This window comes from Pseudorasbora parva, chromosome 11 (assembly GCF_024679245.1).
Source record: "Pseudorasbora parva isolate DD20220531a chromosome 11, ASM2467924v1, whole genome shotgun sequence".
NCBI classification, from domain to species: domain Eukaryota; kingdom Metazoa; phylum Chordata; class Actinopteri; order Cypriniformes; family Gobionidae; genus Pseudorasbora; species Pseudorasbora parva.
Genome location: NC_090182.1, coordinates 28,394,529 through 28,466,617, shown reverse-complemented (window position 1 = coordinate 28,466,617; position 72,089 = coordinate 28,394,529). Strand labels below are relative to the sequence as shown.

Below are 72,089 nucleotides of genomic sequence, written 5' to 3'. Positions count from 1 at the left end.
AGTGGATGTAATTTGCTTTTCCGGATCAGCAACTGAGTTGCGCGAATGTTTATATCTGTTCGCTGCATTTCGGTGCCGACTGTTTCATAAACAAGGCCCAGCTCGACGCCGGATTTTCCCGATCGCCTAATGCTGAAGGATGGAGCAGTCCCAACGATAAAGGTCCCAACGTTAGAACCGCAGGCTGTGAGTGAGACTGCTTCAAATGTCTGTGTTTTTGCCTATGCTCATCAAGTAGCCCAAACATGATCACGTATAGTTAGTTGATCAATGGAGCATGCGATGTGTAGTGCGTGTACATTTGTTTAGCTGGCCACTATATGTGTAACTTTATGTTTGTGTATTGTAAAAGCACTCCAAACAACAATACACAAAGAGTGGGGAAATATGTTGAACTAAATAAGCGCGCTTCTTCATTCAAATGCGCTACTATTCCGTGTCTTTCTATGTAAACACTAACTTAGCCTGCCAACCAGTCCGCTTAATAACGTTACAATTGTCTACACAAACCACGCGTAAACACACACACACACACACGTGCACAACTGCACTTCCCACATGTACACCTTCAAAGACAAAAATACGACGATATAATTCAAGTATAAATATGTAAATAACACAAGCCGCTAAGCATATTATATAGTTAGTGTATAACTTGTACCACATAGAGACGTCCTGCTCTAGTCGTTTTTGCTGCTGCTCCTGTTCACAACTGCAGCCTCTGGGTCTGATTCCGGATCATAGATGTATGGCTGTATCTGATTAAAAGCCATATTTTTATTTTGAATAAAGTTTTTCCCGCTGTTAGGGATGACACAGCTTTACGACGCATTCGACTCAACACAATAGCAGCAGCGCGCACACGTCATTATTTAGCTCCGCTCACACGACACGCCCCCACCCGCTCGGCTTTTTTCGGAAAGACTCGGAACAGCGCATCTTTCTTATATAATTATAAAAAAAATAAAGACTTTTCGGAGATATGCAGGATGCAATGCTACTCTATAGGTACTCAAGATTGACATGACACTGACTGAAACTGAGTGTTTCACCCCCCCTTTAATTTGTCATGTTTCCTGGGAAATAACATGAAATAGATTAAATGTTCAATTGTTTTTTTCTATCCAAGAAATCTAGAAATTGTCTTCCAAATATAAACTTAACCTGATACATTTTCACTGGGCTAAAAATTGGCAACTTGCTCTGGTCTCTTCTATATAATAAAGACCTTTTCAATTATATGGAAGAATGAACACACATGGCTATCAGACATCAAAACCTCAAATCACAATAATAACAACTCCAAATTTAGTTTAGCATAATGAGTCAGAGTTGTATACAACATACTTGAACAGCTGTTATTTTCAAGCCTTGCTGATAGAACTTGGTTCGTGCAACTTCAAATGAGTCAAAGTCCAAATATGGCACAAGACCATTCCTGGTCAAGGACTGTGAGTCTACTTGTTTCCCACTGGGGTTAAATGACTTAGCAAAGTGCATAGTCCATGATCTTTCCACAAGTGCAGGGATATAATTAAAAGAAACCCTTGTGATTTGAGCCAAAAACTGGCATCCATATGTGAGTGTGAGAAGTTAGATATTGTCTAGCCAAGCCGACGAGAGGAGAATATTGGGACAGCCACCAAAACTTGAGTGTTTCTGCTGTGATCCAGCTGGTGAAATCAGTAGGTGCCCTTGAGGAGTCATGCGACCAACAGATTGGTCTGTAACGTCTCAGTTAGACACTTAACATTTGAACAGCTAGAGGTTGAAAGCCACAGACACACTAAAGGTTCAGAGTTTAAGAGCTTTCAGGAAGATTCATGTTTGGCTACAGTAGTTACTTTTTTTTTTTTTTTTTGCTCCTTAATGGAGTTTAAAGCATGTCTTGAAGATAAGCATAGACTGTTGTAAAAAGATGATTGTAAAAATCTCAGATAAGACTTAAGGCAGTCTATAAATATATAGTCAAAGTATTTCAAAAAACATTAGAGATAACTCATCCAAAAATGAAAATTCTGTCATCAATTAAAATAAAATAGTGTGAAGATATTTTTAATGAAATCTGTCCCTCCATTGATGGCTACACAACTACCAAACTAATTCATATTAGTTTAGTCCAAATTTTAGATTTATTTATCATCTTGCACATCAAGCAAGCATGCTTGAGCCTTATTTCCCAGATCTGAAGATTGTGCTGATGAATGTTTGTACGTAAATCAAAGCCTAAATTCAATGATATAAAGTGATCAAGTCTCTTCAGAAAATTTGGATTATACCGCTCAATGCAGATGGATACAACCTCTTTATGAACTTTTTGAAGCGTCTTAATTTCTTAAGATTCAAAGATGAATGAAAGTTTCACAGGCTTTGAACGACATGAGGGTGAGTAAATGATAGAAATGAAAATAAAAGAATAGTAAATGAAAGAATTAACATTTTTGGATTAACTTAAGCTCTAAAAGGCATATTCTGAGTTCAGTGAAAGTTATGCTCAATCAACAGCATCCGTAGCATACTGTCGATTAAAAGAAATCAACTCATCCCGACTGGATTTTGAACAACATGATGGTGTGTAATTGATGACAGATTTTTTTAACAATACATTGCACAAGCTTGAGCTTAATGCATAATTAATACTTAATCATAATACAAATGAAAGTAAATGTTACGTACAGCAATACAGAAGGTAAAGAACATTGTGCACATGTAACGCTAAGTAAGGAACAGTCTCTTTCACAGTGATTCAAATAGCTTAATGGGAATATTGCCCTGTTTTGTGCCAAAAGCTTTTATACTCTTATCTATCTGCATTAACATTTTAATCCCTTGTGTGGTACATACTACACAGAAATACAATTTAATTTTCATATAGACAATATCCAAAGTGGGCCTTTTGAAAAACACTGATAATGTGCTAAAGACATTATACAGGCACATTATTACTATGGCAAACAACCAGACCTGTAAAGGATATTCTGATGATATTCTATATTTGATGATATTCTTAGAATAATTTCCTTCTTTCAACTGTTGTGTCATATTAGACCTCCCAGTGAACATTATAAGCATTGGCATCTATCCTTTTTTGGTAGAGTTGCCGTATATGGTGTCTTCAGCACGTCCTGTACTGCACATGAGTTAATGTCTATAGATAGAAATACCCTAATGAAATCATTTCAAAACAATTGAAAAGCCTGTCTTTTTTATTCATCTTTTAGGAAGAAACTCTGTTCTATGTAAAGTAAAGCAGGCCTTTAAAGAGCCTCAATGTATACACACACACACACACACACACACACACACACACACACACACACACACACACACACACAAAAGCCAGCGACTGAAACAGGGACCCAACCTGAGACCCAAGATAAGCAGCCAGCACTCATCATGCCAGCACCTTCTCTTAGACGCAATCTGACAAATATCTAAATGGCCTGACATTTACAAAACCAGTTGGACCCATTCCTCTGACAGAAGCACTCCCCTGGGCTAGAAGATCCATCTGCTAATTAGGTGTTTAACCTCTGGAGGGCACCCAAAGTGACAGACTGCTAAGTCTACTAGTCCTCTGACATGATATCGCAATGTGGACACAAGTAAAACGTTTGACATCCTGTGTAGTTGCTTCCATCAGAAGACGTCATTCAAAACAATCCGATTAAAACAGCCACATGATATCAAAGAGAGGTTCAATAGGCCTTTGCAACTTTTTGCATTAAACTAGAAAATCCTCAGTATTATTTCAAAACTCTTCAAACAGACCTAAACGCTTTATCAAACAATGAATTGGCTTGCAAAACATTTCTGAGCCGATCTAAAAAGATTATAGATTTAACAGCTATTCAGCAGCTACCCTATTCAACAGGTCTTTGTGTTATATTACAATATATGATACAGGGTTGAGCATTATTTGAAAATGATTTGCTGACCAAATAAAATGGACCATTATAATGCATACTGGGATGGTTTCAATTAGCAATGTAATGATATACTGTTCACGATTAGTTATAAATAGCGATACTGAAGTCACGATACAATATGTATTGCAATATTTTAAGCCAAAATAAAGTTGTTTAATTTTTTACTTTTTTTATTATTATCAAAATATTATTATTATTATTATTATCATTATTATTATTATTATTATTATTATTATCAGGACCCACAAATATTCCTCCATTGCATCAATATACATTATATTCAATAGTTTATATAATCTTCTAATGTAGTAATGTCACTGAAACTGTAAACTGAAATTTTTCTACCTAACTTATTATTCATGCTTTCAATGCAGGCAGCATTCTCTCCCAGTGCTCGCTATGTCCCACCTCTCTCGCTATTAATGCACTATACATATACAAACCTGATTCCAAAAAAGTTGGGACACTGTACAAATTGTGAATAAAAAAGGAATGTAATAATTTACTAATCTCATTAACTTATATTTTATTCACAATAGAATATAGATAACATATGACATTTTGAAAGTGAGACATTTTGACATGCCAAATATTGGCTCATTTTGGATTTCATGAGAGCTACACATTCCAAAAAAGTTGGGGCAGGTATAAGAGGCCGGAAAAGGTAAATGCACATATAAGGAACAGCTGTTTGTTCTAGAACAACATATGCTCCCATCCAGACATCATCTCTTTCAGGGAAGACATTGCATTTTACAACATGACAATGCCAGACCACATACTGCATCAACTACAACATCATGGCTACGTAGAAGAAGGATCCGGGTACTGAAATGGCCAGCCTGCAGTCCAGATCTTTCACCCATAGAAAATATTTGCCAAGTCATAAAGAGGAAGATGTGACCAAGAAGACCTAAGACAGTTGAGCAACTAGAAGCCTGTATTAGACAAGAATGGGACAACATTCCTATTCCTAAACTTGAGCAACTTGTCTTCTCAGTCCCCAGAAGTTTACAAAATAAAAAGAAGAGGGGATGCCACACAGTGGTAAACATGGCCTTGTCCTAACTTTTTTGAGATGTGATGCCATTAAATTTAAAATCAACTTATTTGTCCCTTAAAATTATACGTTTTCTTAGTTTAAACATTTGATATGTCATCTATTTTGTATTCTGAATAAAATATAAAATTTTGAAACTTTCACATCATTGCATTCTGTTTTTATTCAAAATTTGTACAGTGTCCCAACATTGAAATCGGATTTGAAAGAATAAATCATCTAAAATGCTTAAAATAATCATACTACTGAAACCAAATGTGATCTGCTAATTTAAATTAAGTTTGCGCTTTCACTATAAGGAGTGCGCTTCTGATGATCAATGCAACCAGTCACAGTTTTAATCACAAGAAATCCTGTCGAAAAGACTATTCCCAAACTGTAAATATTAACTCCCCCCAAAAAATATTGTGCATTTACTCATTCTTATGTTGTTTTTACGCATCACGCAAATTTGAACATCCTGTGTACCATGGTAAATCTGTTCATTATATAAAGCCACTGTGTCTATTATGAAGACTTGAATTTGGATTAGTTATTTTTAAGATGCCTTTTTGACATTTATTGGATCTATTAAGTTTGAGAGGAATGGACTTTAAATGGACTGAGAAATCTCTCAGGTTTTATAAAGAATATCTTAATTTGTAGAAGTTAAACGAAATAAATAGTCCAGTTGTGAAGAGCGTTGTGTGTGTAAAGCATGACTATTTTATTACTGCACATCTTTCCTCAAGCTGTGTGTGCCCAAATGGAAGGATAAATAAAGTTTAAATTACCTCCACAGTGGTTGCACCCGTCTTCAACCCCGGAATAACATTTTTCTCCAACCAGCTCTGCTGTGCTGTGTCTGTGTACGTTAGTCATCCTTGTCAAAGTGTTTGCTGCAAATTTTCGCATTACATTGCCACAATTCGGAAAGGCACAAACGCAAACCATTTCTTCTTCACTTGTGAGCCGATCATCCCTCTAGTGATGTCCGGTTCACGAACAACTGAACGTGCAGCGGATCAGCGGTACAGAAAGAAAACCGTTTCTTTCGGACACATACGATACTGAGAGCCAACAAGTTGATGAGCAGAGCAATGAGATCTCTCTTCACACACACACACACACACAACGCTCCTTCCAACTGGACCATGTACCTTTTTCCAGCTACAACTGAATTGTCACGGGACTTTAGCGAAAGACTACAGCTAGCTGTCTAAAACACTATTTAGGTGAATAAAAAAATGGCTAAGTGGCTAAACGCATCTCGTTTTTATGTAAGGGCCCTGTTCATGTTGGACAGACATTTTAATTGCATTTTGTGTCTGTTAAGAGGCACAAATACACCCTTTACGTTTATGCCTCCATAACTGCCATTTTAACTGAGTGGGGGCTCTGGGCATTAAGTGTAATAGCTCCGTCTTGCAAGGACCAATCCGTTTAAAAAAATATATATATATACACATATACATATATATATATATATAGACTGTACTCACTGTACTCACAAAGGTATAGCGATCAAGATTAAGCTAAAAATTCCCTGGAGTTGTCCTTTAACTTTGATTTCTCGTGACTTGCTGGAAAAAGAGTCTGCTAAAACAGATTATGGCATCCCTAATTAAAAAATACTTTTGCTTCTATGGAACAAAAAGCAAAATTGTTTGGTGCTTTTTGTCCATATAATGGAAATCATTGGTACTCAACATTCTTCAAAATATCTTCTTTTGTGTTCCAAAGAAAATAATCCAGGTTTTAAATAATGACATAATTAAAAAAAAGAAATTAGGTGATCAATTTCTACTCATTCATTCTTTGAATTAGTTTACTATATGAATCAGTTCACGCTGTTAATTTAAGTTAATTGATTAAAAACTTAATTTATCAATTTATTCATAAACATCATGTAAAAATGTTATTTTGAAAAGTATACATTGAAAATTGTGAATCTGATGATATAGGACAATATCTGATAATATAATCTTTTTGTCCAGGCCTACAGTGTGCTAGTGAGTTAGAAGTATAACAAAGGTTCAGATTCAGGAAACAGGGACTGGGCAGCCCTTTATTATACAAAGTTAAAAATACCACAGTCATGAAAGAGCCTTCCCCCATAGCAAAACCGGGAGCAGGCCAAGAGTCTGCCAGGCGGCCTCCTTTAAGACATCTTCATGACAGCTTTCCATGCCCCTATGGTGATATTGCAGCAAATGTGCATTTTACTATATGTCATATTTGACCTCTCAGAGCTGCTTTAGCTCTGTCTCAAGCATTCCCTATCATAGAAGTGTCGTGCATGTGCATTTTTATTAAACCAAAATGGTTAAAAGAACATAAGGTCATGTTGAAAGGATTGTGGTGTTATGATGGACAGTTAATCAATGGATGCCTTACATTACATAGTGAAATGCAATTTAGCTGATATTAATAAATGTTGTCAGAGACGGCAGATTGCAACAAAGGCTCTTTTTTTAAGTATGACAAGGCGGCCTTATTTCAAACCGCGAACACGATACATCTGTCTGGGTTGAATCAGTAAAAGCTGTCTACTCGGTTTTGGGCCAGTACACACATAAATCAAACTCTCTGAAAGTAAAAACTAACAGACAGATACATGCATATATTTTTAAAGTATTTTTCACCTAGAAAATGTATACATTTTACACTTTTTCCACTATGTTTAGGGACACAATTCTATGTCCTGAAATACATGATACAAGCAAATAGCATTTGTTTATTTATTTTTTGAACTATTACATATATTATATAAACTATTATCTAACATAAAATTAATCTAGCATGAAAAGTAGCTAGTTTTAAAAACCAAGAGCCAGATTTACTAAATAGGGCAAATTAGCGTGAAAGCACAATTCCAAAAAAGTACAGAAGGGAGTGGAAAGTTATGTGACAACGCTCAAATTAAAGCACACAGAAGCAACCGGCAATCTAACCAATGCAATCTACCAAGAGAAACGCAATCTTGTATCTGGTTTAAGACATGCTATTTTTGTAAATAATGCCACATATACCAGTAAATTGACTAACAAAATATATCGTAAAAATGCATATGCAATCCAGTCAGCTGCAAATGTAACTGTGCACACCTTTACAGCAGTAATTTTTCACTGTGTGTCTTTAGTAAATTCTAACAGTCGTTTTTTAAAGCCAAAAAAGGGTTTGCACTGGCTCAAGCTTTTAGTAAACCTGGCAGCAAATGTCAAAAGTTTCATTAGATACTGTAGACCTTCTCGAGAATTAAAATACACATACTTCTGACATTACATGTTGAACTCTGAATCTTAATTTATAGACAATATACTAACTAGTAACTTTGCAACTACATGTCAATGAACTATCATTAGACTATTAGTTTTTTTTTTATTGCTTAGACAAAATTTCTAAAACTATGGCTCCATTGCTCGAAATCCTACACACAAAACCACAATACACGCACACAACAGGCCAAACATCACACATCACTTGCCAAGGCAAACACCTTAACTTAAACTGCCAGTGAAAAAACTCCCTTTAATTATATTATTAAAATGAAAGAAATCACTGCTTATTCTGAACTTCAAAGCTGATCTTTGATACATCTCTAGTCTTCATGCTGTACTATTGTAGCCTGACGTGGTCATACGCAATTCTAGTCAGAATATGAGTCTGAAACTGCTCCATTGGGCTGTGATTATGGGGCGTGTTTCAACCAAACCAGGAAAGACCTCAATTGGATAGACCTACAACCAATCAGAGCAATAAATGGGTTGTTTTCTATGTACGCGGGTTGAAGCAACTTATGTGATATATAGACCCATGAGTGCGAATTTTAACAGGCAACCGTGCCAAAGTAACACACATTTTACCCCCAAACGCAATTTTTTTTCCCGGAGAACCCCCCGATAAGCTATTGTTTAGGGCTAGTAGTTGGCGGATTTTGTTGTAAAAACTTGCCAACCCTGTCTGCACACGCGCTGGAATAAACGATCTTAGTCGGTGTTGTAAAAAAATAAAAGAATTGAATGATACACAGAGTACTTACCCAACATGATCATTTTTGAGAGAAATTCTGAAGGTGAATGCATATACAAACAAGCTCTCCGTTTAGGATTTGAACAAATATAATCCAAGCACTTTTGATGTCGTGCATGATTACGTTACTGTTGATCATCTGTCCGTCATTGTCCCTGATGATTTCATTGGTCTGAACAGTTTCTGTTCGGGGATAATTACTCCTCTATGGATCGAGGCCAGACCGAACCGCCCGACCTAAAAAATTTGTAGGCGGGGCTAAGTTCGGCTGGCATCCAGGCGTCTCTATTGATTATAATTGAATAAGTATGCACAGCAAATTACCGAGGGATAAAAACCTGGTGTTGGGCATCTAGTGATAAAATCTGGTGTTAATTTACAAATATGATATGCTTTATCACTTGTTTAGTGATAAAGCACAGTGTTTCCTTTGGGTGATAAAGCACAGTGTTTCCTTTGGGTGTTAACAATCAACATCTGCGCATGTGCAGAGCATTTTAAATTTCCCAGCTCATCCTTCGGTCTCTCCATCTTTATGGATTTCCCTGCACACACAACGGTTACAAGGACAAGGTATAGTATAGTATTATTATCTTATCAACTTGTGATTTATTAATGAGCTTGTATAATGAGTAACGTAGCCGATGTGGTTGACTTAACTCTGTTAGCGTTTTTTTTTTTTTTTTTTTTTACCTCAGTTTAAATTTAGCGCGCTTTTAAGCCGCCATTCAGTTTAACATAACTGAATAACCCCCACTAACACACTAAATTCGTTAATGGAGGACGAGATTTACGTAAGTGACTTAATTTCGTTGTACTAATTTTGTAATAATGTAGCAGCATTAACATTATGTGTCATTTTTTAACTCACTGGACTTGGATAGTTATTTCTTCTCATTTGGCATAACGTCTTTCACCCCGTGGTGTTTTGAAATGTCATTCAAATGAGAAAGTAGACGTTAATCGAATGAATTAATTGCTCTTAATTTTTTTTTCTTGTGTGACGCCGGGGCTCGATCCCTCGCCGAGCACCCACGGATAGCACGGTCCATCATTGTCGGTGCTGCGCATACTGATCGGCCTGCAACATTTTGCGAGTGAAATCGTGGTCGTGGTACTTTGATAACATACGCCGACCATTCTGTACAGCGCTCCAAAATGTCGAAAACATCGTAGGACACGCTTTTCTTCATGAACTGCTTCAGTCAATATATAGAAACTTAAGATCGAGTACGAGTGTGCAATGTCGTGGAATGTAAATGCCAAAACTCATTTTGGCGTGCATATGATACGCTGTTTTTTGCGTGCATATGATACGCAATTTATGGCGTATTATACATACGAACCCCCCACCCCACTACCCTAAACCTACCCAAGAGAGCGTGTCATATATACGCCATAAAGTGCGTATCATATGCACGCCGAAATGAGTTTTGGCGTATACATTCCACGACATTGCACACTCGTACTATTTGACATTTTTCGTCTTATTTTGTATTAGTTGAGCAGACATGCATTAGTGCCCTTCCATGCGCGATTTTTTCTGTACAACTTAGTTCTAGCCTTTTCTAGTTGTAGCATTGTAAATCTGTAACATTAGTGCTCATGTTTTGAATATAACGTTTTCTTGCTATGTGTTGGTATAAAAATAACCTGAAGTAAAACACAAAGTGACCTGATTATTTTGAGTCTTTTAGTTTGCTTTCTGCTTTGGAGGATTTTTGTTTCATGGAATATTGTTTATTATTGCAGAAGGAAACCACTTAAGGCCACAATCTATGTATGCCCTTGGCATTTTTACTCTACAAACCTAAACGATCCTGAAAGGAAGACAGGCTATGTAAGTATCTCTGCTTGTTGATTGAAGATGTTTGAATCTTTATATCTTAGATTTTTTTAATGTGTTTGTTTTAACCAAATGTGTCTCTTTAACAGGAACGATACTATGTGTTTGGATCATTTTGAGGAGCGCTATCAACGCCAAGATCGTGGGATCGATGAATTGGGAAAGCAAGAACTGACAAAATGTAAAAATGCGTACCGGTACATTGAATGCAATGTAAGTCGCTTTGGATAAAATCATCTGCCAAATGTAAATGTATTAATTTATAAAGGAATAGTATTTTTTATCAGAATGAATTACAAACCAGACAGTTTTTTAACATTAAGGTTGATTTAATATATACAATGTTGAATTTTTGTATTTTCAATTAAAACATTACTTGAGGAATGTTTCTTTGTTTAATCTTGTTTGAAACGCAGTAGAGATTTATCATGGTAAGATGTTATAGCATTAGAGTATAACAAGAAATTGTTTTATTCAATTGTATGTGTGACAACAATGGCTTTGTAGCGATTCCCGGCGAAAGCAAGAACTGACAAAAATGTTTTTTTTTTTAATCTAAAAATGGTATTGAATGCAGTGTAAGTCGCACTGGATAAAAGTGTCTGCCAAATACATAAATGTAATGGAATTGATATATTACAATTTCAATAAATATTCAAATACATTTTTAGTCACTTGATTTTTTTTGGGGAAAAATAAAATAATATATATAAATTGTTTTAAATTTCATTCACAGTGCCATTTTAGTATTTAAGTATAAATAAACATTAAATACACTGGGTGTGTGAGATTAATCACCATAAAGTGTTAAATGTACACTTATGAGTAATACATTTCTCAACACCTTGAGTGACTAAAAAGAAACACTAACACAGTGTTTGTATAACGAACACTTTCGTCAGTGTTGTTTTAACACTAGCAAAGATGGACCTGTATGTTCACCCGGAAAGTGATAATTTTAACACCCGTGGTGATAAATCTCCCAACATGTTTTTTGCTGTGTGGTTTCACTAATAATAAATGTACATTTGCATAAATCATGCATATTTGTCTATAACCCATGTTGATTAGAGTATTAAAAACTTAATTTAAACTTAATTTAAGATCCATTTACAAATGATAAAAATGTGTGATTAATTTGTGATTAATCGTGAGTTAACTCATGACAATCACACAATTAATCGTGATTAAATATTAAAATCGATTGACAGCCCTAGTCAGTACCCTTAAAAGTACAGAGTTTGGTACCCGACACTATTGGCTTGTTAGAAATGCTTTTCGGGAGAATCACAATTTGTTGAATTTGCCACTTTGAAACAATATGTATTGTATAAAGCACTATAGAAATAGAGGTGACTTGACTATATTCACTATATATTTATGAGATAAACGCTTAAAAAAATGGTGAAAAATATATTTGTTTCTCAAAACATTGAGTTTTGATTTCTAAGTGATCCAATTTAATTGGGTAAAACAAACTGATTTTTGATTTCTAAGTGAATAAATTGTGTAAAACTTTTTTGTGTTTTGAAAATTGTGTTTTGGTGAGTGTGTCATTTAAATGCCAGTGTTTGCCAAATGAAACACAAGAGCAGTTTGTTTTGTATGATGAGTCTAATAATGAGGTTTTTTTTTTGCTTGCAGTTTTGCAGACTTGGTCTCAAGATTAGGTACATGAGGTGGTGATTTCACTCATTACTTTTTAGAGTACAATTTAAAAAAAAACTGTACTAGACTGTTAGGTTAGGGTTACGTGTTAGGGTTTGGGTTAATATAATTAGTTACCAAGTCACTAATGTCTGTTGAGAAACCATCAAAATAAAGTGTTAGGAGATATTAAGAAGACAGTATAATAATACTCTAATGATGTAGTTGCAAAGGTACTTATAAAATGTCTAAAGTGGACATCAAAATAAAGTTACCATTTAAAAAAAATATATAATAATTAACATTTTAAATACCAAAAATATAATAATTAGCTGGAACACAAAATCCTAATGTTCAGTGCAGTTACTGCTTACTGCTTGATCATCTATTGATAAATGTCAAATCTATGACAAAATTCGATCATGCCTTACTATTGGGACGTGAAGAAGTACAACCGCATTATTTGGAACTTTATAGCTTCCTACAAAAAAAAAAAATCTAATTGCATTGAATCAATTTTTACACATATTCTAGTGTTGACAGAATTCATCAGATTCAAACATTCACCCGTTACCCAAATTCTTGTAAAGAACAAATATGTTACTGTAATGTTTATATATATATATATATATATATATATATATATATATATATATATATATATACAGTGAGTACAGTCTATATATATATATATATATATATATATATATATATATATATATATATATATATATATATATATATATATATATATATATATATATATATATATATATATATATAATTTATTTTGTATATATATGTATATATATATACAAAATAAATGTTTGTTTACATAATATATGTGTGCGTACTGTGTACTGACTCTGTGTAATTATTATGTATACATAATTACACACAAATGCATGTATATATTTAAGAAAATGTTTTTATATTTACATATCAAATATTTACAGTATATACAATTTACATTAAATACATTTATATAAAGTAAATGCATGCCAATATTTCTTAAATATACAGTACACATGTATGTGTGTGTATTCAAATATACATAATTATACACAGTAAACACACATATAAAATGTAAACACAAACTTGTATTTTGGATGTGATCGTTTGCAATTACTCTTTTTATTGGTAGGATTGAAAGTTATATTTTCTGATATTTACAGGGAGAACTTATTTCTTATAACTGGTTAAAAAAAGAATACGAATATTTGAATAAATATATACACAATACCAAACCAGACGAAAGGCAAATCCTTACCAGGCATTAGGACTGAAATCAGGCGCCGTGTCTGAGCTGACAAGCAGCGGGCTCCCCGTCCACACTTCTCACTTTAGTCCAGAGGATCCACTGCGATTCAGGGTTAAAGTCCCAGACTGCAGCTGGCTTCTGGAGGCAAAAGATGTAAGAAAGTGAGAGGCAAGCCCCCTCGCTGAGCAAGTGCTCAAGCTATTTTCAGATGGAGACATGCATGTCTGCAGGCTGGAAAGTTACTCCATGCCTCTGGGGAAAAGTGGCAACATATACAGATCTGTGCTTAAGGAGATATGAGTGGATCTAACATTTTGACTATGCCAGTGCATACTACTCACCCCCGTGCGCTAATATGTATAATTTAGGATGACTGTCAGGAAATGTTTAAAAAATAAATATAACTTTTTTTTCCATCTCTGTTTATACATATATTTACGAAGCCCTGCACATGACGTGCAAGAAAAAGAAGATAAATTGTGCACACAATTTACTCTTTAGTTCCCTTGATTTGCTAAATAATGCGAACAATTTACAACTTTGTTCCCTCGACTTGCTTAACCACCCGCACAATTTACTAATTTGTTCTAATTAAGAAATTGTACCCACGACTTAGCCTACTAGTTTATCCCTGCATGTCATGTGCGGAGCTCCATATATATTAACAAAGGCCTCATTTAGTTAAAGTTCACTTTTAGTTACCCAATCTCCATGATGGTGCTGACTCTATTTTTGTCCCCAATACTGTTTGCTGATGACAATTCTAATTTATCAGCGTGTCTAACCTCAAGTTTAGAGCGAAGAAAGTTGCCCTGGAGTCATGCTACACCATGAAGACAGATTAACTTGCCACTCAGTATAATGCGCGACAAATGAACTGTGTAAATTCCTTTGGATAACACCGGGCCAGCAACACCAGTTTCACTCTTTCACCTCTAAAGACATTTTTTTGTTGTTCTTCTTCTTACTGTTTTGTCCTTAAACATTACAATCCACATCAGGACAAATTTCACACTTGATTGCCCCTGCAAATACTTTTCAGACTGAGATTCACTTTTATACAGCAAGAAAGCAACAGCTACACCGAGGGTCTGACACCTTGTGAGCTGCTCCCTCCCGTCGCGAGGGATGCCGTCACCCAGGAGCTCAAGGAATGTGCAGAGACTGAAGGTGTCAGCACAAACCTGAGCCAAAGAAAACCACCCAGAAAAGCTAACATCACTCATATGCTCGTGCCTGAGATGACTTAGGTGTTACATCAACCAAAGCCTTTAAACTGTAGCTGAAAGGAAGGTATCAGGTCATGATCCAGGACTTAGCAAACGGTTTCCCAAAACTGAATAAGATCAAATGATGACCTATGTTTAAATTTACTGGTGAGAAACAAAGTATAGCTCATTGGCATCTTTATTTATTTATTTCAGTTCAGAAGACACTTCAGAATCCCTCGCTCTCAGTATAATTTTGTAAATGTTAGACTTGGACCGCCTGAAAACATCTAGCATCCTGCTCATTAATTAGGAACCATGAAAGCCAAATGGTGCTGCATCAACCTACACTCTAATATATCATAAATATACATGTTTTTATCCGGGACTTTTGTGTTTACATGCATAAATCTCTTGTAGCTGTTATAATATAAATGAATACTTAAAGAGAGTACATTCATGACTGTTTTAACACACTTAGGTACACTTCTGCACTTTACTTCTAAGTACATCTTAAATCGTTTAAAAAATATTTTGTCATGCTTTCAAAAAGTATACTTGCTGTGATGGGTGTTGACTTACATACAGTACTCAAGCACATTCAGAGAAATTATGATCTGAACTGTATGAGTTATTCAATATTACATTGCATGTAAATATACTTTAAATGTACTAAACTGCAACATCACCATTACAAATGTATAAATATAGAAAAAAGTTTCTACAGAAATCATATAAAAATGTAGTTTTGTTAAGTTTAAATGCTTATATTCAGCAGTGCACCTTAACCATATTTCAAAGACAGAAGAAGAATGATGTATGAATTATGTATGACATTACAAATAATGATGTCCTTCATACACTGTGTAAAAATAAATAAAAATAAAAATCTCCAATTGAAAATTTTCTAGAGACTGATCACATCTAATTTTTTTCAATTGGCCGAATTGAAATTCTATTTTTTAGTTGGCTGAATTGAAATTCTATGAATTGATGCAATTTAATTAACAGAAATTCAATTCTGCCAACTGAAAAATGTAGATGTGATCAGTCACTAGAAAATTTTCAATTGGAGACCTGAATTTCTTTACAGTGTATGTATGTCAAAAAAGCACTCAATCACATTTGATTTAAATTTAAAATAAAATACATTTTCATTAATATAAGATTCTCAAAACATTACACTGAGTTTGTGCTTACTGGAAGTATTATTTATATAATAAATAGGCATTTTGTTTTAAAAAATAATTGGGTAACTCAGGGCACACTTGTTCAGTTGTTTAAATAATTAAGAGCTAAGACTTTTGTCATGATTTGCTGCACTCACAGCAGCAGCAGGCCTACTCAATTCTAGATTTTTATTATAGCCATACAGTAATATTAAAATAGAATCTTCTAGAGTAGAGTCTTCTAGAGTAAAATAGAATAGAAAATCTTCCAAAAAAGATAATGGCAGAACTTAATAAAATAAAATACAAATTTTAGTCTGTAGGCACAATTATACAATATGCTTTTTTCTATTCTATTTTCAAAACAAGACTATTATCATGTAGTCAATACCATAGTGCCCATCTGTAATGACCTTCTTGACCTTGCACCTGCTCAAGCACATGAGAGCCTGTGACACATTAATGACAGTTGCACAGCAACCATTGAAAAAGAGCTCATTAAAGCTCCAGTGGAGGTAGCCTACGCCAAATGCCCTTGGTGCTTTAATCATTAAATACCTGATGTAAATGTAATACCTTGCAACAGACTGTGCACACTCACCATTTTGTGCTGGCGTAGTTTTGTTTTTCTTCAATACAGTCTACAAGATCTCATGTGTCTGCTCTCACATGCTACATCATGAGTCTGACAGTTTCAAAGTGTGTGACGGGGGAGAATACAACAGCATGTCCAATCTAACGTGCACTAATATAGGCATATAGTTCATATTGTACAAATAATAAAAAAAAAAAATAAAAAAAAAAAAATATATATATATATATATATATATATATATATATATATATATATATATATATATATATATATATATATGCATTATGTGTACTCCTTCGAATTATTGCAAATACAATTTGGAATAACCTACATAGGCTACTGCTTAATACAAAATGTTATAGTGTATATTGTTTTATGTCATTTTTAATATGCAATGGGTAAAATGTAATGCAAATTGTTCCTGCGGTGCTTTTTGCTTTCTGCACTCACCTCCCATATGGTGTGCAATCCAGCAGACTAAACAAACGCGTTTTAAATTCCCTTGAACGAATTGAACGAAAGCACACACGTGTTTGCCTCAGAAACATGAATTCATTCTCGCGCCAGTCCCTCGCGCAGCTTCTCGACAATAACAGCGCGAATGGCAGTCGACTAGTATTGTTCTTCTCAACAAGCGCTATGGCTGCCCGGACACAATATTCAGATTTCAGACGCGCTGTCTTGACTCGAGAGATGGAAACACGGATCAGTGATGAAGCATGCCGACCCCCTTCTCAATGCACTTGTTTTGGGTCGACAGAGATGAAGGGCTCTCATTGGTTTGGAGAAGATCCTGGTAGTCATAGTAACAGCCAACAGAGAGCATGCTTTATCATGGGATGGTAATGAATAGCGCAGTACCCCTCCCTTGTGGTGGATATTTACTGAGGAATGTTTTCCTGGAGGTACACTCTATGTAATGATGTTTAGAGGAAGCTCATTGTGAAAACGACAATGGACCTTTCATTTAAGTGACAATGCCTCTAGCATTACAGTTTCTGTGGATATCGTTGTGTTGACTATTGTGAAAGAAAATTACCCTTATTAGCTACTAAGCAAAGCAAGCTAAACCATCACTTATTAGGCTACATCTTTCAACCAGTGTGCATCCACTCGTCTGGGACATTTTGCAGTTGAATCGCCAGATCAGTGTGCTGCTGGCATATGGAAAAAGTGATAAGCTAACACTTTAAATTAGTTCCGTTTGTTAACTAGTTAATGCATGGATTTATGGATATAATATTACAATTAAAATCAAAAGTTGAATATCAACATTATTAATCGGAGCTAACTTCATTAATAAAGAATAATTTATAAAGAATAATTACTTTAACAAATGTATTGCTCCTTTTTTGTTAATGTTATAGCTTTATTAATTATAATAAGACTTTATTGTAAAGTCAAAGCGATGCCAAAAGGAACTGGGGTGCTGATTGGCCATTAAAACAATCATTTTTAATTGATAACCTATATTTTTAAGTGAAATGCCTATTCTTTTATCTTTTACAACCCTTTTAATGACTTTATGAAGAAAATTAAGTTGAAAACTATATATATATTGCAGAATTTTTTTCCAGTAAAATATCCAAAACCCACCAGGCCAGTGTTATATATTTTGTTCAATTGAGTTCTTACAATATCTCAAATGTTTCCAACAAACGTTATTTGTAAATAGTAAGAAAATTGCTATTTTAATCAAGAAACCGGGATGTCTAAAGGAGTCGCCTGTCAATTGCATCATATCTGCGCTTTCCGGTTTTGCCAGAAACACTTTACTCTTACTGCAGTGTGAACAAGTGTCAAAGCAGTCGCTGAGCGAATGCACAGAGTAACGTCATAACATCATTTTAAACACACTCAAATGTATCTAATTATGATATACAGATATGTGTTACCTCATACTCATGACCGGAAGAGCAGAAATAGTGCCAGCAACTGTGTCCCGTCATAATAAAAGTCCTGTTGATTGCGAGCCGTGTGTTGCGCTTCAATCGCTCCAGTGGCCTTGCTCAGCTCCCTCAACACTCGGTCCTGCTCTGCTTAACACTACAGTAACGTTACTAATCACATCCATGAATGATTTCTGCCCGAGTCCTATCCCATTTCTTTCCCACCGGCTGTGAGGTGAAGACCATGCCCCAAGATTCTGTGCTCAAACTTGGCATCATTAACTATGCATTTGTTTTGAATAGGCACCGTCTAGCGGATGGAAAAGTTACCTTTAAAGGGTTAGTTCACCCAAAAATTAAATTAAAGCTTTGGTCCATACAGTGAAAGTCAATGGAGTTCAAAACAACACTGAACCCATATTAAGCTTTCAATGTATGAAGAAAAAAAAATTTGGTTCTATCATACAGGTTTGGTGAGTAAATGATGACAGAATTTCCATCTTTGTGTGAACTATGCCTGTTTTTTATTTATTTTATTTTTTAAATTTTTGGTCTGAAATCACTTTCTTGGTAGGCCTACTGGCCTTTTTAATGTAAAATAGGGCAAACAGGTGTGAATGAACGAAAACATCAATAGGAAATAATCTGATACCTCCACTGCCTTCTGTTACTCTGATCGCATTAAGCAGGTCACCCTGCAGACATGCCACATATTTCATCGAGTACCATTTTGGGAGTTTCCTTGTCCCTGATAGGGTTGCGTGAGCCTGTCAGACATTCGCTCACACATCTAAATTTAACCGGCAAACTGTCAACTACCACTACGCTTTGCACTTTGTCACCTTCAAGAGTCCAGACAGGGCCTGATAGAAAAAGGGAAGATAATCAGTAGACCTAATGGTGCATTTCAGATAGCACAATTTTAATTTTACTTATACCGCCTGCTGATAAACAAAGCTATATGTATAATTAATCTCACTGATTTCTATCAAATTGCTGCTTGCTAAATAAAAGTGAAATATCCTAAAGTTCAGACTTCCCTTTCAGTGCACTGTAGTACCATTTCACAGTCATTTCAAAGCACAGTAACTGGCTCAATGGCTTTATTCAGCTCTTTAAGGATTGCTGACATTCCACCTGTGTTAATCTTTTTCACATGGAAATGTTTAATTTCTTTTTAGGGTTCATAAGCAGTTGGTGGAGAAATATAGGGCACCTCAAAATTACTTGAAAAAATAAACTATGAACTAAACTACTAAAAATTACTATGAACAAATATTATATAGTAGGCTATTACTTAAAAGCAAATGTATATGCTCTGATGTACAGTAGCAGCAATATTATAAAAAAATGCTGCAAGGGCTGCGTTTTGGATGCGCACAGAACAAATTTACAAAATTTCAGAATTATGACTAAATTTGCCTTGTTGAATGTGATCCACGTATAAATATTTCAGAGAGGAACCGAGAGCAGAGATAAATGGACATCATCTATTCCCATTATCCCCTTAGAAACACACAACTGCGATTTTAAAGGGAACTCACATTGCCCCCTACTGGTACATGTGTAAAAGACATTACAAAATGGATCTGTGCTTTAAAAAGAGCAACACATATTTCTTTTTTTTATATTGCTCTGCAGTCCACATAATCATTTTTGGGTTAACATTTTATTAAACATTTATATTTAATATCCAGTTTGTGAATAACCAAAATAAAGTTGGATAACTTTTACTTTTTTGAGTTTTTGCAAAAGAAACCCCTTTAGGTTTGTACGGTCTTATCACTCTTTGGTGGTTTGTTTTATGATAATGGCCTGCTGACTTTATTCTACGTTAGGGTTTTTCTAAATTACTAAACTGTCCATGTGGAAATTTAGTTCGTTTTTATCACTTTGCCTCTGTTTTGAGCCTGAGCTGAATCTAATAACCTCACGCCCATAAAAAAAAAACTTTTCTTTTTTTTTCTTTTCTTGCATTATAGGCTACATCTCTGTGGGATGATTAAAAATGTATTTAATAATAGCAGTGTCCAAATGACATAAATTTGTCTACCTTAGGTCTACACAGTAGCCTAAAGGTGTGGCATAACAATACCTTGTGCAGTTGACAAAGAAACTTTGTCAAATTCCCACGGGATGCATTAGGAATTTCAAATCTAATTTCAGGGCAGTCGTGGCCTTATGGTTAGAGAGTCAGACTTATAATCTGAAGGTTGTGGGTTTGATACTCAACACTGGTGTTGTGGCAAATTGCTTTTGCCAGATTATTACCCCCTACACTGTCAGAAAAAAGGTACATTGCTGTCTCTGGGGCGGTACCCTACAAAACTGAAAAAGTACTTTTAAAGTACTAATATGTACCTTCAAGGTTCTAATTTGCACTCTTAAAGTACTCATGTACTTTTTAAGGTTAATATGTACCATATAGGGGTGAGTAAAGTACAAAGATGTAGCCTACCTTTTCACTTTTGTACCTTAGGGTACCGCCCCAGTGACAGCACAGTGCCTTTTTTTAGTATTGTTTGGGGTTAGGATTCGGCAATCAGGTAGTGACTTCCACAAAGGGGGTAATAATTTGGCATGAGGGTCAAAATTCGGGACAATACCAGCATAACTGAGCTGCTCTTGAGCAAGGCACCTAACTACCCAGGCACCGCACCATGTGTCCACACATGCTGTGTGTGTGTGTGTGTGTGTGTGTGTGTGTATGTGTGCCCTTGTTTATATTACATTGTGGTTACCAAATGTCCCCATAAGGATATTAAAACCTGAGATTACATACATTGTGGCGATCAGCCCGCGGTCCCCACTTTTCAAAAGGCTTATAAATCATACAGGATGATGTTTTTTGAGAAAGTAAAAATGCAGAATGTTTCCTGTGATGGGTAGGTTTAGGGGCAGGGGCAGTGGGAGATAGAAAATACTGCTTGTACGGTATGAAACCCATTAAGTCTATGGAGAGTCTCCACAAAGATAATGAATCAGACGTGTGTGCGTGTGTGTGCGTGCGTGTGTGTGTGTGTGTGTGCTCCTAATGTGTATGCATTAAATTGCATGAGTTAAATGTAGAGGACAAATTCAGAATATGGGTTATCATATTTGGCCTTCAAGCCGGCACTTGCACTTCATCTTGTATTTCTTTGTTAATCGTCCTCATGAGAATAACCCCCACAAATATGACACGAATGTTAAATAACTTATTTTACAAGCTAGTTACCTGCTTATCAGCTGACATATTTAACAGAGCTCTTTCCATTGTTCTAAAGACATTATAGTGAATAAAGGTTCCCTCATCAGGGTGTAAGAAATTACCAATTTCCCCCTACCCCTGTCAGCTCTGTGATTGCTGTGGGAGCCCCAAAAGGATAGTTTTACCTGTGGACAGAGTGTCCTCTGTCCACTTTACAGAGGCTTCCATGTTGCTTTCTCTTTGTTGCCCTGCTCACACACCCACTCTGGCTGTAATTGGAATCTGGCCTTACACAATGATTCAAGAGAGGTGAAGGACTAGTCTGGAGCCACAGGCTGGGAAAAGCAGGTCATACCTGCCTACACACCTAATCACAATACCTACGAACCCCACCAAGCCCTGGAGTTCACAGGAAACTAAAACCAGTGAAATCTCCTGTAACGGAATACCCTGGGGTTCTTGGGTTTCACTGACACATTGCTGCTGCACATACCACTAGATTGCAGTTTTTTTTTGTACTTTATATATATATATATATATATATATATATATATATATATATATATATATATATATATATATATATATATATAAAGACCACCAGTAAAAATAGTTGTCTTGCTTTTTTTTCTCCCTGCTAATTTAGTACAGTTTTTTTTAATTACAAATTGTTTGTTAACAACATAACCTAAGTGAAAGGTTGAGTTTAAAATTATAACACTTTTCCTTTTTCACATATTCAGTGTCACATAGTGACCCAGAATGTTTCATATTTCTTATTCATTTTACATCATAACATTTCATTGTTTTTTAAGTATTTTATTTTATTTGATATTTTTACTTTTATTAGGATTAAGGAAAATCTTTTGATTTTGACCATGCCTTAGACTTTTGGTCTCAGGATGGGGGTTATAGAGTAAAACGGGTCTGATTAATCAGGTAGCCCCTCAGATCAGTTGTCCTATATTGTGAATATATTATATTGTGAACCAACTAATAACTGTGTACTAACTGCATTCAACCAACTTGTTATGAGAGGAATGCTATGTAGAATATGCACTCACTAAAAAGCAACAGGCAGTATACCTGGATGCATGTTTAACAACGTTATAATAGTAAACTAAGACCTTATACCACACACACACACACACACACACACACACACACACACACACACACACACACACACACACACACACACACACACACACACACACACACACACACACACACACACACACACACACACACACACACACACACACACACACACACACACACACAAAGATGTTACTTGAAATAAAATAAGCATTAACTTAACTGAAATAAAATGATATAATCTTATTTCTCATTTTCATTAATTTTCTGTTAACGTGATGTACAAAAATAACAAACTGAACAGAATCAGTGTTAATGATACAGTTACGTATGCTTTCTTCTGACAGTAACTTCCGGGTGACTTTAAAGCAGGGTCCTGATATCCATGCGTGATACCTGGTCTTAGGAGCTAAAAGCTCAGCCGGTTCAGCTGAGTGTCAGTCCTAGAAATGTAAACAAAGGTTGCCTGACTTTGACCTGGACATTAACAGTTTTTTTCCCATTGCTAACACACTAATATGACATGCACAGCACAATTATTTAAACTGACACAGAGAGCAAAACCTCTACTCAAGTCTCCTAAAGTCTAAACACATTTTCTGCTTTACACACATTTTGCAATTCAAAATGGCACTTTTTAAATGCACTGCACACGGTTTTCTGCAGAAGACACAACAATCTGACATAAATTCACAAATTCGCTATTTTAAAACACTGCCATTCAAAATGACACTACATGAGATAAATGGCCAATACATGAGCCAGCTGGCCAAACACCTGAATGGTTAATGGTTAACACTTCCATCGGGACGTAAGCACTATGAAAATACCACAGGTGAGCACATTTTTTGTTTTGTTTATACACCAATGGAAGACGTTGAGTGAGAAAGAGGAAGAGGGAATTTGCAATTTTCTTCTTCAGCTTACTGTTTTTTGAGAGCATATTTTGTCCAAAGTAAATATATCTGTTGTGATTATGTTGCACTGACTTGTTTGGTGAAAATTAAAATAATAAATGTTTCAAGAGCGTGTGTGTGTGTATCTGCAAATATTTCTGTGCATGTGAACAATCTGAAGACTTTTCTACATTTTGAACTTCACATATTTATATTTTAGTATTAAGGCAAAGCCTAAAGATCAGAGTGCTGTTCATTATGCACAACAGTGTGTGTAGTTAGTTAGACAAAAATCTGGTAATATGAATGAAGTGTGTGCCATTCCATGCAAAAGTTTGATTTTGGTAATGCTATATGTTGTTTTGGTTGCAGTGCTTCATTTTGCAAGATATATGAGGTGTTTTGCAGTTTGGGTGCGTGGTTTAGTGAATTGTGTTAAGTATTTTGATAAAACCAGCCTAGTTTGCAAAATTGTGTGCTAGCAATTGGAAAAAAATGTAACACAAAGATGTGTCTTAGTTGCAAAAGTTACTTACTGCATGGATCAACTACTGTGAGAGAAATCATCAAAGATTTATGTATATAATCTTACATTCGGGAAATGACAAACTACAGTTTAATACATCTCGAAGAGCATTTTTTTGCCTTAAACTTCTGTTCACATTTGTTCAAAGAAACGAATAAAAAAGTATCATAAAGCCCAGAGGATACATAATGTTATGTAACGATGCCCATGTACTGTATTACAGTGTTTACCCTCAACATGGATTAAACATCACTGTTCCTTGTCATTGCTTGTCTTTCCTGAAGGCAACAAGGCTCATAAGCTGTTTAAAGAGCTAAAAGCAGAGAAGGAAAATGGGATGAATGCAACTCAAGTATTACTATAATAAAGAATCTGTCTGTGTTAACCAGTGGCTTTGTGTCATTAAACAAACACTTGTACATAAATGTTTGTAGATAGATTCAAAGTTAAAGCATCTAAAGCAAGGCTTTAAGCACCTGCATTGCTATAAAATCTGTTACATGGACAGATATTAAAATAACATTATTCCTGTTTTCCCCTATTTAATTAAAATTGAAAAGAGAGCAAAAAACAAAAACAAACAAAAAACACACTCACACACATTACCTTTAAATGAAGGCATTCTGGATTTGCATGGCAGTGGTGTTGGATTGGTGGTGTAGGATCACAAGTGCATCGATAAGCTCATTGGCCTCTGTGTCCTCCACATGAGAGATCATATCATCCCCAGCTGTTATCCAAAACACGTAATGTAAGTCAGGTCCTGTTTTGCTCCAGATTCCAGGTCCTCTTCCTAAGTGCCTGCTATCAGTCCAAATCCCCTGCTTGTGCTCTTTTTTTTTTTTGCCCCTTTTTGTGTTTAACCTTCCACTGCTGATGTGTTCCACAGGATGGAGACCCTCTGAGGTGATGAACCTGCTCTGACAGACACTGTATGGGTTCACATAGACCTGAGTTACACCCTCAGCCAGAGCCGCTCCAAGTAAACACACACGCGCACAAGGCTTCCAGGAAAGGAACAACCGTTCTTTGTGTCTCACGTTTTACAAATACTATAAGCTGCCTGGGCTTAGCACGTAAGGGACCAATCAGAGCTCAGAGGCTATGGAAGAGGCTGGGTAATAGGCATTAAATCAAAGCAGATGGGAATGACTGAATATGTGGGGACAGGTTATTAGTGCTGGTGGTGAGCTTCTCAGTGGCTACGGGTGGCAGTAATCCATTGTACCTGGCCTTTGCTTCAGACACTTTTGCACTAACAGCTCCTCTATTATCAGTTTAATTTTGTTTCAAAGACCTGGATGAGGCGATTCAAACAATGTTTGGTGTGCTTATTTGTTTAACTGCATTTAAACCTCTTAAATTGTTATTTTTGGCGGTAAAACCGTAGTGATTTAGCATGGAGTGAGAAAAGAAGGGAAGAAGGAAAGGGGGAAAAGAATAGCTGAATAAATTCTCAGAAGGATTCTGTAGTTCTAATGACCTAGAATCTAATTAGAAACTAATTAAACATATAATTTAAATATATAAATCTATAAATCTATATTATATATTAGCTAAACAAATCATTTAGCCTACACTGTAAAAAAAAAAAAAAGTGTCCAATTGAAAATTGTCATTGAAAATTGTCAAATTGTCAAGTGACTGATCACATCTAAATTTTTCAGTTGGCCGAAATGAAATTCTGTGAATTGATGCAATTTAATTCACAGAAATTCAATTTGGCCAACTGAAAAAATTAGATGTGATCAGTCACTTGACAATTTTCAATTGGAGACCTAAATTTTTTTTTCTTGTACATGTGAAAATTCTATACATTTTATTTGTATTAATGTACTATTTTTTGAATATTTGGTCACTTTTGCATGTATTTTTTTACACTTTACTTAAAGTAATAACAGTAAAGTCTACATAACTAAGCAACTAACCCTAAACAATAGCCCTAACCCTATATGGACATGTTGTTAATTAATATATTCATTAATACTTGAATAATATTACTCATTAACAATTAATGGTTACACATTATTTTACGGTGTTAATATTACAGTGTGATTATACATGTAAGTACTGTGAAATAATAATTACCACATGTTAATTAATAATTTTATAATTACACTGTAACAAGGACTTTAAATAATTGTATATAAATTTAAATAAATTGTAACCCAATATTTAACCCTCAATGTGTGATGTGCCCATTTTATGTGTAAAGAAATGATAATGAAGTATATTTTTATAGTAATAAAAAAATACAGAGCCATATTTTCTCTCCTTTTCCTCTAAAATTAATTTGGAGTCAGTACGATTTTTAATGTGAAATGTACATTTTTAAAGAAATTTAAAAAAACTGACTAAAACAGCTATTTTAAAAAAAAATACAGTAAAACATTTGATATTGTAAATATTAAATGTTTCCTATTTGAATATTATTGTATAATATATTGTAACAAAAAGTAATTGTATGGCAAAGCTGAATTTCCAGCACCCATTATTCCAGTCAGTGTCAATAGATCCTTCAAAAATCATTCTAATATGATTTGCTGCTCAAGAAATGTTAATAATAATAATAATAATAATAATAATAATAATAATAAAGAGTTGTGCTGCTTCATATATTTGTGGAATCTGTGACTAAAGAAAAGGAATTATTAGAATAATATTTATTTGAAATAGAAAATATTTGTAACAATGTAAAAGTCTGTAACTTTTGATTTAGTGTCCTTGCTAAATAAAATCGAGATATACTCTATAATGTATTTAATATAGAAGCTTTTTTATTCCAATTTTCTATATTATGTTTTTTAATGCACAGTACACTACTTTGAAACATGTTGAAATATTCGATCCATTTGAAACCATGTCTTTTACAAGCAACCTATTTCTGTCATTAGTACCAACACATTTAAGGATAAGAGAATCCGTTAAGTCTGAGTGGACTCTCGAGACATTCCTCCTCTGGCTACTGAAAAGTCTTAACAAAGACGTAAAGCTAGGACTGGCGGCACCTCAAGGGAGGGGACAGTGTGATTGGAGGGTGACCGGGGGCTTGAATTATGGGTGTATCACTTTCAACATGACCTTTCAGTACCTCTCATCACTGGCCCTCCCAAGACGACGCCAGCTATTCATCTCTCCACCTCCTAGGATTCACAGCCCCCGACCTGATGACCCTGACCACACAGTATCCTCTTGCACTATTTATACGCACTTTTCATAAATAAACTTGCCACTGAAGCACCATAAGCACGGCTTAGTGTTGACCCTCAAAGGAATTGATGTCACAGATCAGTAAAATTAAACTGCTGTGATTGTTGTTTCTCCACAGAGAAACAAGCAACGGTCATAATAGTTTTAATTCACATATATTCCCTAACAGCTGATGTTCTGTCCATTTTTATTGTTCTTGTCCCTCATGTTACTTCAATTAGGCCTACTTCAGTTTCTTGTCCCTAAGCTTTCAGTTACTATAGCGGAAAATATGGAATATCACCCCTTATTTCTCAAGAAATAGGCTAATAGGCTACAGGATTTATACAGTACAGTACATATCTCTACTTGTAAAGACGTCCCCTTTTTTCAAAGCCAATTTACACAGAAGCTTAATGAAGCAAATCCCAGGAGGTCCTGCGGCACACCTAAATAGCCATCTCTATACTGATAAAAGGCATTATGAAGTCGTTGAATGCTTCCAAATATTAAAAAGAAGAAGAAGAAGAAGAAGAAGAAGAAGAAGAAGAAGAAGAAGTTGTTATTGTGACGTAAGAAGTGCTTAGTTTAGAGCAAACCATGGCATCTGCTGCTCTATGGCTCCATCTAGTGTTCGACGCGTAAATTGCACATAGTAATAGTAATAGCATTCTAGCTGTATTTCGAAGTTTATTTAGATGTGTAGGCTATTATCTCGATTTTGTCATCATATAAATATATTTAAATTATATTAATTTTAGAACTATTATTCTAATTTTTTTTTATGTTCTTAGAGTAGGATATAGAGCTTAAATTGGTTTTACATTTTGATCTATAATTGGTTAAACGGACACACTGTTGAATCATTACTGATTAGCTTTTGTTGATGAATCGTTCGAAATCTAACCAAGATCAATAGAACGGAAAACAGTTAGCAAGCGTTTTCTATTTTTCGAACTAACGTGCTAATGTTTTGTGATTACTTAAAGGGATAGTTCCCACAAAAATGAAAATTATGTCATAATTTACTGACCCTCAAATTGTCAAACCTGTATGAATTTAAATATATTTGTTCTGCTGAACACAAAAGAAAAAATGGCCCATCAACTGTTTGGTTACTGACATTCTTTAAAATGACTTCTTTTGTTTTCAGCAGAAGAAAGAAATTCATAGAGGTTTAGAACAACAACTGGATGAGTAAAGGATGGCAAAATAGATGTTTTTGGGGGTGAACGATTCCTTTAAACCTCTATAGTATGCATTATGTTCTAATGACATATATTCTTCAATCATACAAATCAAAACAGCACAGTTTCTTAAAAATTATGATTTTGTACACACATGCACTAAAAAAATAAGTAGATCCATATAATTTAAATCATCTTCATAATTCATCCTCACTCTCTAACTCTGCACTCATCCTATTGCCCTTTCCATAAAATATTGCTGTATTAATTTTCTGAAAATAAGAAATTATTTTGTTATTTATAGATAAATACAACTAAACACTTCAAATAAATTAATAACTGCAGTTATATTATTTATGCTATACTATTTTAAATACATCACTGCAATTCCACTGTGGGACAGCATTGTCACATGCAAACTATTTTTCCATAGTCAGCATTGCCATATGGAAACATTGATATTTTCTCAATTTACAATAAAACTATGCAAGACAAATATGATTTGTACATAAAAAAATATCTAATTTACATTCGAAAGATGCTGAAAAAAATCCCCCTTGAGAACAGATGTTTAGAATGAGGTTATTAGAGCACTTTTGGAGCATAGGCGTCTTCATTGTGAGGGTGACCGGGGGAAAGAAAGTTTTGGAAGTTTTCAATTGTCATTTTACTTAAATACAGCACATAATTGGCTACCTTAAGGCTTGCCCTTTTAATTTCCATAGTGCAAAATATTGTATTTTTTGACCCACTTTATGTAGACTTGCCTAATATGTGCTAACATTGAAATTAATCATTTGATACAATAGACTAATTGTGTACATGTGTTTACACAGTAGGCCTACTCACATTTTAAAGGTGCCCTAGAATGATTTGAAACAATATGTTAAATTGTTCTCTGATATCTACATAGAGGGTATGTGGCTTATTTAAGGGAAAAAATTGTCCAGATACAGTTTTACAGGTCCATTTACAACCCTATGAATTGTCCTTAGGATGTAATGCTCTGTTTTTGCCTTATTTGGAAGGGTCATGAATATTAATGTTGAGCTCTGCTCTGATTGGCTTATTTCAGCAGCTCACAGCAGTTCAGTGAAGCAGCTCGTGAGTCCTGCATCTAACACAACACAGACCGACTAAATAAAACTTTAAGCAAAACATCTCAACTGAAGATTGATCAAATGCAGCTTACTTGTTTATTTGGTGTTTTCAGAACATCCGCGGGCGAGAAAGAGCTCGTGTTCGTGCAGTGTCCAGATTTCAGTAATTAAATCCCCCCAAAAGAGCTTTTCTGTGAAAAGAAACCCGTATACTCTCCGGTTTTAACCTAAACATGTCCAATCTGGCAACCATATGCATATTAGAAGGATCGAGTGAACGATTTAAGCAAAGTGGTTGTATTTTGTAATACAAAGTTACCCTTTGTCATTAGACACACTATTTGGTATGGTTCTTGGAGTTTCCTATTGTTGTAAGCATCTTATCTAGACAATGCTGTCTCTAAGAAACTTTCAATTTAATCAGAAATTGTTTAAACAGTCATGATTCCATCAAATTGCTCCATTTCCGCCTGACAAATCACATGTTTGGACAAATGCAAATGTTGGGGGCGTGCATATAAATGATCCCCAATGTTTGCCATGGTTGGGTTTATGGATTCACGAGATTTACATAAGAAGTAGGAGGCTATGATGTTTGAGACTCACAGTATGTGATGTCCATGTACTGAACTCTTATTATTTCGCCATGGCAAGGTTAATTCAATTTTTCATTCTAGGGCACCTTTAAAAATGACCTGCATACATCTAATGACACTGTTAACAATTCCCTTACACCTAACCCATAAAGTGTTATTTCAACGATTAGCATATGGCTTTCTATCAGTAGAAACCCTGGTATATTCGAATGATCGTGCTCCGCCCTCTCATATCTCCCTGAGATGAGAAATTTATGCATTTTATTTCTGGAAAAATTACTCCGGTGATGCAAATATGGTCGATTTGCATCATCTGAAAAATGTTTGGCCAGACCCTAAAGTCTACAGCCAGCAGAGGGAGCTATTTCCACATGTTTTCAACTCACACATGGGTCGCACTCACAGCTCAGCTGGGCTCAGGCATTGATGGAAACGGTGCGGCCGGCGGAGCAAAGTGTGTATTTTATCTTCTCAAGTTAATTCCTATGAAAGTTAATCTTCCAAAGGCATGCACCGAAAACACGACAGACTGAACACGCACTGAGAACTACTGCTGCGAGCGTGGACGCGTTTACAGCTCATCGCGATGCGTGTAATCTGACTTCTGCTGCGTTTGTGCTGACACTTTCCTCAGCGGCTAAATCACATTATATTGAACGAACAGTGTTTATATCATTTTTACCTCTTGTAAACAACTACGTCCGACTGATCCGAGGGCGCGCATGCGTGGTTCCTGTGGTGTACAAGAGGTAAAAACAATATAAATACTGTTCGTTTTCTCACACAAACCGCTCGTTTCGTGTCTTAGGCCATCAATGTGTAGCCTACTTACGATGGGGGATTGTTTAATTTGGACTTGTCTGTGTATGCTCTTTGAGGTGGTGACCATAGACCTGCATTATGTGAGGCACAGACAAGAATGGTTTGACCTAAAATGACCTAAAAATTGAAACTACTGGGGAAACAAATACTCCTACATCTCGGATGCCCATGAGGTAAGCTAAAACATATCAAAATTTAATTTCAAAGTGAACTATCCCTTTAATACAATTTTTCATTCTAGGGCACCTTTGAACTTACCCACACCACCACACCTGTCCCTAACAGTATCCCACCTCAATAGCAGCAATTTGTGTTTTGCAATACAATATGAAAAATAAATATATATAGGCTAATTATAGTTGTTATGGCCCCGCCACCTAATGGGACCAAGTGGGACCATTTTTTTCAGAATAAAGAAATTAAAAATATTTTTTTATCATTTGGTAACTCCGTACCACAACGTGTTAAAGGTTGTTTTAAAGGGGTGGTTCCGTGTGTTTTTTTTCTAGGCTTGGTTGTGTTTATGGGGCGCAGTGGCTATAACATGTCTTGATACTTATTTTTTTAAAACGCAGTATTTTTCTTAGATTTTACCTTTATTCCACACCACTGTCTCCACTATCCTTTGAACGGCTCATTCGCTTCCTGCTTCTATGGAGCCCATCCCTCCGAAAAACGCAATGGTCTTAGACTGGTTAGATGGCCAAATGTAGTTTCCTGTATATTATTGGCTGAAGTGCTAGGTTGTCCGGAAATGCCACGCCCCTTACCATTATGGGCAGAAGTCACATCTGCTGTCGGTGACTACTGACTAGCAAAGGTTTATGATGTCACCAACCCAGGAAGAAGCTTGTTGTAGGCTAGTCCAAACCGGCAGTTTTTGTATGGCTACTGTCATAACTTTAAAAGACAATATTCGTTTGCATTGAACTTTCAGCCCTGTAACTTTGCAGATCTGTTTATTCTCAAGCAGCAACATTACACACTAACTAAAGTTAAAAAAGTGAAATCGCATGCAACCACCCCTTTAAGTAGTATGTATGGATAATAAATAATAGCTACTTCAAAGCTACCCCTTAACGTAGCCTACTTCCGTTGAAGGGAAGACAAAACTTTGAGGGGTTACTCGATCAAGTCTTAATCAGCCTCCACAATATTCGAACTGTTGTTGTCAAATAAGACTGATAAGGCAATTAAGGCAGATAGTAAGTAACAGCGTCCCGTTCGGTGAGTGACAGCCACCTGCCTTGTCTCAAGCCTACGTGAAGCGCAGCTCTCGTCAGCCCGGTGAAGCTGTCAGTCATACTCATTAATGCAGGTGACCGCGGAGCGCAGTGAGCCAAGCAGCGGCTCTACCGGAACGAAGTACCAGCATGGCTTTCAGGACAGAATTTATCTCTGTGGTTTCGACAAGTCCCCGCTAGACCCGGAGCAAACACTTCAATGGAAGAGGATAAGAAGAGCTCAGGACAATATGAGTCCGGTTCGAGAGAGTGATGACAGCTTGAAGTAAGCGCCTTCTCTTCTGCCTTCATGTCAAACATTCATTCAGGTTTTAGAATAATAACGTGTTAACCTGTATATTCTTAGAGAGTAACATTTAGAAGTCCCATGTTATTCAAGTTCAGGTATCTTGGCGTCTGTTTAAGGAAAAAATAAGGTTATGTAGCTAACGTTAGATATAAGTTAGCTAACAAGTTAAGCTACTTGAGGGGCAGCGCTGTCATTTAGTGCTGTGTAGCTATAGGCTAATAAATTAAAACTTAGAATACAGTCAAGACTGTGTTCTTTCAAGGCAAGACCTTCAATATTTAATTGAATTGTGCTCACTACTTGATAACTAATTAATACAAGACTAATGTCATAGAATCAGGGTAGTCTTTCCTCTGGCATGAGCATATCTAATTGCTCAATCTACACCAGCATTTAGTTACGACTGAAATCCTTTAGTAGAGTTGATCTTTGAAAACCGATGGAGGCAAATGTGTTAGCTTTCCCTTAATGCAGTTTTATAAAGAAGTCTACTGCCTTTAAGACACCGTGGTCTGGTTTTACAGACAAGTTTTAGATTAAGTCAGAATTAGGCCTTAGTTTAATTAAGACATAATAAATGTGCCTTAGGACAAAAAAAAAACATTACTGTTGTGCTTGAGACAAAACGATGCCACTGACATATTTTAAGAGACGTAGATGCAAGTTGCTTTCAGTTAAAACAGCTTAAACATGGATTAGTCTGGAACTATAGGCTAAAGTTGATAAGCTGGTTCACCCCAAAAAGTGTAAAGGTGTAAAAAAAAAAAAGTGTAAAGGCCTTCTGAATGCATATTTAACATGTTATAAAACTTATGATGTCTGCAAGAGGCATTCAACTTTCATCTTACAGAAGGCGGTCTGGCTAGTATTTTTTAATTTTAAATGGATATTTTTCCTTGCATAAACCCATTAATTCGCTTCTGAAGGCCTTTACTTTTTTTAGCTTAAAAATGTGTTCAGCCATTTACTGCCATTATAATGCTTGGATTTGCCAGGACATTTTGATTATTTGTCTGAAATAAGAATGTCATATATTCCCATAGGATGGCTTGAGGGTGAGTAAATCATGAGGTCTTTTTTATTTTTTGTGAACCATCCCTTTAATCCTTGTCTATGCGAATATAAGTAAAATGGAATTATACAAGCCTATGGAAATTGTTCAGTGAGTGAAACTGAGAATTGTTGTGCTTAAGAAGTTTATTTACTGTATCTTTATGTGGTTAAAGCAATTACTAAGCAATTATATTTGTTTTATACTTTTTTATACACATTTCCTTACAGTACATTTATTTTTATTTTTTATTTTATGAATAATATCATACAGTTTATTTTATTTGTTTGACCTTTTTATGCCATCAAAAATGCAAGTGACAACTGGTGGTCTAGTTTTTCTAAATTACTGAAAATTCCTGAACATTCAACAATATAAATCAGTTGTGCTGCTGTGCAATATTTTTTGAGCAACACTTTTTTTTCTGCACACATAGAAAACAGTAAAAGTTATTTCCAAAATAAATAAACATATCATTAAGAACCAAATGCACATAGCCTACACTCAGCGTAAATATTCTATTTCGCAAGATAATTGTATTAAACAGATTTGACAAGGTTCTGGAAAGGTGTAAAATTTGACAGGCTTGTGGCTGAAATCACTGTCCCGTTGCGCTTGCTGCTAAAAGACAGACAAGAGAAAGAATCCATGTCAGTCAGCTAAGGCTTTCTGCTGCCATGCTGGTCATGCATGTTTCATTAAGCCCTGGCGGGCAACCTGCTGAAATTATTTGCTGTTTGCGCTGTGAGAGAAACCTGAACCGCTACTGATGCTGGGCTTCCTTGTTGACCCCAGCCAAACCGTTGAAGTCCTCACCCGCTGCTAATTAGTTTTCCCCTTTCTCTGTGCTACTTCTTCTGTAGCGGTGGTGTCAGTTTGTGCTCCTGTTTGCGTGCTCTTGTTGTCTTCTTTATCTATTAACATGCCTTGCATACAATGCTTTTTGGAAAGGACGTCCTATGTTGAATCCATGCTTTTCAAATTTTTGCATAAATACGGCATTATTGCAATATAGGTTTGCAACTTTCATGACCTCATAATACACAAGTTAAATTGTGATATTTTTACTGTATGGTAATATTGGATACTTATTAATACGGATCTTTCTCTTTAAAACTTTAAAGGTGCAGTATTTATGAGGATCTATTGACAGAAATGTAATATAATATATACATATATGTTTTCAGGTAAAGACCTTATTCGTCAGTCTGAAAAAAGGAAGATGTGTTCAGAGGTTTGGCGACCGGATACATCGAAAGTTTAATCTATCAACTAACTAGCTCCGCTTCACCTTCATTGCTCTGGTTGGTTGTTGCTCTATCCTATTACGTGCAGAGGGAATTTGAAAGATTATATTTATCCTACCTCTCGGATTGAGCCCAGACCCAATATCTTGATGTGGGACTGGCTTGATATTACAAATGAGTCCTACATGTCACAACATTCTCTTCTCTGATTTTTCTAATACAATAACCTTTTTGAAATCTACATATTGTTCCCAACAAACTATTGTTTTGCATAAAACATGTTGAAGATAAGTGGACATTTATTAAATGATCAGCTATTTCCTCACAAAAGCAGTTTATTCAGTGTAGTGAAGCCTTTCTCCATTGACATCCATTAAAAAAAAAAAACCTCTGAGGCCTGTTGCATGAAGCTAGCTGAACAAACTCAGAGTTTCAGAGTAGGTTTAGAGTTGACAAATCCAGATAAATCCAACCTGGTTTAGATCAAGTTCAACTGTTTCTCAAAGCTCTATAAAAACTTTCTCTGTCAAATCAGGTTTAATCCAGAGTTTGCGATTAACTCTGAAGCACGTGCACCTGAATGTGTGACACGTGCGGCAAACAGCCAATCACAGTGTCCGTTTGATTCACTTCTCTTCTGAAGATTGAGAGATCGCTTTGAAAATGTACAAAGCACTGCGTTTACACTGCTGCTGCGGCGACAGTTTGAGAAGGCAGCTGAAAGAATATCTGACTATAACAATGCATGATGTGAATCAAATAAATATACCTAATAATTATAGGTTCACAAAGAGCTCAATGCATACACGTTGTTTAAAAGAATTATGAATGCATGTTTTATATTTATATTAATATGTACCTAAATTTGTAAATTTGTCTCTAGAACGTTTTTTTCACTATAAACTGCAAATTTGTAACAGTGGGTGTGGCTTTAGAGGGTCTTTACTTTCAGGTGATTGGTCCAGTTTGGATTTGCGATCTCTAACCCAGAATAAAACCTGTTCCAGAGTAAGTTAGCCGTGTAGTGTAAGGGTGCGTCTCAATTAGCTCCCTAGTTCAGTAGTCAGGGCACTGATCAGGGAGTCAGCCCATTGACTTATGTCCTGATCAGTGCCCTGACTAGTGAACTAGGGAGCTGATTGAGACGCAGGGTAAGTCACCATGGAGATGAACAACACTAATAACCAATACACCTTCTTGAGCCTGGAAAAACAGTTTGCTCAAAACTAATCTTGAATTTACCCAGGTAACAACTGAAACCAGCTTTGTGCAACAGGCCACTGGTCTCCTTTCCTGCGCTTTTTTGGCAAAAGGTTGGAGGCTTGCCTTCTAGTGGCTTTTCATTAAACTTCGTCACACACCAAACAGGCAAATTTATCTGCACTCTAATCTGCTTTCACAGCCTGCTTGTGTTTATAATTTTGCTCTTGCAAACTATTCTAAATTAGGGTGACCAAACGTCCTGTTTACCCTTGGACATGTCCAAGTCCTGTCCTGACCCTAATATAAGAATTTTCTATTCATACAGAAGGGGCATACTTTAAATGTATTGGGCAGTATACCGGGTCATACCGAATTCGGATTCAGCCCTTGATTACAGCGGATAATTCAAACATCATGTGGCCATTACGAGATTAACAATGCTCACCACAGGGTCATATAGATCAGATTCAGAGCAGAGTGAAAGCAGAGTCTTTTTTTATGGACCTATTTCATATACTCTAGTGCTCTAAACATGAACTAGCGTGTATGGGCACATATTTTATCACGTCTTCAAATTAAATGTAAAAGATATGCATACAACCGTATGTCTGTTCACGACAGCAATGACACCATAGATTATTCTGCTACACAAAATACAATGATGTAAATTAATAAACAGACTGATAACTCAAAGAATATTGGGCAAAAAAATAACTAATTTATTATTTCTGTGTTAAACTTACGTGTGTCATTTGTTCAGAGACTAGTGTTCTTAAATGTATTGAAAATATCCTAGACCTTTCAAATGTTCTTCCACGTTTCTCCCTCATTTTGGCAGTTATATATGTTGTTATATAGGGTTAGATTTTTAAAATACTTAAGGTGCCCTCAACTCAGTTTTTTTTCTCTCCGTGGTCATATTTTAATATTCATGCGTCTGTAATAAGTTTGTTGCAGGTCTGTGTTTTATTGGTTGTTATCTCTTTACAGCATAATTTTGTGTGGTTTTGCAAACTCTGTATTAACTCTAGTGTAGCCTGATAAGCCAGACCACATCAAGATGTTTGGTCTGGAAACTCACCATTGACAGGGCTCAATCCGAGGGGCGGGATAAACGGTTGTCTTTCAAACTCCCTCTGCACGCGATAGGATAGCGCTACAACCAACCAGAGCAATGAAGGTGAAACAGAGCTCATTGATAGATTAAACTTTAGCCTTATCCGGTCGGCAAAACTCCGAACACATCTTCCCTTTTTAAGAATGACTTCAGTGCCGTTCTTTGTTCTTTTCTCAGAGAAAAGCTTAACTCTAATGCTGCGTTTACACCGCACGCGAATGACGCGAATAAATCGCGCTATTCGCGCGAAGATGGACGCGTGAACAATTTGAATCCATTCGTTTCATTCGCGCGTGAAATTCGCTTCATTCGCGTGTGACATACACTACACAACAGACGCGAATTCGCGTCATGGGAGGGGGTTCTGCCAGGCAGCGGCAGTCGGCAGAAGGACTAGCCGAGTTAAGGCTGCTCTCACCGGGGTTGATGAGCGCTGAGCTCCGGTGATCGCCTGGGTCTCACACCTCCGAAAACACCAGATCAAATTTTCAAATAGGAGCTCTCTTAATAAATAAATCACATATTTGAGCTTTAAACAACTACGTTCTCACCTGAAAAACTATTAAAACTACATTTTGTGATACAATACAGTAGTATTTTTAAATGAATCTGGCCTCGGGGTTTCCCCTATGGGTTTCCCATCCGTCACTTCAGCACGTGACAGCAGTAAGCAGGCTCCTCATTGGTTAACATCCGTTGATGTTGGCGAATATCCAACATTGGCGAATATAATTATTGGCGAATATTGGTGAATATCTCATTGGCGAATATCCGCCAAAGTTCAGATTTTTCAACTTGAGCGATTTGCGTGTTTCGCGCGTTTCACGCGTTCAAAACACTCAATTCGCGTGATCATTACCGCGTCATTCGCGCGAATCGCGCCGCAGAATGCCTATTCGCATCTCTGCATTGACTTAATGTAATGTAAATCACTCGTGTGAATCACGTCATTCGCGTGCGGTGTGAACGCAGCATAAGTCTTCCAGAGTCGTGGTCAAAGCTGATTCGAAAGATCGCCGTTCGCCAGTTTCTGTGTTTACTAAAAGCACGTAAATGCAACTCGGCCGTCGTCATTATGGCCCCGCCCACCGACTCTATACACAATGTGATTGGCCCAGCAAGACTTTGGTGTTTACAGCTCAGAAGGGTATTGAGAGTTGCTAGACGACACTCGCGGGCAGATTAGATGTGCTGCCGCTAGGGTGCGTCTAGATTTCTAGGCTAACTCTAGTGTGGAGTTTTGTGTACAATATTCACTCATGACAGTAAAATAGTGCATTTTAGTCAATCTACTGCAGTATTTCCACTCTCAATCAGTAGAAAATGTGTTTAACACCTGGTCATGCATAGGAAAAAAAATACTGTCATATACCGCAAAACCAAAATAATTTTGAAAAATACTATAATTATATATAGTAATATAGTTTTTTGGTCATACCGCCCAGCACTAATTGAAACGAATAAGGAATCTTTGAGTAAACTTTGAGTATCATTTGAGTATCTCATTGCTGGGCTGAGTGTCCTGGTTTTTCGGTAATCAAAATATGGTCCCCCTATTCTAAATCACACTTTCAGGATTTTTTTTGCTTTGAAGGAACACTTTACTTTTTTTCTTAGTCCCTCAGAGTTTAACTGTTGAGTTTTGCCGTTTTTGAATCAATTCAGCCGATGCATCTGGCGGTAGCACTTTTAACATAGCTTTGCATATCATTGAAATATATTAGTCCATCAGCATCAGTGCTCAAAAAAATGACCAAAGGCTTTTAATATTTTTCCTATTTAAAACTTGACTCTTCTATAGTTACATTGTGTACTAAGACTAACGAAAAATGAAAATGTGCTATTTTTTTACGGCGTTATAGCTAGGAACTATTTTCTAGTTCCTGCGTAGGAACTTTGCGGCCGTCATGGGTGCAGCGGCGCAATGATATTACACAGCGCCTGAAAATAGGCACACTTTTGTCAACATAACCAGCGTGACAATCTGGTTGCACATCTGCACCTAAATAAATATCTTCTGAATTGTCTCTTATCCTTGTAACCATGGAGACGTTCAGAAGATTCAGAAGATATTTATTTTGGTGCAGATCCCAAGCCGTATCTTTTTGAACCGGAATAACAGTTGCACTGAAGACGAGCTTTTGAAATATTAAAGAGAAAGTGTAGCTGAACAGACTGGGGCAGAAGGAACGAGGAGAGCTGATTCAAACTGGTTAGTCAGAGAAGAGTCAAAATTCAAGGAAAACTGGTCCGAGATGGATTAGGTCTTTCGACCTTTTGATTTTGACTAACGCAATATGTGAATGAAATATGCTAAGATGGTGCTGCTTTTTATGAAGACAGAGAGAGTGCGCACGCTCTGCTCTTTTTATCTATCACTCAGTTAACATGTGCCCTGTCATCTACATCACTCAAAAATCACAAAAAACGGATCAAATAAGGCTTTGACGGGACAAAAATGTTCTTGCCGGCCGTCAAATAATTTTCAATGAAGGAGAAACGCTCCGAAGCCTCAGCATAGAACGTAACCTCACTAACGTAGTATTTTGTACTATAGAAAATGTGTAGATAAACAATACTGGCAATTCCACATTCTATTTTAATCAAACTATACACTAAGTTACCTCTACAACAAAACTACTAACGTTATATACTGTATAAACCAAATGGCCATGCAAACCCCCACACTTAATGATTGCATTCACAGGTAATGTTTTCTAAAGACAACAAGCAGTGCTTTTCAATCTGGTCGTTCAAACTAACAATTTTTTTTTCATATACTTACACCCATGGGGGATTATACACTTCACTCGCCCTGTCTGGCCATATCCTTTAGACGCCGTACCGTGGTAACACTGTTCATGTTTTCCAAAGAGTCATCTGGTCCCAAATGCTTTGAGCAAACACACAGTTTCTTGTTTGAATCAACTGGTGTTTTGATATCCATGGTTTAGAGCAGTCAACCACTGATTCTTTTATTATTTGATTTTCGTTGGTATTCTGAGAAACATGATGGTAGTATACACATTTGACTGACTATCACAGGTCTTTACTACACACAGTAAAGCTGAAGTATCACTTTAAGTGTGTGTGTGTGTGTGTGTATATATATATTAGGGGTGTAACGGTTCACAAAATTCACGGTTCGGTTCGATACGATACACTGGTGTCACGGTTCGGTTCGGTACGGTTCGGTATGTTTTAGATACAGCAAAAAGAAAAAATTGGCAGAAATTACCTTTTTTTAATTTATTTTTTATTAAAACTAACAAAGTATGATTTTTTGTTGTTGTATGATTTTACCCATCTTCTATGTAGTTACAGGAATAAGACATTAGCTCTTTACATTAGCGTGTGCGGTGCGTGTTGCGTTGCAGGAGCCCCACACCCTGTAGTGCTTTACATATGCTGCGTTTGCAGTCCGCAACTGATCCGCTGTTGCATACCACAAACACAGCATTTATTCATTATTTTTTAGTTAAAATCCAAAAGTTTTTACTGAACATGCCTCGTCAGAATTCCAATTTTCTTTGTTTACTCTTTAATAGAAGTCAGGTTACGTAGCCTACTACATTTAAACAACATTTTATTAAATTAATTTATTCATATTTATATACTTTAGATTTAGCTCACAGAAGTGGCAAAACATTTAAACATAGTTTATAGCCTTAAATCACAAACATTTTAAATTAGAAACTTACAATAGTCTATTCAAAAACAGCCGACTAGTCTTTACTTTCGTTTTTACACCCTTTTAAAAGAAATCCTGCAGGTCAAAAATAACTTTGCTTTTCACCTCCAAGAACTCTCCATTCTCACTCTCCATTATGGCACATTTTTTTTTTAACCTAAATGCCAGGTAAGGTGTCGTTTTGTTGCTTTACTTGAGAAAAAAAAAAGCCATGTGTTGACTTTGAAACAAGAGTATATTTTAAATGAGATGCATCTGTGGTGAAATTACTAGATTTTCGCGTCAGTACATGTTAATTTTAATGCGAACAATGTTCTACCACTTTAATGCAGCAACGCAGCGCAGCAAAAAATAGACTCGGTACGAAAACGATCCGTGCACTGCTGCAGACGCAGCGCACCTGGAACAGACTGACGGACCGCATCCGCGTGCAGTGTAGCTGTCATCCGTTAACATGGGTACGGAAAAAAAAACGCACCGCACACGCACTGCAGAAGGAGTATGTGTGAAACGGGCGTAAGGTCTCATATCCGCGGCTATAAATGGACCACTCGCCGCGGTGATGTCTTTTGCCATTTGAATAAGTTGGAAATGTCTGTCTAAATGCTGCGGGGATAGTTTGTGGGATAGTTTGTGGCTGTTTCTCATTTTTATCGTCTTGTTGTCGGCTTTGATTGACATGACCTGAATTATTCCCGCTGCTGTACCATCAGCAAATGCGACATACCGTTGTTTTTTAATCCATCAATCTTGCCAACACCATCATAGCTTACCAAGAATCCAAAGTTCACCCAAACACCAGACCTGTTGGTTATTGGAGGATCTTCTATTTCTGGTTTGTTAAACGCAATTGCCATTTTGCCACGAGCATTCAGCGCGTAGCCTACTGAGTAAGCGAACACCTGACTGAGCAGCCTAAAACATATTTGGTGTTTTTTTCTTTTTCTTTCACTTCGGCGGTGTCAGGGGCATTGCCTGTTATGTCGTTTTGGTTATTGGGCTACCTTGTTGAACGAATATTATTATATTTCACACACTTTTTTATTTTCCAAATCTAATTAATTAGTCCAAGAACCGTTCGGTACATGATGCGTACCGCGTACCGAACCGAAAGCCTCGTACCGAACGGTTCAATACGAATACGCGTATCGTTACACCCCTAATATATATATATATATATATATATATATATATATATATATATATATATATATATATATATATATATATATATATATATATATATATATATATATATATACACACACACACACATATATATCTACTGGATATTCTTCAAAAATATCAACTTGGATGTCTTATTCAATATCTTCTATCTAAGTGGTTTCTATACAGTGATTATACTCCAGGATGAAAAAAAAGTCATCTGGGATGGATAGTAAAGTGTGTATGCCTGTGAGTCATCCAGGGGAGGGTGGGGACATTCATGTACCTGTTCTGTGCCACTGTAGCGTGTCTAAACCCTCCCTTGATGGAGCTGAAGAAACAGATCAGAGACACCTCTGCACTAGGCGAGAGGAAGAGAAGGACTTTCATGTTGACCTGCAGGAGAATTAAGCCATTTCTGATGGCTGATCTGAAAGTGTGAATGTTGCTGTGTGTTCTTTAAGCTATTTGGCTGGCTACCTCTGATAGGACTAATTTACCCATGCACAGTGCACTGGGCTTTGGGTGGGCCTCATCTTTGGCCACCCTACCTCCTGTGCTCTCTAACTACCCAGACAGCTACAGGACAGCATTCCATGCTGGACTCATTGTAACTGGGTAAGTTATTTGTGAAGTTGTAGCATTTTTGAAGGGATTTTTGAAGGAACAATCACAACTTTGTCATAAAGTTATGCATTATTGGAATTCTGATCATTTTTGATAATGTTACATTAACAAGGTCACTGTATTATGCAAGTTATAATTATTCCATTACAATTATCATTTATGTGAAATATTGCTGTAATTGGGTTTTAATAATCTTTGTAAAAATAATTTGTGGGTTACAGTTATAACTAACACTCATTTTGTTCACAGAGGTCTCGATAAACACTGATACTGAATTTTGACAATTGAATATAGCACACAAAACTTTGTTTCAAATAAATGAATGGCTTTTTGGTTCTCTATTTTACTTTATAACATATACAGATAATGCTTCTTGTTGTCATAGTAATAAATGTGACACTCCAGCATGCCTGTATATTGTACTTTGATCTTGTACTGTTTAAATTATTCATGACATAATTGTCTGATAGATTAGAGGCAGTTTGAGACAAAGAGTGAAAGCTTGAAGGCGACAGCATCATGTGACCCTCTTATACCTGCAGGTGGATATGCTTTTCATAACAAAAGCTCTTTTAGCTCTTATATTTAATAGTCCGGCTGAAAGACTAATTAATATGAGGTTATATAATAGCTGCATGCATATGCTTTCAGTTCATAAATGCCTGAATGTATCACTGCAGTATGCGTTCTGCACAAGGCATACATTGATCCGTTTTCATTAAAGGTACAGTATGTAACATTATTTCAGTAAAATATCCAAAAGACACTATAGGCAAGTGTATTACATTTTCTTCAGTTGATTACTTACAATATCCCAAATGTTTCCAACTATTTGTAAATCGTGAGAAAATTGCTATTTTAACCAATGAACCGGGACGTCTGAGGGAGTCGCCTGTCAATATCTGCGTTACTCTCTGTTTCCGGTTTTATTTTGCAGAAACACTTTTCTCTTTTACTGCAGCATAGCAGCTGCCACGTGAACGCACAGAATAATGTCATAACAATTGTCAACACACTTAAATGTATCTAATATAATAAACAGAGTTGCGTTACCTACATACTCATGGCCGAAAAAGCAGAAATTTCCTTGTGACTGTGGCATAATTAAAGTCCCACTGCTCGCGAGGGGCTTGTTGCATTCATCTTATTAAAGGGATCCCATGGTGTTGAGACTTGTATGGCTTAATATAACATAAATGATGTCTCTTACTGAATTATGTAGTAGAAAACCCATGAAAGATCTACGTTATTTTAAAAATCGATTTTATATTTGGACCATGGGCGGCGCCATTTTGTTTGCGTTCTAGGTTGATGACGTAGAGTGGTTGAACTCCTCAATCAGCTGGCATTACCCGTAGCTATTTTTACCACAACGCAACTCGAAAATTGTTTCAGAGTTAAACAAAACCAATGAATTCCTTTGTAATTATACTTAAAACACACTCAAACATACATGTGCACACAAACTCACCTACACAAGTCACAAACAGATCGGCGGGCGCGCACACGACAGGCTCTGTCTCAATCGAGATGTTGGGCTGCTCAGTCTCCACGACAGGGGCTGAATCTGAAATCGACCCTATACCCTTAAATAGGGCATTATTTGAAGGGACGGACATTTGTAGTGTTGTCCGACACCATAGTGGACATGTTCGAGTGCAGTCATTCAGTCTCACGTTCACCGCAATAACGAGTGTACAGCCGATTTACAAACAGCTGTCCGACTTCACGCACTCAAACATACATGTGCACACAAACTCTCTCTCTCACACAGACTCACACACACCCCAACAGATCGGCGCGAACACAGCAACACACACACACACCAACAGATCGGCGCGAACACACACACAGCCCAACAGATCGGCGCGAACACACACACACACGCACGCACTGCGCGCGCATACATAACCCTCAATCTATTCCCTTGTTGATATCCTGTTCAACACATCCTGTTCCCCAGATAGACTGTTGATAGTAGATTAACTATAATGCCTAATGTGACCAGCAGAGGGAAATATCTAGGTAGGACGATGGGATAAAGTAACGTGAGGAAGAGAGGCAGGATGTTTTGGTGATGATGCATGCGATTGAGACAGAGCAGTCAGGTGTGTGTGTGCGCGCCCGCCGATCTGTTTGTGACTTGTGTAGGTGAGTTTGTGTGCACATGTATGTTTGAGTGTGTTTTAAGTACAATTACAAAGCAATTCATTTGTTTTGTTTAACTCTGAAACAATTTTCGAGTTGCGTTGTGGTAAAAATAGCAACGGGTAACGCCAGCTGATTGAGGAGTTCAACCACTCTACGTCATCAACCTAGAACGCAAACAAAATGGCGCCGCCCATGGTCCAAATATAAAATCGATTTTTTAAATAACGTAGATCTTTCATGGGTTTTCTACCACATAATTCAGTAAGAGACATCATTTATGTTATATTAAGCCATACAAGTCTCAACACCATGGGATCCCTTTAACAATCGCTCCAGCGGCCTTGCACAGCGCCCACAACACTTGGTCCTGCTCTGCTTCACAATACAGTAACGTTAATAACCGCATCCATGAACTTGATTTCTGGCCGTATACCTTTCCACCGTCTGTGAGGTGAAGACCACTCTCTCAATATTGGCATCATCAAACTATCCCTTTGTTTTGAATATGTGACCTCTAGCGTATTAAAAAGTTACATATTGTACCTTTAACTCGATGGACCCATTTTTATTCTTATTCCCATATCATGCATTAGGAAAAAGCTGCTCAACGAACCTAGCAAAAGCATTAACACAGTGCCTGCTCCGTTCACAAGAAGTGTCAACAGGGTCTCAAACAGTGGCCTCAGGTAATACAATCATTATTTTCATTTCAGAATATTCAGAACTATGTTTTAGTTATAATATTAATGACATTTTAAAGTAGAGTCCTCTATAATGCCTCATTTCTTTATTGGTAGTATCTCATCATGTGATCAATCATCTGCCAGTGGCACTACCCCCGTGAGTCACCTCCCCTCCCGCTCCGGAAGCCCAGGCACTGGCCCCGGGCTCTCCACAGAGCACAGCTCCATCTGCTCCTGGAGATATGATGTAATGAAGGCTGATTATTTATAATTATTGTTTTTGAAAATGTATATCTATGACAGTATGTTTATGGTTATTTTTATTATATTTTTAAAATATAGTGATAATTTATTTGATTTTCATTTATTTTTAATTGGATCAATTGGATCATTAATTGAATCTTATCAGATTTATGTATCCTGTTTGCTACCTCAGTTGAAATTGGTTAATTGAATTGTAATGTAAAATTACTTCTCCATTAATTTCTGAATAGAATCAACACTGCAATTTATTATAATTAAAATGTACCAGGTAATAGACACTTGAAAATAAGAGACATCTACAACAGATCATTTTTCTGTTTATCAATTTAAAGTCTCAGTTTGAGTTTTTTAGTCCATGTGTCTAACTATTATTTTTGCAAATGCATCACTAGCTGCAAACACAGTCTCCTCAGCTGTGGGATTTTCTGTTCATTGAATGTTTCTGCGTTTGGTCTGGCTTGCATGCAGGAATTTGAGCGGGCGAATACTCAGCGTGTACATCAACTTTTTAACTCTGTGGATGAGCTGCTGTATGAGGGGAGAGTAAGCAGCCGCTCCGAGTCCCTGCAGGAGGAGTGTGAGGAGTGGAACAGACACACCCCCCATCTCAGGTACAGCTCTTTTGAGCAAAGAGAGATTTTTTTTTTTAAAGTTCAATAAATTAAATGAAAGAAAACACTTTCTATTCATTTATATTGATCATATAATCCTGAAAAAAAATACTAATGCTATTTCATGCATTCTGACTTTTTTAAACTGTTAGAGTGGGATTCTCATGCTAATGCAAAAAAAAGTATTTCTGTGCCAAATACACTCCTTCAGGATTTGAACAAGTTTCGGGAAATGTTTTTTTGAGTATGATCCTACATGACGTTTACAGTTTAATAGCACCCCCGAAAAGGCATTAGGTATGATTTTTTATTTACTGTTAGTTGTATGAGTATTTTTGTAAAATATGCTGTGTATGTTAATGATAACTCAACGTAGAGAGAGAGAATTTGTGAATGAGCCATTGATGCACACTTCTTTTAAGTTTGGCCATAAATCAGAGGGGGTCCACTACATTCTGTGTCCAAAAAACACTTGGGATTCTAACTAACACTACACATTGTTCACCTGTAGGTGTCGCTGTTACCAAATTATTGTGCTACTCATATACAATTTCCAAATGAACATTCAACATACATTGCACAAAATGTATAATAAACAAAACACCTTTCCAGAAAGTAAATAACTGAAATGTTTAGAAAGAAAATACACTTTTATCTGTGACAACTACAATGTGGCAATGGTGTCTCCAAACCAGCTTCTCCTCATTGGTACTAATGGGTAGAAGCTCGTTTCCGCCACAGAATAAGAAATAAAATGTTATTTGTTACTTTTATCTCACAAGATAAGATTTTTTCCTTAGAATTGTGTGATATAATCTCGAAATTGCTATTATACTATTTGCTTTGTTATAAAATCTGAATTGCTTGTTTATATCAAACCAGCTTTGATACTAATGTGACATTCAAAAAATTAGTTAAGTTTTTTTACCCCAAAATGTGCCATATTGCTTTATTCAGTCCACTTTAAATTCAAATAACATCAAATAAATCTGAATGGTGCTCAACCCTGCTTACCGATAATGTCTCGTTGTGTTGTACCCTTGAACACAGAATTTTAGGAAACCAGTTGGAGCCTCCTAAACAAGAGGGTGTTCAGTACATCTGCAGACGTGAGTCCAGTGACAGAACATCCTCCTTCTGCACACCCACTTGCCTGGACAAAAGGGAAGACCATAGCGAGTAAGCCTCTCAATAAAATAAAACACAAATACATGAATTAGATTTAATGTTTAATTGTTTAGTTGTTTGAGGTAGGATAACAGGGATAATTTTATGGTTTCAACTATTTTAAAAATTAAATTTATAAAAGGTTTAGTTTTCAAATAAAAAAATATTGGGACACCCCTCCAAATCATTGAATTCAGGTGTTCCAATCACTTCCATGGACACAGGTGCATAAAATCAAGCACACAGGTATGCAGACTGCTTCTACAAACATTTTTGAAAGAGTTGGTCATTCTTATAGTCCCCATTCTGTCCTTTGGATGAGACGTTAAACCGAGGTCCTGACTCTCTGTGATCATTAAAAATCCCAGGATGTCCTTTGATAAAGAATAGGGGTGTAACCCCGGCATCCTGGCCAAATTTGCCCATTGGCCTCTGTTCAACATGGCCTCCTAATAATCCCCATATAATGATTGGCTTAATCACTCAGTCTCCTCTCCACCAATAAGCTGGTGTGTGGTGGGCATTCTGGCGCAATATGGCTGCCATCGTATCATCCAGGTGGGTGCTGCATATTGGTGGTGGTTGAGGAGATTCCCCCTTCCATATTTTAAGCGCTTTGAGTGTCTAGAAAAGCGCTGTATAAATGCAAAGAATTATTATTATTATTATTATTATTATAGGTGCCTTATGAGAGCGATACCTTCATAGGTGGCCATCTATGTATACATGTTCTCTGGAGTGACGAATAATGCTTCTCTGTCTGGCAATCCGATGGACGAGTCTATGTTTGGTGGTCAGAAGAACAGTACTTACCTAAAAGCATTATGCCAAGTGTTAAGTTTGGTGAAGGAGGGATTATCAGGGTCTGGGGTTGTTTTTCCAGTAAAAGGAACTCTTAATGCTTCAGCATACCAAGAAATTTTGGATAATTTCATGCTCCCAACTTTGTGGGAACCATTTGGAGATGGCTCCTTCCTGTTCCAACATGACTTCACCACTGCACAACTCAAGGTCCATAAAGACATGGATAAGCGAGTTTGGTGTTGGGGAACTTGACTGGCCTGCAAAGAGTCCTGACCTCAACCCAATATATGTAACAACTTTGGGATGAATTAGAGAGGAGACAGAACTTCAACATCAGTGCCTGACCTCACAAATGCACTTCTAGAAGAATAGTCAAAAATTCCCTTAAAAACAGCCCTAAACCTTGTGGATATTCTTCCCAGAAGAGTTTAAGCTGCAAAGGGTGGGCCAAGGGTGAGTTACACCTGCAGTTTTAAAGTCAATCTTATCTTACAATTTGTTATTTTATTTTTTGGGGGGAGTCCTTTATCTCTTGATTAATGAGTTCACTCTATTGATTGGTTTCTGGGTTTAGCTCTTTCTTTTTGCTTGACTGCACTTATCTATTGTTTTGAAAAATGCACCGAGACCTATCATACATTATACATTTGATATAACACATAAAACCAACCCTTAAGGATGAGGCCTCTCACCTGATTAAAAATATGCAATATGTTCTGAAGACACTGCACTGAACATGTCCACCGGCAATGCATTTATCAGTCTGGCCTGGCTGTGGCAACAATTTGCTTCCTCCCTCATTTCTCTCTCTTTCTGCCTGCAGGCTGTATGTAGCAGGTCGCAGTCTGGCCCCAGGCCTTTGGTGTGAGCAGTCTGTCCAGAGCCCCAGCTCTCCTCTCTTCGAGCAGTCACTCTACCTCACTGAGGAAGAGGAGGTGTATGAAACAGAGGGCAGCATAGAGGAGTTTTTTGCTTATGATGGAAAAGAAATGTATGTTGTCTAAAGTTGTCTTTTACTGCCTAATCAGATAATTTTTCCAAGGTTCATACTTCATGTATATATGGAAGCCTGTTTTCGCCACTAAATAAAAATAAAAAGAGTAATTGCGGCTTTACTTTTTTTTCTCACAAATGCGAGTTGTAAAGTAACAATTCTGACTTTTTATTTCACAATTGCGAGTTAAAGTCGCAATTGCGTGATATAGTCACAATTCTGACTGCACGCAATTGCGACTTTATATCTATATTGCTTGAATTCTTAATATTGAACCTTTACCTCAAAATAGGATAATACTGAAATTTGGCAATGAGTTAAAAACAGCAAACGCAATTTGAGTATATATATATATTTTTACTGTAATTACAATAGACATCACAAATCTAGCCCCAGCCTACCTTACACTATTTTGATTCCATTGAATCAAAAATACTTTTTTGTGCATTTCAATAGGTATTTAGTAACTAGACATCTTAATTCAACAAATGCTATACAGGCTTACATCACGTTATCTGCAGTTTTATTTACCATTAATGGACTGTTAATAGTGTGCACCCGTTTTAAGGCATCCTGTTGGAAGGGAATAATTTATTGCAGCTCTTGTGTAATTCTTTTGACTGTAGGGAGGATGAGGAGTTGGATCAGAGAAAATCTTCATGCGTGGCCCCTAGGGGTGGAGTCCCACCAGTATCCCCTCACGCATGCATCCGTGATGCAGTTGCAGATGAGATGTTTGATGACGTATGGAGGGAGGTGGTGGGTCTTCTGGAGGAACTCTTACATAAGTACTGGGAGAAACAGCTCCTGGGTGTGTCTGAATTACTGAAACCAACTTAATAGAATTAGCCAACGGTGCATTTGTGATCGATAGATCTTGGGTGGGCGAAGAATTAATGCATAAAGACCCCCTGGAAATGGAAATGGAGTTTTGTGGCTTTTAGTCCATATATGTACCCTACTGTTCAAAAGTTTGGGGTCAGTTAGTTTTTAATATTTTTGAAAGAAGTGTCTTATGCTTACCAAGGCTGCACTGTATCTATAATTAAAAATATACTAATATTCAAATATATAAATGTATTAATATATTTAAAAATGGAATTTATTTTTGTGATGACAAAGATGAATTTTCAGCATCATTACTCCAGTCTTCAGTCTGACATGATCCTTCAGAAATCCTTCTATGCTGATTTGATGCTCAAGAAACATTTTCTTCTTATTATTACAATGTTGAAAAAAGTTGTGCTGCTTGATATAGGGTGACCATATTTTCATTACCAAAAACCAGGACACTCTGCCCAGCAATGAGATAATCAAATGATACTCGAAGAAGTGCACACACATATTCCTTATTAATTTCAATACATTTAAAGTATGCCCCCTCTGTATGGATAGAAAATTGTTATATTGGAGACAGGACAGGACTTGAAAACAGGACATGTCCTGGGAAAACATGACATTTGGTCACCCCTTGCTTAATATATTTGTGAAAATCATGATATGGTAAATATGTAAAAAACAAATAATAATAATGATCAATGATAAAATCTCAATGATGTAGGATCCTTATGGCATCAGCAGAATGAACTGCATTTGACCCTATGTGAGTTTGTGCTATACTCTGTGGCATTTGGAGTAATAAAAGGAAATTCTGTTGCTAATTTGCCAGCAGTTAAGTGCATTGTTGGAGATTTCCCCCAATTCCTAATGTTCTTTTGGCATCAGATGGAGCAACACAGAGGAGAACATTAGAGAGCTCCAGTCGAGTGCCTTCACCTCAGATCCCTGTTAAAGGACCTCACCTTCTGTTGTCCAGAGGTTCTAGTAGCAGAAACACATTCCTGTCAACATGCAGCAATAATGTACAGGTGACAACCTACGAGAAACATGCACTTTTGCTGTAATGTTGAGATAATGTCTGTTACAGTATGTTCTCATGTTATGAATATGTCATTTCTTTTATCAGGACTCAAGTGCCTACAAGATTAATTTAAATGGTGTTATGACTATCCAAGCAAAGCCACTGCAACAGAGACATCAGGGATTTAGCGATAGAGCCCTGTAAGTCTTTTGGAGTTTGGAAAGTTTATATCTAACACTACAAAAACTAAACTAAACAGTTTTCTATTGCTATCCCGAAGTAACTGTTGCCATTTAATAAGGAACAGAATTAAGAAGTATATTAACTAGAGATAAATCAACATGAAAACAAGTTAAGATTTACAACTTGATCTGTCTTGGCTTCTCCTAGATATGACTCAGATGATGCACCAAGCTTGTTGATGTGTGAGAAGACCCAGGCTCTCAGAGGGTCCAGCATACTCATGCAGAAACCAACAGCCCAGCGCAGACTCCCCAGACTGAGTGGCAGGGTTCGGATGTACCACAACCTCATGGGAAACGGAAGCCAACTCTTACGAGGAACTAGACTGTAAGCTCAGCATACATTCTTAAAGGGATAGTTCATCGAAAAATGTACTCACCCTCATGTTCCAAAGCTTTATACATTTGTTTCTTCAGCGGAATATAAACGGAGAGCTTTAAAAGAGCGATCTCATTTGAGTGCCTGGTTACCCCCCCACCAAATTGTCTGAATGATTTGTTAACAAATCCAGTTTTCATAATTAAAAACTACCTTATATATGGCTTTAAAACACTTGGAATATAGCGCACAAGACAAATAGGCTGCTTTTATGGTCATTTTAAGGTTGCATGGTAGCATTTTTTAAGCTTGAAAGCCCCAGTTACCATTTATTGCAATTACATGGAGTGAAATATCTTTTGTGTTTCTCTGAGAATCTTTTTTTGGGTGAACTATACCTCTGCATGCACTGATCTACATCCTCACAAGTTTTACGTAAAGAATGTTATATGTCAGGTTCTGCTGCAGCAACAACTTTATGCATGATGCAACTCTTTCAAAATATTTGGCAGACGATTATTCAATGCAAAGTCTACTGGGGTTGAGTTATACCAGGCTGAGAATGTAATGCAGACTCTTTTTAAAAGTGCTTGTTAAATTGGTCCCTCAAGCTGCATTGAACCTTATTAATTGTAACACTTTTAACCTTGTCATCACTTGGAAAAATCATAGAAGTAGCCTTGAGCTCATGCAGGGGTATCAGGCATGAGTAAACATGCAGATTGCTAATTAGAGTTAGTATGTTTTCTTGGGTTTGTTTCTCGCAGATCCACTGTGAATGAAAGCCTGCCGTCTCCTCCAGTGAGTGCTGTTCAAAATCACAGGCTTCCTCAGATACACTCTGAGTCTCCAGAGCAAGAATACTACGCACCTATTTCCAGACTTGTGCAGGTAACAAGCCACACTGGTGTCACTGTGGCCTGCAGACTATTGAGCTGCCTTATTTGAAAAGATTCATGCAATTACCACTACCTTTGATTTTTTTTTTACTCAGTCAGCCCGCAATGGCAATTTATCATTAATTTATTTGCTAGAAAAGAACATATGGATATTTCACATACATACATTACCATTCAAATGTTTGGATTCAGAAAAATATATACATTTATTAAGCAAGGACTTTGAAATTGATCAAAAGGGACAGTACAGACCTTAATCAAGTTTCAAAATATTTCCATTTGTAATAAATGATATTCATTAAGAATCCTGAAAAAAATGAGGACTTTGATCTCTGTAAACAGAGATAGCAGTATTTTTTCCAATGGGTGAAAGGTTGACATGACATTAGAAACAGTAAACATGGTTGCCCTTTGCTCTTTTATAGAAAGTTCAAACCATCTTAAACTAATATCTACATTTTAATTAAGTGACAAGATGTGAAGACCAGCAACTCATGCTCATGCAACGAGAATTTGTCCTCTGCATTTAACAAATCCAAGTTAGTGCACACAGTAAAAGCAGTGAGTAGGGAGCACACACTGCAAACCTTGGACACACACACCTGGAGCAGTGGGCAGCTTTTTGCCATGGCTTCCCCATTATTTGTATTGTTTTTAAATTAGAAAAAATATATGCTGAAATATATCAAACGATCTGTGTATTTAAAGATGTTTGGCTATTCAGTCTGCAATGATTTGGTTTGATTTCACAGTCAAAACTGCAGACTCTCTGTAAAACTCTTTCTCTGTATCTCTTAGCTCAGAGGGAGGATCCTAAGAGGTGGAGCTACCAGTGTCATGCACGCAGTAAACAATCTCCCACCATTGAGAGAGCCTAACCTGATGCTGGAGTCTCTGTCTCGGCCCAATACTACTCATACATTCAGAGTAATTCCGTACAATTATGATCATAGCACAGTATATGCACTGGGGGCGTGGGGGTTGAAGAGATTGGTGTAGGATTTACTTTAAAACCATTTTTACTTAAATTTAAAGCTGCAGTCTGTAAGTTTTACCTCTTTGTCGCCATCAGTTTTCAACGATGGTTGTCATTTTGAACTTTCTAGATTACAAGGCGCCATGAAAATGACAAGTTTAATTACACTCCAGCTGCTGTAAGAATAGGCCACAAACAATCCACCACCTGCTGCATCCACATACATACATATAGCATAGACATGATGTGATGATGCAAAGACGAACGGTGGAAGCTCATATTTCCCACTGAAAGATACCAGTTCCATTTAAATTATAACACATTATTACAAGCTTACCGTTGTGAATTAGGGTAAGGTAAGGGGATCATTTTGAACACTGGCTGGTTATATTCTTGCTCAATTTATTTGGGATCATTTTTAATCAAAAACTTTATAGACTGCAACTTTAAATGGCTAGTACATTTTTAAATACAAATACTCACGGCAAGTAAGACATTGAATTAAATGTGGATTGACTGGAATAGTATTAAACCCAGTCAAACTTTTATACATTTCAAAAGTATAGCGCAGCTGAAAAAACAGATGACAATGCATACATTAAACAGAAGTATGTGACAGTCTTGACAGCGTACATGCAAATGTCAGGATTAGTTATTGTTGTGGTATCAGATGTTAGGCAGTTATACTGTAGCTATAGGTAACCTGCAGTTTAATGTGGAACAAAACCAAATACCAAAACTGCATTTCTATACAACCTTGTAGAAACAAGAGACCACATCCTACAAGAAGTGATATAGATACTTTCCTGATTCAGACACTGCTGTGGTAACAGTGCTTGAAATATGAGGGAAATACGGTGGAGTCTATTGTTAGATGTAACTCATGCCATGTTTTTGTTCTGCAGTCTGACACCCCTATGAAAAGGTCCTTCACACCTATGGATTTTGCCTGTAACATGAGGACAAGTCGAGGGCTTGGCAAAGGTGCGTCACTTTTACAAAGCAGGTGGCTGATTTAGCCAGTGGCATGAAGAACAGCACAAGCACACTATGACTTTGCACTCTACGATTTAATTCATAAAAATAAGTAATTTCAGAAAAGCAAGATGACAATGAAAGCTTTTTCTGTATGCTTAGGTGAGAGCACACCTATGGGTGTGACAGGCTTCAGTATGGGTATCACCAGCTCTACAGCTAGTGGGTTCTTGGAGTGTGCCACACCTAGCAGGAGGCGTCTGCCCTCTGCTGATGGGGAAGGAGGAAACATGCCCCTGCTCGGCTCTGTTGGTCAGTGTGGTACCCGGCTTATTATTTAATCTAATATAAAAGTAATGCAATTACACTATTGTAACAATCTTAGAAGAAAAGGTTCTAAATAAAACCTTAAAGGGTTTTGACAGGCGCTTAATATATAGAACAATATATAGAACCCCTATTATGCTATTTTAAAGGTGCGGTGTGTAATATTTATGAGGATCTATTGACAGAACTATGTTTTCAGTGGTGTAAACATACACCATACATAATGACCTATTATGTTTTTATTAATTTAGAACGGGCCATTTCAGTAGCCCTAAATGGACAAACTGCTCTGCCAAGCGCTAACTACTCTCTGCTGTCTGCTGTCAGAAAACGACATGTCTGTCCTGTGTCAGCCACCGTAGCTTTTCTATGTGCTTCGAAAGGTAGGGGAGAGGTGGGCAGTTGCAATTCAGAAACCTCGCCACTAGATGCCGCTAAAATGATCACAGTGCTCTTTTAAAGGTGCACTATGTTGTATTTTTTGCAGTAAAATATCCAAAAAACAATAGGCCAGTGTTATATATTTTGTTCAGTTGAGTACTTACAATATCTTAAATGTTTCCAACTATTTGTAAATTGGAAGAAAATTGCTATTTTAACTAAGGAGCTAGGACGTCTCAACATAAAGTCAGGGATTTGCCTGTCAATTTCGTCATATCTGCATTACCCTCGGTTTCTGGTTTTATTTGGCAGAAGCGCTTTACTCTTAACAGTGTGAACAAGTGTCACAGCAGCCACTGAGCGAACGCAGGGAGTAACGTCGTAACATTATTTTCAACACACTCAAATATATCTAATATGATGAACAGAGCTACGTTACTTCATACTCAGGGCCATGCACAGGGGGGTGCCCCGGTGGCTAGAGCCACTGCTCCTTTGCCCTCATCGGCTAAGGTGCCCCTCTTGCCCACTTTCCCTCCCTCACCCCCAGAGGATTCCCATAAAAGCGTTCTATTCCGCTAAAAATCCACTAATTCCGCTTATCTGTTCCGTGTTTTCCCGCTCGCTCCACAGCATCGCTCAAAGTTTGTAGAAGTGCACGCTTTCTGTGGAGACAGCAGTTCCAGAATGTCGTCCCATTAACAGGTAGATTACAAACTACAATCGACATTACAGACAGTGGTTGATCTGCAAAATTTAATTTGGTAGTTTGTTTTAACATTGCAAACATGGGTTTAAAGCTCGAGCATCCCAGTGTGTATATTATCATATAGTAGACTACTGTAGAATATTTAGCAGAAAGTTGGTCACTCTTTAACGCCTGTAAAATATTTTTCTTTATGAGTTAATATAACTTTATGAGTTAATACTAGTATCCATAACATACGTCATATTTATGTTATTTTATTAAGACCATATTAATACACAATTAAAATAGGCAATAAAGGCTATTATAAATATAAATGAGTATTAGAGTACAATGGGGCTAAAAGCACACCTTAAGAAAAATTAGTTTTTTTAATCATGTCTCAGTTCATGTACTAGTGCAAAAAAAATCTCTTTAGCAAAGTTTGAAGTATTTTCTGTTTATTTTGATTAATACAATATTTCATTACTGTGAATAATTAATATTATATAATTCATTAAATAAATATTAAAATATGTTAATATAAAAACATTTTAAAAATACAATTTGTTTTAATAAAGAATCTGAAAGCACTAAATGAGATTCCATTATACTTTAATTAAGTTTTTGTATAAATATATTTGTATTATATTTACAACTAAATATATTTGTATTATATTTATCATATTTTTGTTATAAATATGATGATTATCTCTTTATGATATCTACCATCTGAATAACCATGTCATATAAACAAATGTTAAAGTCAGTTTATTATAATATTAAATATGCCTTTTACCCTCACAAATTATTCCGTTATTGAAAAACTGGTGCTTTAATTTTTTTAAGTTGCATAGTGCACTTTTAACAGGTCCTAATTTTGTTTTGGAGGTCTCCTACTATAGGTTAAAATGCATCCAATGTCAAAAAATACTAAAATATTGTCATTATATACATAGCACTCCACCCAATTTCTTAAAAAGTCTGACAATGGCTTGTTCGAAGATGAGAAAGACTGGAATTGGTGTTAAGTATCATATCTGGTGTTGAGTATCGATTCTTTCTTTATGGAACAATGACTTTATTTGTGGTGCACTTTGATCTTTAAAACTTTGCAGACATTTTACATTCACAAGAAGCTATACTACACACTGCATGAAAGGTAATATTCAAAAAAGCATAATAGGGGCATTTTAAAATTGAGTCAAAAACCCTAGGGTTCTATATAGAACCCTGTTGAACCTTTTTTTCTGAGTTAGTGTTACCTTATTTAAATGTATTGCTCTTTGTTGATGTTTTTTTTTAAATATATCTTTAAAGCCTGAACTAATTAACTGTTCAGTCTATATGGCATATGCTGTGTAGACTCAACAAATGAATGAACCAGAAAAATAACCAATGACAAAAGGGGCTTTAATTAACAGGAATGTGTGTGAGTGTTTTGTAAAATATAGAGATTATTTATCTTTTGGGACACTGGAGATTAATTATGACTTTCTATAAGGCCGAGTCCTAGTAGAGAAGAGGTTCACATAATGAAAATATTTCTTTATGTTTGAGTAAACAACCAATACATTCTGCTTTCAGGTGGCCAGATTCATCGGAAACAGTTGAGCCGGTTTCCATTGCATGTGAGGAAGAAATTTCAGCCTGTCATGCCATAGCAGGGGAGTTCATTTTGTAATTAAAAGAAAGAGCTTAACGGGGCAGACATGATGAATGCAAAACGGGTGATTCATTGCATGGTATGTCACAATATGTCCAGTTACAAATTGTCACATGCAGTGCCTTCAGATTATGGATTTAGATCCATTAACTGGATTTTTGGATATCCACAATGGCCTGGAGAACAATCTGAAGCTAACAAGACAAATTAACTCATGCATCCGTGTTGCTTTTCTTTGTTTTACAATTTCGAAGAATGAGTGCCAAACATGTTTTGTTAATGCAAGTTAAAGCATATGTAAAGTTTAAGTATTTTTTTTTAACTTAAGCTTAAACTTATGTGTGAGGCCAACATATTTATTAAAATATAACAATGCATAGCCTTAATATTTTTTTTACAGTGATGGTTGATAATACTGATTTAACCTACCAGACTGTTCGGTTCATCATTTCATTGAGACTTCTCCTCCTTGGTGGTCATTTGCAATAAAACTGTTATGTATAAACTGGCAATTGTTCAGTAATATATCACAGCTATCACCATAGATTCTTTTTTAATTCATTCACTTTCACAAATAATATTGTTAATAATGTTGCACTGATATTGTTTTTTGATAAAGCATGAGGATAAAAGGTGCTTTTCTATCTTAAACAAAAGACTTGGCAGACCCCTTCCATGGGATAAAGACTGCTGAATTTGGGATAGTAAACCACAACACACAGACACACACAAAAAGCCCATCAGTATGCCAGATCATAGTATTGCTGCATTAGTTCTGCTGTCTGTTAATGTTTTAGCAGAAGGCACTTTACCCACAGATAACCTGCACGTGTCCCAGTTATGTATCATAACTCCATCTGTTTGATTAACCCAGGAGTGCTTTTCTCTCTCTCTCTCTCTCTCTCTCTCTCTCACTCTGTTTGTACTAAGAGTAAAATAGTTACGGTGTAAGTCTGAAGTTCACTGTGAAGCAGTCTGTGCTCCTCATTCAGAGCATTAGTTACGACGAGCTTAATCCCAACAAAATGGGCGTCCTTTTTGGATTGTACATCCTGGGGATTATATTTACAGCCGTTCTTCTACTTCTTTTGGCATCTACCACATATCATCCACTTAAAAATTATATAGGAAAATGGAATGAAATGAGACCAATTCCAGGAATGCCAGGTGCTTATCCAATCATTGGCAATGCACTGCAGTTTAAAACCAATGCAGGCGGTAAGGGATTGTTATCTTTTTGACTAGCATCCACTCTTGTTGCCATTAATTAACAATGATAATTTAACTGTAAAATTATAAAAGTGTGTTTCTGTTAAAGATTTTTTCAACCAGATTATTGAGAGCACAAATGAAAACAGACACCTTCCTCTAGCAAAGGTGTGGGTGGGTCCAGTCCCCTTCCTGGTCTTGTATCATGCAGAGAATATTGAGGTGCCTATTTATGAAATGTTATCCTCTCCATTTTATTTTTGAGGTGTATAATAATGTTTTCCCCACAGTTTCCTGGTCATTCTCATACCTATGTTTTCCCATCAGGTGGTCCTCAGTAATTCCAGACACCTTGACAAGTCATACTCGTATAAATTCCTGCACCCCTGGCTCGGCACAGGCCTGCTCACTAGGTACGGTGGGTTTTCCACCATTTTTTATTTAATTTGTATTATTACATTGAGCTTTCTTTATTATGCAAATAGTTTACAATTGTTGCAATGTTCACTGTTAACATATATGATTTGTATACATTAAATTAATTTGGTAGCATCAGTAAAAAAATTCTTGAATGCCAATTACCCCCAAAATGCATTAATACAGTGACCTTTATTGTTTGAGCATCTGACCAGACTGACAAGGTTCAACCAGTAGAGTGAGATTGGGGTGGTATTATCTCTATCTTTGACCAATGGTAGATGAGGGGAGTTTTTTGTGTAGGGGAAAAATTGTTTAACCCTCATATTTTTGAAAATACTGTTTAACTTAGGACATTTTTTCTTGATGTTGTTTGACTCTCTGTGGGTATCTGCATTTACATGCATGCTTTTAGCATCTGATAAGTAGAAACAGCAGCAGTGATGTCTTGTATCTCTCTGTTGCCTAAAAATGATGTCCTTCCTACCTAAAAATATGTTGCAATCATGTCCTTCAAAACTCTGAACATCTAAAGTCAAATTAAACTTTGTTTCACATATGCTAGAGGACCACCTGCCAAACTGGTAGATCTCATGTCTCATATTCAAGAGCAGCTTGCATCAAGCACTGCAAACTAAATCTATCAAAAGCACAGTTTATAATCAGTCACACTGGACACAAGGTTACTGGCCATCTGTCCAAACACAGCAGAGTCCAAAAACACAGAAACTGAATATAAAATGTTCACGTTTAAGCTATGTCAAGGTCACAGACTTGACTCTTACCAACTTGTCTTCCCACAGCACAGGGGAGAAGTGGCGTAACCGGCGTAAAATGCTGACTCCAACCTTCCACTTCTCTATCCTCTCTGACTTCCTGGAAGTGATGAATGAACAAACTGATATTTTGATTCAGAAGATGCAGAAGCAGGGAGACGGAGAGCCTTTCAACTGCTTCAGCCACATAACATTGTGTGCTTTGGACATCATATGTGGTACAGTACAATCTTTCCATATCTAGTGTGATAGCACAATGTGAGAGTGCTGATGAGGTTTTGCTGCTGCTTACTTTACACTCTGCTTATGCATACTGATGTAAAATAGCCCTACACTTATCACTTAGTTATAATAACCATTGATAACACATTTGGGATGTGTTTGTCTGGAACAGAAACTGCAATGGGAAAGAAGATCTATGCTCAGAGTAATGCTGACTCTGATTATGTTCAAAGTGTCTATAAGTAAGTAGTCTACTTTAATTTTAGAGCATTTATTCTTACTAATAAATAGGGGAGCAATCCCCAGTAGAAAATGTACGTTCCTAGAATGTTCCGAGGCACTCATGATGTGTAGTTCTTTGAAGGTTTTAGGGACCTTCACAGAACATTCAGGATGTTCTCAGAATGTTTAGGGGACCATATTTTATTTGGAAATTTGATGTTCCCAGAAGATTCTCAGAACATCCCCACTAGGGGTCAAGGACGTCACTTGGTAACATTCATAGAGCATTTCGAGACGGTTATCATACGGGACCATTACTATAGGACTGAAATTCCCTCTACAATACATTCCCATAATGTTTGCAGTCCCAAATTAAGCACCTCCATTTGACTAACAGGGAACTGTATGAGAACTTCCTTTTAACATCACTGATATCCTCTTTGTAACATTGCTCTGTGACCATAGAATAACATAAATGGAACGTTCCCCTAAACTCATATCAGGAAGGTTATAATATGACCAACAGAAGACCATGTGGAAATGTTCTGTTAACATCCTAAATATCCTCTTTGTAACGTTCTTATGTGACCATTGAATAACCAATATGGAACATTCACCTAAAGTCATATCAGGAACGTTAATATGACCAAAAGAGGACCACACGTGTATATGTTCTGTTCTGATGACAGTCCCAATTCTGTCATCGTCAAAGATGATAGATAATTAGCATATAGTTTAGATTGGCAGTATGGTTCTGTTCTGGGCAAGAGCTCACTTCCCATCCTTGAAGCCTAGCATGGATAAGTGCAGGGAGAACAGTGATAAACCATCCTAGGGTAAGCAGAACAGAAGCAACAATGCATTGCAGATAGCATTAATGTCAATATTAAAATATACAAAATAATTCTGGAATTTAGTCGGATTCAGGTGGAATCAGAATGCCAAATCTTGACTGACGAGAGGAGGAGCTGGGGATGGAGGAGAGTAAATAGCTCTGGAGAAATGCGATAACAGCTAATAGTACTCAAGGAGCTTATATATAAATGCTGTAATAGGCACTATATCACTATAGGTAGCACATCTACCTTTAGGAATACAGTGCCTATCACAGCGTGTCAGTCAGCTGATAAGAGCTTGACTAACGTGACCTGGCAGAACTAATGTTATATGCTTCATATATCCTCTTTGTAATTATGCCGTGTGACCATAGAATAACCAATGGGATGTCCAAAGTCCTATTGGGAACATTATTATATTACCAACAGAGGACCATGTGGGTTCTGTTAATACCCCAAATGTCCTCTTTATAAAGTTGCTCTGTGACCATGAAATAAACAATATTGGACACCCCCGATCAGGAAAGCTTGAACTGCAGCACTTTCATGGCCAAAAGAAGATGTTTTAGGAACGACCCTAATGTTCTATAAAGTTTCAGGATTTTTGTCACCTTCAGTGAACCTTTAGGGATCGTTGAACAAGGTCGCTAGAACCTCCCCTTCTGCATGAGATGTTGTCCTCTCTGAGAACATACATTATTTATAATCTCAATCTTTTGCAGAATGAGTGACATCATCACCAAGAGACAGAGAGCACCATGGCTGTGGCCAGACTGGATCTACAGCATGTTGAAGGAAGGCAAAGAACATTCCAAAAGATTGAAGATTCTTCACTCTTTCACTGCAAGTGTGAGTGATCAGTGTTAGTATTTATGTAATATTAGTGTAGAAATTAATGAGACAACCCCTCCCTGCCATTATCGAAAATCTCTGTCTTTCTGCGTTTTCACTGTTAAATGGTGGGGGATGCTATTACGCATCTTCTGAAAGAGTACTGAATCTCTGGGCCAAAACACAGGGGAAAAGGAAGCAGAAGCAAGTGATAGCATATGTAATCGTATGCATATGTAGGATCAGCAACATTAAATAGAATATTAATCAAAACTGCCTAACATTACAGAATGAAATAGGACTATAGCTATCATCATTCTGAATATGCTGCTTTTCTTTCTCTGAGGCTCTGTTCTTTCTTTTTATACATGCATCGCATGTTCAAATATTCATAAAACAAAATCTGGGGGCCATGAACATTTTGTGAAAATTATAAAAAATGTTGGCAGTGACTGTCAAAAAAAAAAAAAAAAAAAACCTTGTTGTGGAGAAAGAGTTCATATTTTGAAGTTGCTTATATTTATTCATATTTTTAAATTTTGATTCATATCTGTTTTGATTTTTTATATATATATATATATATATATATATATATATATATATATATATATATATATATATATATATAATACAAAACTGATTCCAAAAAAGTTAGGACACTACAAATTGTGAATAAATTCTTATCCCATTCTTAACCCATTCTTATCTAATACAGGCTTCTAGTTGCTCAACTGTCTTAGGTCTTCTTTGTTGCATCTTCCTCTTTATAATGCGCCAAATGTTTTCTATGGGTGAAGGATCTGGACCTGCAGGCTGGCCATTTCAGTACCCGGATCCTTCTTCTACACAGCCATAATGTTGTAATTGATGCAGTATGTGGTCTGTCATTGTCATGTTGGGAAATGCAAGGTCTTCCCTGAAAGAGAAGATGTCTGGATGGGAGCATATGCTGTTCTAGAACTTGGATATATCTTTCAGCATTGATGTTGCCTTTCCAGATGTGTAAGCTGCCCATGCCACAAGCACTCATGCAACCCCATACCATCAGAGATGCAGGCTTCAGAAGAGTTCAGAAGAGAAGAGTCCATTTAAAATGAGCCTTGGCCCAGAGAAAACGGCTGCACTTGTGGATCATGTTTAGACATGGCTTCTTTTTTGAGCTATAGAGCTTTAGCCGGCAACAGCGAATGGCACTGTGGATTGTGTTCACCGACACATTACGTTTTCTGAAAGTATTCCTGAGCCCATGTTGTGATTTCCATTACAGTAGCATTCCTGTACCGGATGCAGTGCCGTCTAAGGGTCCAAGATCACGGGCCTCCAGTATGGTTTTCTGGCCTTGACCCTTACACACAGAGGTTGTTCCAGATTCTCTGAATATTTGGATAATATTATGCACTGTACTGTAGATGATGATAACTTCAAACTCTTTACAATTTTTCACTAAGAAACTCCTTTCTGATATTGCTCCATTATTTTTCGCCACAGCATTGGGGGAATTAGTGATCCTCTGCCCATCTTGACTTCTGAGAGACACTGCCACTCTGAGAGGCTCTTTTTATACCCAATCATGTTGCTAATTGAAGTAATAAGTTGCAAATGGGTCCTTCAGCTGTTCCTTATATGTACATTTAACTTTTCAAGCTGCTACCTGTCCCAACTTTTTTGGAATGTGTAGCTCTCATGCAATCCAAAATAAGCCAATATTTGGCATGACATTTCAAAATGTCTCACTTTCAACATTTGATATGTTTTCTATATTCTATTGTGAATACAATATAAGTTTGAGATTTGTAATTTATTGCATTCCTTTTTTATTCACAATTTGTACAGTGTCCCAACTTTTTTTGGAATCGGGTTTGTACATGCATGCAGTTAATCACGGTTAATTTTCCCCATCACTGTGTGAGTCTCTATTCTCTGATGTGATCAGCCTAGACTGTACATTAGCGCTAATTTGAATGATTTTGATTACTGGATCACTGAAAATTTTTCCCAGAAATTAACGTCTTTAAATGGCATGATCAAAAACAGAGAAGCAGAATTGCGTTAAAGAGTAAGAATGGAAAAAACCTCCTACCAGGGTTACAGGTGCTGTAGATGCTCAGTGTGTTTGTGATGAACTCCCGACTCGAATTTAAGGAATTTAAGTACATAATTAGATAATACCTATTTAGGTCAACCAAGTACCAAGCAATGCAATTTTTTTATCAGTCTTTAGTGTAAAAGTCGCATTAGCATCAAAGTGTCAGAATAATGTTGGTCTCAAATTTTTTATATATATTCTGTGAATGTATGAGACTTCCGATTTAACAGGTAAATAATTAAAACAATAACAAAGTGCTGTAAACTGTAAAATTAATTGCTCTAAAAACAGTGTTTATTTTAATAATACATTAAAATAATATGATAACAAATACTAATTTGCAATATCGAGCAGGTGTAATGGCCATTTTTTTGCTCTGAAAGCGAATGACACCGGAAGCCTTGCACATTCCAAATACACATTACATTAAAAAAAGGTGGAAAGCACACTGTAGCCAAAAAAACCTATTTATAATTGTTACATACAAACCTGTTTTCTTGACCCAAAGGTGATCAAGGAAAGAGCGAAGTTCATGAGCTCTAAACCTGACAGTGATTCTGACCAGGGACCGAGGAAGAGACAGGCCTTCCTAGATATGCTGTTAAAAACTACTTATGATAACGGACTGCATTTGAGTCATGAGGACATTCAGGAGGAAGTGGACACCTTCATGTTTGAGGTACAAACAAAAATAGAAAAGGAAAGTTTGTCAAGATAAAGGTTGAACATTGTTTTAAGGGCTATTCTTTTTAACAGGGTCATGATACCACAGCAGCTTCAATGAACTGGGCCTTACATCTGATTGGCTCCCATCCTGAGGTCCAGAAGGCAGTGCAGGCAGAACTACAGGAAGTGTTTGGTACACAAGTCTTTCTCACAATGTGTGATGTGTTCCATTTAGCATAATGCCTACCATAATGTGTTCTCTATTAAAGCAGTTATGTTTACTCAGTAGTCAAGAAACAGCTTGGGAATGTTTCCTAATAACCTAATTTCGAGTTAAGCTGCATCTCCTGTGTTCTGATTGGCAGGTTCGTCAGAGCGCCACGTGGGGGTGGAGGACCTGAAAAAGTTGCGCTACCTGGAGTGTGTCATCAAGGAGAGTCTGCGGATCTTTCCCTCCGTGCCTCTGTTTGCTCGTAGCATATGCGAGGCCTGTCACATCAGTAGGTGGCAGCAGTTTGTAACCTTGCCAAACGGCGCAGCGAACGGCGCAAGATCAAAGATCTGCACTTTTTGATGCCACACTCATTATTTGCATCTCAGTGTAACAGCAGATGTCACGACTTCTATTTCCATCTCCCATTGTCAAATATGAAGCAGCCTGAGTGTTTATTTTCCAAGGTTAAATGAAAGAGCAGCTAGAATGAAAACAGTTCATGAAATTCATGAAAACAAAAACATTTTGTTCATGAAAACAAAAATATTCATGACAGAAAGTGTCTGTAAAGTGCAATAAATGCATCCGTTTATCAATTATGTATAAAAGCTTTATTCTGTCTCCCACACAGCGGTATAGTTTGGCATGTGTGCAGTGCGCTGAATCCTGTTTTATTGTTGAAATTCTGTGACATGTATTCACATGAATTCAACTGACTGAGGTTGCTTTGTTGCTCGTTTGCAGATGGGTTCAAAGTTCCAAAAGGAGTGAACGCTGTTATCATACCATATGCTCTTCACCGGGACCCCCGCTACTTTCCAGAACCTGAGGAATTTCAACCGGAAAGGTTTCTGCCAGAGAACTGCAAAGGGAGGCATCCATATGCATACATCCCCTTTTCTGCAGGGCCAAGAAACTGCATCGGTAAGAAAAATAACAGAATGATAACACTCACACAAAAATAAAGTGGTATAAAAGTGACTTATAATAGAAATGATAATGCTAAATGCTATCCAGTATAATATGAAATAATGTGAAAAAAGAGTACATTTCCATTTTGGTGTTGATGAACCTTCTTAGCAAGGGCTGTGAGACAAAAGACAAAAAGGTTGGGAAGCACAGGATAATGATATAACTGGACAAGACAAAGGACTGCATTTTATTAGATGGGCCATATGTATAAAGAATGGGAATCATAAAGAATTTAACGATTAGGGTTATTTAAAGTATTTAAATGCATTATTTAGTGAACTGTTATATAACAGACACGATTAATGTAACCATTTTAAAGAAAAAGAGATGTTTTGTTATAGCTTTTGGAGCAAGGGCACCACCATCTTGCAATACTACAGTGTGTGACATCACCAGGGTGGTTTGCTCCATAATATAAGCATTTCTTTACTTTTTTTTTTACTTGTTTCGAAATGGAGGAAGACGAACTCTTGAGCCCATAAAAAGTAAAATTGCTTATGCATATCTCTTAAAAATGTAACAAAAACAATCACCAGAAAGCTAATTGTATTCACAAATGAACATAAAATACATTACATACCACTGACGTACTGGTGAATGAGACAATGTAATGCAAATATGTCATATAAATAAGGTTTCGCATAACAATAAGATGCCACGTGAATGTTTGTTTACATCATGTCTTGCGCCTCGCAAAACAATGGAATACCACAATCAAAACTTTGTGATATAGTCAGTATGATGATAATTCATCCAAATTATAACAGGCTGCTCCAGTGTTTCCGCTCTGACATCTATGAGATATGCATTAGCAATTTGACTTATTATGGGCTCAGAATCCTTTAAAGTTGTCTTCCTTCCTTCCAATATTAATCTCCATTTTCAGCCATATGCAAAGCATGCTGAAAACTAGCAATGGTTACTAAATGGTTTTAAAATAAACCTGCACAATTGAGCTAATTCTCTTAAAATAAGTAACCTTATTTTCCTTAATTTTGTCAGCTTAATCAGTTCCTCAATTCAGGCCTCAAAATTGCTTACATTTCTTTAAAAAAATTAGGAAAGTGTATCTCTTGGTTTTATTTCTATACAACAGTGAACCGCAATTTTCTTCTAAATAATATCTAAAAATATACACACTATTTTTAATTATTACACGGCTCTGTGAAATACTTGATTCTGATTGGTCAATCGCGCATTCCAGCGGTATGTTATTTCCAGATAACAACCGCTCATCCGGGTACTAGGAGTTATCTTGACCGGTACTACTTCTATGTTTAACGCTGGCGCCATCTTGTGGCTGTTAAATAATTAAACAGCCATGGCTACAATGGAAGACTTCAAGGCGGGTTTTCTTTATAAAGTTTTAAATATGGATATTTTTCTTACACAAACGCATCGATTCGAATCAGAAGGCTCTATTAACCCATCGGAGCCGTGTGGAGCACGTTATTTGACGGACAGCTGCATTTTTTTATGGACTTCAAAAACAGCTACAACTACTGCTGGGATTAACGTTAGCCTGGACTTTTTAAATATAACTCTGATTGTATTTGTCTGAAAGAAGAATGTCATATACAGCTATAATGACTTGAGGGTGAGTAAATCATAGGTTTAGTTTCATTTTTGGGTGAACTAACCCTTTCAGCATTCATTTTCAACATTTAGCAGAAATAGATAAAGGCTTAAAGCAGTTTGGAACTGTTTTTCTTCGCGGAAGCTTTGCGTAAGAGCTAATAAAATATTTAATCTCAAGACAATATTTTGTGTCTAATTTATTTGAGTAGCCGTGTAATAAGCAGGATAATGTACCCTCAGCCGGTTGTTTTGCAGAATAAACCCCTTCAGAGTGATGCAAGACGTGTCCTGATCACTCTGTTGGGGTTTATTCTGCGATAACAACCGGCTGGGTGACCATCATCCCTTACTTATCACATCATTTGATAATTTAGACCCATGATTAATTTTTTTACAGTGTCACTCCTCAACCCTGCATAGATTTTGTTCTAAAATATAGATAAAGATCAATTGAAATAAATGACCCCCTTAATGTTGTTTAATTCGTTTTGTTCCAATGTTATTTTCATTTCAAAGTAATCAAACAACACAAGTTGTTATAAAGGCAGTTATCATTAATTCCAATACTCACTGAGCAACACTGATGCATCTAATTCTCAAGAGCTCTTCTAAATGTTTTATCATCGAGTCTGCTCCGTTCTGCTCTAAAGATTTTTCCTGCAACACTTTAGATTCTCTCAACAGGTACGATGGACATGTATATGAATTTCTTAATTTTTCTGATTCCTTTAATTCAATTTTGAATTGTAATTCTATATCCTGTTTTTGACATCAATTCAAATTCAAGACTTGAATTGGAATTTGGAAGTCATTATCAATTCAATTCTGAATTGTGCACAAGCCTGTTCTTCAGTAAACCACAGTTTACTAAAAATAAATAAAAAGCAATTTTATATTCAGTTTTTTTCTCCCCTGCTGCACCGAACATTATAATATCATCACATTTTACTCTGTAATCAGATTACACTGGTTGCGTTGCATGATTTTGATACACACAAAAAAATCATAAGAGTAAATTGCTGTATAATTAGACTACTCTAATTTGTAAGAGTCATTTGCTCAATAATAAGACTACGGGCTACATTTTCTGTTTCCCACTGTAGATTCAGTAGCATCATTCAGGTTATGAATTTGAATCAATTATTGGTTCTCAATCTTAGCCTTATGACATCCCCAGAACTTACTGCAGTCAAGTTTTTATTTCCACTTCACACATGAGACAATCTACATATTGAGCAGCACTAGCTGAATGATAGATGCAGTGTACTTATATCCCACACTATCTCCCAATGTTTGGGCCTCTGTCCCACCTCTGAATGAGACAGATTGTTTCACAGCAAGTGGTGTGTGCAGGTTCAGGTCACTGGCCACACACAAGAAGAAGCTTCTAACAAAATTAAAAGAGAGCCACATAGCTTGGGAGATGTATTATTTCAGCACTCGACTCATCTCCACTGCCTTCCAGGAAGGAAAACTCCAAATAAGAGCATCTGTAGAAATGTACTTCATGAACGTCTCCCCTTTCTTGGTCTTCTTGCCATTCTGAGACCTTATTCTTTCTTTCCCAATTTCTCTTTTTCTGTGTATTTGTGGCTCCAGGCCAGCGGTTCGCCATGATGGAGGAGAAGGTAGTTCTTGCTACGATCTTGCGTCACTTTGACGTAACGGCATGTCAGAGCCGTGAGGAACTGCGGCCTCTGGGGGAACTCATTTTGCGTCCTGAGAAAGGCATTTGGATCAAACTACAAAGAAGAAGCCAATAACTCTCACCACCATTAAAACTTAAGCATGCTTCAGTCCTCACATCACAGACATGCCAGAGCTGTTGTGCTGCTAGTTATGGTACATTTTTGCATTTTCTGTGATTGATTTTATGGGAAATTCTGTGGAATGGATGGTAAAAGGAGAGCTGAAAGTACCAGACTCTACAGCTGAAGGTGTAATCAAATTATTTAAAATGTCTTATTAACACACACACAAGGTGAGGCAGATTTATAAGTTCATGTGGACGTAGTTATAAGTTAGAAATAGTGTACATCCAGCCGCTCGTAGCACAAGATAATTTACCTGCAAATTTACCAACATTCCCACTGGGGTCATTTGGACCCCAGCAATTTAATTGACGACCCCAACACTACTTATCATCTGTGTTGGGGAAAGTTACTTTATAAAAGTAATGCATTACAATAATGCGTTCCTCCCTTAAAAAGTAAATCATTTAGTCACTTAGCTACTTTTTAAGGAAAGTAATGTGTTACGCTACTTGTGCGTAACTTTTTCTCACCTTTGTTTTTTTATAACAAAAAAGTTATATTTTTGTAAATGTTTCTTTACACCAAAATGTAAATGATAAACCTCAGGGCAAGGTAAAAATGCAAATTCACGCATGTACAGTAGAGGGCGCAGCTCAAACAAATCTTTCAGCTGTGCTGCCATTCTGGATAATGGAAGAATAGGAAGCAGGAGAAAAAAGTTTAACACTAACTTCACCAATAAAATCTAAAAATCGAAAGTAATTTTTGCCTTTGGTTTAACTGAATCATCGAAAGTTAGCAGCAAAACATTGGTCAATAAAGTAGATTAAATGCATAAAAATATTTGTTTATAATATTTAATATTTAATTATTGGATGTTTGCATAGTAGGCTATTCTTATTTTGCATTTGAAGGATTTTATTCATTTTGAGGAGGACTTAATCTTTCCTGTGCAAGTGAGATAGATAAATGCTCACATTTAGTCTAGAACTACAATAACCTGTTCACACACAACGCCTTTGCACTTACTCTTGATTTCTCTCAACATGGGGAGAAGAGAGCTTTCAGTCAAATAAATGCGAAAAAGTAACTTGTTACTTTTTTTAAATAGTAAAGTAACTGATATGTTGTTGAAAGGAATGCATTACTACTAGTAACTTGAAAACGTAATCTTATCACGTAACTCAAGTTACTTGTAATGCGTTACCCCCAAACCTGCTTACCAGAACATGAAATATTGATTTAAATTGAAATGATTGTATTACATGAGAAAAAGAGACAGCAGAAACTTACATAGCAAGTGTGACAATTGTGACTTATAGATTTTAGTGGTCATTCGATAAATATATTTAACAACATAATGTCATAATTGAACTGAATCAATATGTAAATCATCTCAATTGAGGCAGAACTATTTTTGCACTCTAGTTGTCCCATTATAATGTTGATTTGTCTTTTATTCTAACCTGCATGGGTAATTACAGAAAAAGAGAATGTACAAAACTGAACATTTGATTTCAGACATACAATGCCGTTTGAAAGTTTTCAGGTCAGGAAGATTTATTTATTTATTTTTGAACAAAACCTAATAACTTTTTTTTTTCAATAAGTATGTATTGCATTGAAAGTTACAAAAGGATTATATTTCAAATAATTGTTGTTCTTCTGAATTGTCTATTCATTCAAGAATCCTGGGAAAATGTTCACGGTTTCCAAAAAACTATTAAGCTAAAATAATACGTTTTCAAGACTGAAGTCAAAATATTAGAATGTTTTAGGATCATGTGACACTGAAGACTCAAAAAGAAGCTTTTTCATTACAGAAATAAATTACATTTTTTAAATAGAAAAGTTATTTGTATTGTTTTTATTGCATTTTGTTTCAAATAAATGTGGCCTTGGTGCAGAATAAGAGACTTCTTTTGAAAACATGAACAAAAGATTCATCAAGTACTTTTATCTGCAACCAGAGTTTTAATATTTGGCTAAACTCAAATTGGGAGATCTGTTGCAGATCTTAAGCCTTCAGTGCTCACCGTTATTCACTCAAATCACTTGATGGATTTTTTTTTGGCAAAAGTATTTTCAGACTAAACACTGTCTGTACATCCTGATACACCATCAGCACCTAATTCAAATACACAGGTTGAATAGATGTGATGTCTTTAATCAAACTGACATTCATCATGGTGGAATGTCTAGAGGCTTTCATTTAGTGGCAATGTTTTCTTTAATTAAATGAGAAATATGAGTGTGTATTTTGTTTCATTCGGCAAAACGCTTTAAGTGATTTTCTTCAAAAGATCAATTAAGCTCAGATATTGTAGCATGGCGTACAACACACCATGCCTTTGATATGAACAACATCTAAATCTTTCTATTCATCCACAGGGAGATTTTGCTAATGAGAAAGTTTCTCAGTCTGTGATGTCCACGAAGTATCTTT

General features: G+C 36.5%; 3 protein-coding genes and 1 long non-coding RNA gene across 6 annotated transcripts in view; 3 read left to right on the top strand and 1 right to left on the bottom strand.

Moving 5' to 3' along the window:
• The window catches only part of sorbs2b (sorbin and SH3 domain containing 2b), a 71,520-nt gene extending 53,971 nt beyond the window's left edge, over positions 1-17,549 (bottom strand). The window contains exons 1-2 of one of the 3 annotated variants that reach the window (XM_067457734.1): positions 17,177-17,549; positions 13,764-13,892 (exon numbers count right to left, since the gene is read on the bottom strand). In XM_067457734.1, the coding sequence (XP_067313835.1) occupies positions 13,764-13,770 (7 nt within the window). In that variant the 5' untranslated portion in view covers positions 13,771-13,892; positions 17,177-17,549. The remainder of the gene's footprint in view (positions 1-13,763; positions 13,893-17,176) is intronic. The other 2 variants (XM_067457736.1, XM_067457735.1) reach the window with 2 other exon arrangements.
• LOC137092336 (uncharacterized) lies at positions 9,418-11,038 on the top strand. Its single transcript, XR_010908218.1, has 3 exons — positions 9,418-9,573; positions 10,753-10,840; positions 10,936-11,038. It is a non-coding gene; the product is annotated as an uncharacterized lncRNA (long non-coding RNA).
• Positions 17,550-32,353: 14,804 nt separating the features above from the next.
• On the top strand, positions 32,354-57,923 carry fam149a (family with sequence similarity 149 member A). The gene is made up of 15 exons (XM_067456618.1): positions 32,354-32,728; positions 45,600-45,692; positions 45,804-45,936; positions 46,422-46,564; positions 47,615-47,743; positions 49,359-49,526; positions 50,156-50,340; positions 51,255-51,397; positions 51,496-51,590; positions 51,781-51,960; positions 52,719-52,842; positions 53,649-53,777; positions 54,732-54,810; positions 54,964-55,113; positions 57,782-57,923. The coding sequence occupies exons 1-15, from the start codon at positions 32,532-32,534 to the stop codon at positions 57,856-57,858; spliced, it is 2,025 nt and encodes a 674-aa protein (XP_067312719.1). The 5' UTR covers positions 32,354-32,531; the 3' UTR covers positions 57,859-57,923.
• An 886-nt stretch (positions 57,924-58,809) lies between these two features.
• Positions 58,810-71,487, top strand: cyp4v2b (cytochrome P450, family 4, subfamily V, member 2b). Its single transcript, XM_067457733.1, has 11 exons — positions 58,810-59,078; positions 59,179-59,291; positions 59,397-59,482; positions 60,290-60,480; positions 60,657-60,726; positions 62,265-62,391; positions 64,968-65,138; positions 65,216-65,318; positions 65,491-65,625; positions 66,084-66,263; positions 69,489-71,487. The coding sequence occupies exons 1-11, from the start codon at positions 58,886-58,888 to the stop codon at positions 69,650-69,652; spliced, it is 1,533 nt and encodes a 510-aa protein (XP_067313834.1). The 5' UTR covers positions 58,810-58,885; the 3' UTR covers positions 69,653-71,487.
• The last annotated feature ends 602 nt before the right edge of the window (positions 71,488-72,089 follow it).

Bases quoted from the DNA above. Each gene is read 5' to 3' on its own strand.
- fam149a (XM_067456618.1), top strand. From the start codon at position 32,532: ATGCAGGTGACCGCGGAGCGCAGTGAGCCAAGCAGCGGCTCTACCGGA. The intron at 49,527-50,155 runs GTATGTTGTCTA...TTTTGACTGTAG, and splicing joins GCTTATGATGGAAAAGAAAT to GGAGGATGAGGAGTTGGATC. The intron at 53,778-54,731 runs GTAATTCCGTAC...TTTGTTCTGCAG, and splicing joins ATACTACTCATACATTCAGA to TCTGACACCCCTATGAAAAG.
- cyp4v2b (XM_067457733.1), top strand. From the start codon at position 58,886: ATGGGCGTCCTTTTTGGATTGTACATCCTGGGGATTATATTTACAGCC. The intron at 60,481-60,656 runs GTACAGTACAAT...TGTCTGGAACAG, and splicing joins TGCTTTGGACATCATATGTG to AAACTGCAATGGGAAAGAAG. The intron at 60,727-62,264 runs GTAAGTAGTCTA...AATCTTTTGCAG, and splicing joins TATGTTCAAAGTGTCTATAA to AATGAGTGACATCATCACCA.